The 72,089-nt window shown below is 39.4% G+C and overlaps 1 protein-coding gene across 1 annotated transcript; it reads right to left on the bottom strand.

The window, feature by feature from the left end:
• Positions 1 to 12,523: 12,523 nt before the first annotated feature.
• Positions 12,524 to 66,986, bottom strand: LOC139716385 (methionine synthase-like). The gene is made up of 3 exons (XM_071627934.1): positions 66,709 to 66,986; positions 16,943 to 17,146; positions 12,524 to 14,481 (listed from the first exon to the last, which is right to left on the bottom strand). The coding sequence occupies exons 2-3, from the start codon at positions 17,087 to 17,089 to the stop codon at positions 14,398 to 14,400; spliced, it is 231 nt and encodes a 76-aa protein (XP_071484035.1). The 5' UTR covers positions 17,090 to 17,146; positions 66,709 to 66,986; the 3' UTR covers positions 12,524 to 14,397.
• Positions 66,987 to 72,089: the final 5,103 nt, after the last annotated feature.

Genomic DNA, 72,089 nt, shown 5'->3' with positions numbered 1-72,089 from the left:
TCTGAAGTAAAAGTGCAAACCAAACTAAGTGAAACACAGAACATCATGCACATAAAACCAGACCATTTAGCCATAATGCATCTAGTTCCTATATGACAATTAGCACCAACAACATTCTTTAATTCTGTGTATACGTAGATGTGCTCATCATGTGCTATACACATCAAAATACATGTGCAGTAAAAGGCAGACCAGAAGGTGAGATGTGGATTGCAAAAGAAATAGCAGGGATATACAATAAATGCATTATGTTACCGACACCGCGACGAGGACGCATGGTCTATTCAAACCATCTGCATGTACCATCAGGGGGCAAGTGATTATTCTCCTGAATTGTTTTTGAAATTTGTTGTATGACAACATGAGCAAATGTTGAAAATGTGGAATTTGCTTAATGTTACAGAATGGGTAAATTAGCAAAAAAAAAAAGTGTTCATGAATTCTTTTAATCAAAGTTTTTATTTTGCTAGATATGGATACTTTAACAATAGGAAACATACGAAAACTGCCATTGAAGATGCAGATAACTTGAATGGTGTCATAACATGAATGGAAAAAGCAAACAAAAAACAACAAATACCATTACCATGGCAACACCTAAGAAAGAAGATGAGAAAGTAGCCTGCTACGCAAGATTTTTCCAAGATTTACTGCAATAATTTGATGTCACGATGGAAGTAGTTCAATCTGCAAGGGTTTTTCCAGATTTATTGCTATTAAAATGTTGTCACCATTGCAACACAGTTTCTGACACGTCGAAAAATATGCGTTGCACTTCTTCGCTCCAAGACCAATGTGTGTGCCACATTTCATGAGCTTCAGTCGAATACAGAGGAAGTAGTTCAATCCGCAAGATCTTTCCTTGATCTTCTGCCATTTAAATGCCGTTACCATGGCAACGCAGCTTCCGACACATCCGAAAAATATGTCTTGCACATCTTCCCACCAAGACTATTGTGTGTGCCACATTTCATAAGCTTTTGTCAAAAACTGAGGAAATAGTTCAATCCACAAGATCTTTCCTTGATCTTCCGCTATTAATATGCCGTTACCATGGCAATGCAGCTTCCAACACGTCCAAAAAATATGTCTTGCACATCTTCCCACCAAGACCAATGTGTGTGCCACATTTCATGAGCTTCAGTCGAATACAGAGGAAGTAGTTCAATCCGCAAGATCTTTCCTTGATCTTCTGCCATTTATATGCCGTTACCATGGCAACGCAGCTTCCGACACGTCCGAAAAATATGTCTTCCACATCTTCCCACCAAGATCAAGGTGTGTGCCACATTTCATAAGCTTTGGTCAAAAAACTGAGGAAGTAGTTAAATCCGCAAGATCTTTCCTTGATCTTCTGCCATTAATATGCCGTTACCATGGCAACGTACTTTCGGGTACTGTCGAAAAATGCGTCTTGCACATCTACAACCAAAGGCACACATCTGTACCAAGTTTCATGGAAATTGGGCAAAAACTGAGGAAGTAGTTTGCAACACAAATTTTCCATCATTTTGGCTCATAATATGTGAGCTGTTACCATGGCAACATACTTTTTGTCACTGTCAAGAAATGTGTCATGCTGACCTATATCCTAAGACAAACATTCAATATGAATTCCATGAGAATTGGAAGAACACTGATGAAGCAGTTTTGCCATGAAGCATTTTGCCCTATATTTTACCAATAACATGCCGTTACCATGGCAACGCACTTTTTGCCACTGCGGAAATATGTGTCTTGCACATTAACATATTCAGATGAACATCTGTACCTAATTTCATAAAAATTGATCAAAAACTGTGGGAGGAGTTCGCGACGCAAGATTTGTACCCATCTTTGCCCATAATATGCCGTTACCATGGCAACGTACTTTTGGGTACTGTCAAAAAATACGTCTTGCACATCTACAACCCAAGGCACACATCTGTGCCAAGTTTTATGGGAATCGGTTGAAAACTGAGGAAGTAGTTCGCGACGCAAGATTTGCAACGGACTGACCGCCCGACTGCCCGACCGACTGCCCGACCGACCGCCCGACCGTCCGCTGATTCCTATATACCCCCTTCAAACTTCGTTTGGCGGGGGTATAATTAGCCATGACTGTTTTCAGCGAGAAAGATCATGTGCGGGGGGGGGGGGGGGGAGGGGGGGGGGTGTACAGTGTTTTGCTTCAGTTTTGCTTCAGTGTGATGCGTATATCTGTTCTATAATACTACTTCTATAGGAAAGGAAATTAGCCATGACTCTTTTCAGCTGAATAGGAGCAGTATGGTGGGGGGGGGGGGGGGGGTGGCAAATCTGGACGACTGTGTAAAGCCCCGCACAGGATGAAGTAACTGGGTTTTGTGTTTCGGGTATCAGCAGCTATTGTGTACTAATTCCATTGCAAATTAGAAATTAGTCATGACTCTTTTCAGCTCTTTAAAAAAATCATATGAGGTGTCATTTCTGGGCTACTGCATCCTATCCATAGGGCCACGTACAGGATAGCATGACTTGCTTTGGTGTTTGTAACATCTCCGTTCAGTACTATTTCCATTGCAAAAGAAATTTGTCAAGACCCTTTTCAGCTGATTAACAGCATATGAGTGGGGGCACTGTGGGGCATTGTCTGGGGCCCCGTACAGGATAAAATAACTGGCTTCGGTGTTTTGGATATCTCTGATGGGTACTTCTTCCAATGCAAAAGAAATTAGCCATAACCCTTTTCAGCTCATAAATCAAATCATATGGGGGGGGGGCACTTTGGGGCTACTGTCTGGGGCCCCGTACAGGATAAAATAACTGGCTTTGGTGTTTTGAGGTGTCTCTGTTGTGTACATGTACTACTTCCATTGCAAAAGAGATTAGCTGTGACCCTTTTCAGCTGAATAACACCATATGGGTGGGGCCCTTTGGGGCTACTGTCTGGGGCCCCTTACAGGATATAATGACTGGCTATGCTGTTTTCATGATAGGTACACTCAAAGGAACAATATCCACCAACTTTTGTCTGTGACCCCTTCGGCTGAATAAATGCAATTTTTGGGAGATATGACTTGCCAGCAATTCATTTTATTGATCCTTGGCCACATCCTAATATGATGAGACCATCAAACCGTGTGACCCTTTTCAGCTGAATAAAACTTCTGTGCCCCTGGTCTATATACATATAATTCACGAATGAAAAATGTCATTCTTTCAGAACTTTGGTTCAATACATGAGGAAGTGATAGGTGTAAAAAGTATCACGAATATCACCCTGCTGGGTACTTCTCAAGAACACATGACAGTCTACAAAATATACAAAGAGATTTTTGGAAGAAAAATAAAGAACGCATTTCAACCCCTACTTTCTTTTTTGCATCAATTCACAAATATTTCCTTTTCATTCTCTTTCAGTACATGCATATGTGCATTGTAGTTGTTTTTTTCCTTCTTTCTTGTTATGCCAGTGGAAGGTGAATTTCTGTATTCATTTTAACAGACAATAAAGTTCCTTGCATCTTGCTAAGAAGCCCAGAAGAACTTAGGGCAGAGTGGGCACCGCTGCCAACATTGAGCGAGATGATGATGCTACACTGGCTACATCATCACCATCTTCTGCAAAAACACTGAAGACAAAGATGGCAAGAAAAGAGCCACATCTGCATTCAGGAGCACCTACAACTGATGACAGCTCTCCAACAAACACTCAGTCAGCCATAAGTACATTGGACACAATTCTCTCAATCACATTTCAAAACCTCAAAAGAAGAGAAACAAAGTCTAAAGAATACTCTTCGTCACATTGTGCGGCATAATCCAAAACATGTTTTATTTTTCAAGGAATAAGAGAATATTCCATTGAGACTGATGCATGACTACCGACATCAATTCACTCCATATATCCTCTAGCAAATACAGTCATAATTTGTCACTGATGATGACTGTTTATTGTGCATTAGTATTTTGGGATTGTATTTGCTGTACAAGTACTAGGTGTTACAAAAAACATTTCCCACTTTTGATGCTGAACAGCTCAAAAACTATATATCAGATAAATTTGTCATTGATGTGAGTAATAGCTAAATAGTGTACAATTTAGTTGGAGGTGATTTGAATATGAAAACCTTTATCAGTTTCATGAAATCCATAAATAATTTCAAAGTTAGGTTCCAGATCTTGGTCAAATTTTAACCCTCTGTACATAATCTGAACTTTACACAGGAATTGATGATGTGTACTATGTGAGTGTGTACTTACAATAACCCTGAACAATGGGCCTGGATACCACCTGTTCAGAGCTCTGCTCCAAGGCACATGAATGCTTTACTGTAAAACGAGGAATTTTCGCGTGCATATATATATTTTAATTTCGCGAATTTCGCGAGCGCCAAAATTCGCGAAATTAAAATGCACGCGAAAGCTTTTGTCTACACTACATGCATTGAATGCCAGTAGCAATTCGCGAAAATTTCATGCCACAAAAAAGGCTGTCGGCTCCAATTCGCGAAAATTTCATGCCGCGAATGTATCATGTTTTACAGTATTAACTAGAGAAGCACTCTGAGAGTTCATTGACCCTACCTGCCAAAATATCAAAAATCCTTCATAAATTCCCCCAAAATTCTCGGATCACTACCAAAATTTTATTATCTGTTATTTGTATCATTCAAAACCTTTCCTGCAAGTTTCATCAAAATCGGTTAACTACTTTTTGAGTTATGCTGCACAAGGACAAACAAACAAAAGCCAACGGTAACGAAAACATAACCTCCTCCCTTGGCGGAGGTAATTATTCATGATGGATTGCCCTGGGCACTGCTAGTCTGAATTCCTAGCAAAGGGTGAAATGCATGCACATGAAAAAAGTAAGCACATGTTTCCATGTGCTTGCATACACCACATTTCGGAATGAATAAAGACTAGCTATGATAGTGGAATTCCTCATGAATAAATAATGGAGCATTCAAATCCTGGTTATCGTCCAGGACCATTGTCTGGGTGTTAACTACACACTCCCATACACACCAATTGACTTTTGTGCAAAGTTAAAGTTTTTTACAGAGGGTTGAAAATAGAGCAAAATCTGAAACCTAACTGAAAAATTAATGTTTAATTGAATGAAACTGAATTATGCTGTCATTTTAAAATTACCTCCAACAAAATTGTACACTGTGTTCCTTTCTCTACCGTCTCCACTAGTGCAACTTCAACTTCTAGCCCATTACTGTCCCCCACTCTTCACTTTTTGCCCTCCTCACAACCCCCATATGTCGCTTCCCTTTTCATTTCTCCTCTTTCTAGGCTCTTCTGCCAAACAACGATCCGGTTAAGGACTACATACATATGGTGTCACCGCAAATCTTTCTCCCTCAGAATTGTACACTGTCTAGCTATTGCTTCATATCAATGTCAGTGTTATCTGATATATAGTTTTTGAACTATTAAGGATCAAAAGTAGGAAATATTTTTTGTAACTCTTAGTATTAGACAGTTTTTTGTATTTATATGTATGCATGTCTTTTATGTATAATTGTGAGCAATTCAGCTATTTCATTGCTGCAAGTCACAATTTCAATAAACTATGAGTAATGATAATAATAATAATAATAATAATAATAATAACAATAAAAATGATACTAATAACAATAATAATGATAATAATTGTTCAATCATTACAAATGATGTATCATTAAATGTAGAGGGAAGTATAGTATACATTTAAATAAGAAAGATGAATATCAAGTACAATGAATTACGAGTAGTGAATAGAAAGATATCAACACTCAAGCTGATTTGCAGAACTTATTTTGTAATGTTAAGTTATTTCTTGTATACAGTGATGAAATGAACTTTGTTTTCCTTTACTTTTCACTGTACTTTTAACCTTAGTTATGTTTGGCTGTAGTCTTCTTTGATTCATTTTAATGTGTTTGAAAGTTTGTGTTATTCAATCTTGTAATATTTATTTCTATTTCCATCATCATTTCTCATTATTATTATCATTATCATCATTATTGCTGTATAAGATAACGTTCAGGCATTCTATGGGCAAACAACATTTATGCTGAATTGAATGTCACAAATACCGTAGACTGCCAAAAAGTAGCACAAAAAAGTATAATTTCAAAGAATTCAAAGTTTCACGAAAAGTAAGGCATGGCTGTATAACTTGCATCGTAAGTGTGCGATGACTTACTTGTTCTTAAGTGAACCTGATTTCTGAAAACTTTGGCATTGTTTATATAAACCTTGTATTATTTGAACTTAGAATTTATGTATTTTTTTTTTGAAATATATTTCCCTTTGTCGTTATTTAAAAACTAAAGAGAATAATCTTTATTATCATCTTCACAACATCCTTACCAAGTTTTGAATTTGTGAAAGTCTGTATCACGCACTCTCCTTTCACTGACAAAGCTAACTTTGAGGCATGCGATGGGGGCGTAATAGGGCCTATCTGTTGAATATAATTTGGTGTGATGTTCATATTTGAAGGTTTGTGAATCCGAAAATGTTAAGGTGGTGTGTGCATCAAACCTTTGGAATTGAGGACCTTGATTATCTGGCCATCAATAACTGTATTCAGATTCTCTGTTATTGGGACGTTAACTGGCTGACTTTTTAATGTTTTTGTGTATGTTCAGTGCCAAACCTCACTCCAAACAATCACAACCATTATCGTGCAATTTATGTCAATGACTGGTGGCACGCTTGTCACTGGCACTGAGTGCCCAGCAGTGGTTACAGTAGAATGCAGAGTCACAATATCAATCTCATTGTCAGTCAATATGAATCAAACAAACAGTATATGAAGGGACATGAGAGGATATTTTACTTATATTTTGCTTTATTTCAATATCAAATGAAGTATGAAACATGATAATGACATTCAGATAATCATAATACAGTCATGTATCAATAAATTGGTAATAACATGTGTATAATACCCCTAGCATGATATGCTAGAAAGTGCTGTATTTGAGCATACATGATGTATCCAGCCTATCCGTCTAAATTGATTATCCGGAGGTCCGCCGGTCTTGACGTGGTTGGATAATTGAGGTCCTACTGTACATACCTTAGTTCATTTTAGGAATAACTGAAGTTTCATTTTTGGATTCAAAATGATGAATTGTAACCATAATGTAACATGTAGGCCTACTGAAGACTGCTGATAGACAGCACAGGAACCCAGAAGTGCTCAATGACTAATTTCACCTATACTTAATGTGAGGGTTGCTGTTGAAAGAAAAATGACCTTGTTTTATAAAGCTTAAGCCATAAAACAAAAAATTAAGACTTTCTATCATGTTATGTTGTCAGGAAAATATATCCCTAAAGGTGTAAAGCAACTAAAGGTAAAATTTCACTTTCATTAACTCTGAATTATTTAGGATGAACACAACCATCAGCGTACATGTAACTCGTTTCTAATGAATGGTGTATGTACAAATGATGCACACATCCCCACAAGCGTTCAATAAAACAAAACATAGTGAATATCTTGATGTATTAACACTCATTGATTAAAAAAAGAAAGAAATTTGGATATGATATATTATATTTTTTCCCGCCCAATTTCATCAGATTTGCATTCGATTTAATGATGTGCTCATTCAAGTTCGAGTGAATTTGAAAGATTACTGAGATCGACATCCAAAAAGGTATCTAGTTCATTCAATCTAATTTCATCAGCATGCGATTTCATGAGTTTCTCACACAAGGGTGTAAAAAGGGCCAAGTGCAATGCATTCAAATTCGCATCAGCACTGCCATGGAGAGCGTTAAGGTATTCAAATTCACAGTAAGGCAAACAATTACAAAGTATGGGAAGTCATTTTTGTTGTTGCTTTTATTCTTTGGTAGTTACTCAGCAGTTTGAAACTGTATATACCTTAAAATGTGATTTTTCACTCATAAATTGTACTATAGCTAATAACTTGTATAACCCCACTTTCAAACACATACATTTACACTTTATTCATACACAATTTTAGCCGCTGCTACATTACAGAGTATGCGTTAACATCTCGAATACAGACAGAATTAGTGCATGAAGCATCACCTCGACAACCAGCAAAACTGGCGATATAACCCTTTGGTGAAATAGGTCTATTTACAGCTGCTGATCTGGTTGCGGCAACTTACGGTATGGACATGGGGAACTACGGAATGGAATCAAAATGGATCAATATGGATTTCGATGGGTAGGACCCCTAAGATAATTATATAATATTGGATGGCCTTGAGATTAATACAAGGAAATATTGGACAAGCTATGCACAAATATTGGACGAGTCCAATATTTTGCTTAGCGAGTCCAATGTTTCCTTGTATTAATCAAAAATAAGACATCCAATATTATCATTATTATCCTACAGAGGATTTTAGCATTTTACTGTACACCTACCCTTTCTGTCTCCGAGTGCTGGCCCGACCAGACGCTGTTGGTACGCCGTGCGACTACAGCGACTGGGCTGTGGTTAGGTCTCCTACTGTACTTGATCCTTACATGAGGTATGGTACACTCTTCAGTGCAAGTTAATCTACTTCATTCCCTGATAAAACAGTGATCTATGTATCCATGGTAGCCGTCATGTTATTGTTAGGCCGAGATCTAGCTGATTTTGACCAGAATTAGATGTTCTTGTATCCGAGATCTGAGACACAATTTACGTCAAATCTACCGTAGATCGTGAAAGGTAGTGCTGTAGTCCTATGGCCTACTACTGTACTTATATAACGTACCGACCGCAGTACGGTACAAACATGCATGCAAATGTAAGCGGCGGCGGCCGGCTACATGTATGTACAGTATTTGTATATCGCGCGGCGCGCGGGCTATCTAGCAGTACAGTAGCACTGAGCTGATCAATCGTGGCCTACACAAAAAAAAATAAAAAATAAAAAAAATGCAACTTGTTTTCATCAAACCTAAATTTAATTTCCTGGGGTGGTATTCTGAGGTCGTAATTAAGTCTGTAATTAACTTCGTGATTAAGTTGTGAAGTTAATAGGCCCTTAATCATGGGCAAAATCGGTATTCTGAGGACGTAATTAAGGTATGATTAAGTCCCCAGTAATTATCTCAGGTCCCTCCCATCTAATTGTTATTCCATCCAATCAGACGCGTTGTTAGAAGCCAAAATGATGATTACACGCGCAAATATGCCCTCAATGCGCGCTCCTGCACGCCCCCTGTAATTACAACCCAAGAGCTCCGCGCGCACACTCCGGTATTTGATTACAACCCCTCACCTACGCATGCGAAGATCTCAACCTCTTTGCTCACATAAAATGACAAAATTCCTGGAAGATCGGCTATTTCTTTTTTTCTCTGAATTCTATGGATACCATGATAACAAGATTCAACCACTCCTCGGTTACCGAAGACGGTAAACATCGTTGTGCCAGAGAAAACACGATGTAATGCGTGATATCGGAGTAGTTAATGACTGCACTCTTTGGTATCATTAAGTTTTCCATTAACTTTCATACTTAATTACAACCTCAGAATACAGATTCGTAATTAACTCTGTGATTAAGTCCTCTCAGAGGTGCACGCGCATTGATACGCGCAAACGCGTAGGTCCTTCCCGCCAAAACGCTTGTTGCTATGGTAGTTAATATACCCCCTACTTAATCATGCTCTCAGAATACCAATTTGGTAATTAAGTGCTAATCAGACACTTAATAAGCTCTCAGAATACGGCCCCTGGTATGAAAGTGATATTTTGAAAAATTGTATGCAAAACAATTTCAACTAATTGATATATGAAATTTGTTTGTATAAATACAGAATTTTAGAAGAAACAATATTTTAGTTAATTTGTGATTGACCAATCACATACGTTTTTACTTCATATTTCAGGTCATCTCGTATATATCCCAGCCAATCACGGTGCAGTTTATAAAAAACTTTGGGGAATCCCCCTCTTGCCGTCCAATATTTTAAATATTGGTCGCCTCGGCAAAAAAAATATTGGTCGAGTTCAACAAACTTTCTAAGTGGGTCGGAGGTTATGAGGTGCGTCGACAAAATAACACTTGTATTTGGGCTCTAAAAATCCTCTGTATGGATAATAATCTGGGATATTGCTATTTCCTAAATGTTACATCCATACTGTTAGAGATGAATTGAAAGCGAAAGAAACATTGACAGGAAAGAAATACATACAATACAATTAAGATGATTAAATGAGACTTTGAAATGAAAATGAAATTGTATCATCTAATGTGACAGTGCAAACAAAAAAAAAAGGCCCGTAGAGGTTGTGTATGTTAATTGAATTGGAACGTTCAAAGTGAGAAGTTGTGATCCTATAAATGAAATTGAAACTGGTAATTGGCACGAATTCGAACATCTATCCAGCTGGCGCAAAATTGAATGCCAACTTTTGAGTCGTTAAATTGAATGAATTTCTCTCTAAATTGAATGAAATAAAATCTAACAGGAATGACATGAAATGAAATTGAATACTCAAAGTATTAAAATGAACAGTGAGAGTAGAGCAGAGACCAAAATCGCTTGAATTTGAATGGCTTTTCATTAATTCGAATGCAAATCTGATGAAATTGGGTAGGAAAACCTATAATACAATGTATTTCAGTAAAATTCTAGAGACATTTTCTGTACTCGGTCAATAACATTTATGACAATATTGATACTGTTATAAAAAAAAAAAGCATAACATTGAAAAGTAAAATACACATTCTGTTGAAATTATCAAGCGTGCGTGTATGTGTGTGTGTATGTGTGTGTGTGCGTGTGTGTGTGTGTGGGGGGGGGGGGGATGAAGTTGTGTATTGACAGGCTATCTCTTCATTTTCAGATGTGGGAGAAGTGTATCTCCTCCCCGAGCACCTACAGTTGTATATTTAAACTGGTGAATGCAACTCTTGACACTATCATGACTCGCGCAGCCACAACCAAAGCACTACTCATCTTCCACTCTCATACAAGTGAGTTGACCTGTTTGGGTCGAGATTGTGTAGAGATCGTGTAGATGTTGAGTTGGTCTAGATGGTCCAGTACAGATTGTATAAAGATCGTATATGGATTGGTGGGATCGAGTAGAAATCAAAGTCGGTGTCAAGGATACATCATGCAGAAGTCATGTATGGTCAGATGTGGGTTGTAAAAGGTTGAGTAGAGGTCAGAAAACACTCCTGTTTAATAACCATTAAGCATTTGGTTGAGATTCGTCAAGGAAAATGAAGCGATCGGGCTTGATCGGCTCGATCAAGTTGATCTGATGGGCAGTTTGAACCCACCTTTACCTAATTGACTGTCAGGTAAACCCAAAAATAAACTGCGACAATAATCCAATCTACTTGTGACAAATGCACGGATGATTTTGTTCAGCACTTTGATGTGTCAAATGCTTTTGAATCTGTGTTATACTGAATGATTGGTTAAATGAAATCTTGCATACATCAAAGACGTGTCTGACAAAAGTTAGGCGAAAGTCTATAAACCAAACCCCCACGTTTCTTGCACATTCAGCAAGAAAATATTAGCATCAACAACTTTTATGGTTCCATTACATAATTTCTAAAACTTGCTGTGGAGAGCTGCATATAAAAAATTTAGTTTTCTTATCACTGTGTATAAGACTGAGCACTGGATAATAACATTTGTGATGATGCATGATACATTGCTTTCTAATGAACACAGAGTGATTCTCACCTGCTGCATTGGGTGAAAAAGATACAACGTATGTACATTTGTGTATCATCTGCACAGTTATGACACGTCACTTCTGGGAAGTTATGTTAGATTTCCTGGAACTGTAATGATGTTTATGGTACATTTATAGTTTTGCACATGATTCATCAATCACCCAGCAAAAGAAAGCTTATTTCTTTGCTTTGTAAATACTAATTTTTTGACTTGTTAATATGATCATATTTTCTGCACAAATTCATAATTGATCTACTATCAATATGGAAATGATTGAAAATCATTCACCTTGTTCAAATTAAAGCAAATATTAAGCACATGAAATTTCAAAACCCTGGCACTCATAATGTTAATAAACATGTTTAAGCTAAAATACATTTCCAGATTTAGAATTTACTCCCAAATGCTTCTACAACAGCAAACTTCTGCTCATTATCATAACTCCATACTACCTTGTGCATTTCCCACAACAAAATACACACTATGTGTGGGTGGGGTATAATTAGGTACATGCTGACATACAGTTCAAAAGCAGAATGGCTGATTAATAAAGTACTCAATAGTGGAGTTCTCAACATACCACAGAGACCCAAACCAATCTCACTAGAAAACATCATGCAGACATCAAGGTAAAACATATCATTTACTACTACATCTGCTTTGTAAAATGCAACGTAGGCCAAAGTCCAGGGCCCCATTTCATAAAAGATGTTGGGATAGCAAATCTTGCTGGGATGGCAACTTCTATTAGTAACAGCCAATCAGAGAGCTGCATTCTTGTCATTACCATGACAATTGCCATCCCAGCAAGAGTTGCTATCATGTCAACTTTTTATGAAATGGGGCCCAGAAGGATACTGTATCTGCGTATATATATATATATATATATATATATATATACATATATAACTAGAAATGTCGCTATGGCGACTGATGCCTCCGCCATAATGCATGCTTCTCCCAATAGGTGTATAGTACAATGTCTTCACAATGTGTAATGACAGTTTCACATACCTGGCAAAATACTGAAATGACAGGTTTGTCAGAAATATCTTGATTGCTCACTTTCCTTGAACTAGGTTTGCTAAAATTGTCTAAGAGTGCAGGTACATGTATTTGGGAAATTGAAGATTTTTACTTGACTCTGACTGACCCTTTAATAAGTTTATGCATCAATGAGTAATTTTCAAGGTATGAAGAAAGAGTGCAATTACAGCACAAAAAATGTTTTTTTTTTTTGCATTTAAACCTGGTCTTTGACCCTTAACCTTTGACCTTCTGGCTGGAAATTTCCCAGAGAATCTCCATTAGGTAATACATGTATATATTAAGTTTTAAAACTAATAATGCAAGCATTGCATATATACTAGAATATGAGGGAAATAGTAAAATTTTGAGGAGTTGACCTTGACCTTTGACCCATGACTCTTGACCCATGACCCCTAAATTCCCTAGATAATCCTTGCCAGTCAGTACATGCATATGTACCAAGTTCCATGAAGATGTATTGCACCATTTGCGAGGAAAGTGAAATTGTACCATTTTCACCTAACCTTTGACCTTTTGACCTTTGACCTTACGACATGAAACTCTCTCTGGAGGATCTTTACGCAGTAGAACATATCTACACTAAGTTTCAAGAAAATACCTCTGGGCATTGCATGGATATGGGGGAAAAGTAAAATTTTTAGCATTTGACCTTGACCTTTTGCCAATGTCACTAAAATCTACTCAACTAATTGCCCCATCATACATCATCCTTGGACCAGATTTGGTGAAAGCTGTTACATCCAGTTTTGACTTATCACATAAACAGATAAATTTTAGGATTTGACCTTGATCTTTGACCTTTGACCTCTGTCCGATTTCACTAAAAAACTATTAAAGTAATTGTATCATCACACATTATACTCGGACAAAGTTTGGTGAAATTTGCTCGATCCAGTCTTGAGTTATCGTGTAAACGGATACAATTTCATGATTTGACCTTGACCTTTGACCTCTGGCCTTAGGCCAATTTCACCCAAAATCTAATCAACTAATTGCCCCATCATACTTTATACCTGGACCAAGTTTGGTAAAATTCCAGTCAATATTACTCAAGTTATTGCGTAAACGAACGCGGACGGACGGACGTACAGATGTACGGACGTACAGACGTACAGACGTACGGACGTACGGACGGACAACCTGAAAACATAATGCCTCCGGTACCACTTCGTGGCGGAGACATAAAAATACACATTTTCCATATTTCAAAAGAATGAATCATAGAGATATCAATTGCTATCAATGCCAATTTTCTCCGCTTACAATTGGTTGTTTCAGATTTGGCTTAATGAGAGTCACTGCTTACCTACCTTCATCCAATTGCAATGAGTTCTTCAAATCTGAACACATTAAATAGCAAACTCTCCTGTAAAGACTTCACACTGGAGTAATGCTTGTGCCATTATCATGTTGCATCACATGTCTTAGTTGCACATCACAGGGTTAGAAACATGGTACCTGCATTAAGCATCCCACGGATGCATGGTATGTGTGGAGGATGGAAAGTGTCCTGGCAAAAAAAAAAAAAGAGAGAGAGAGAGAAAAAAAAAACACAGAACAAACAACAACAACTAAATAAGATCTTAGCTATAGATGATCAATAGTATGAGTGTTTGTTTGTTTTTTACATTTCATGTCTTGAGATGTTGCAAATTGGCAACACTCTATCAAAGCTTGTAGTAAAGTCCCAGAATGTATCAGCAGTCGTAGGCAAGGTTTGGTCTCAGCCATTTCTCCACCTCACTCACATCCATCTGCTTGCGCTCTGCATAGTCCTCCACCTGTTTAATCACCAAGAGATATGTCTTGCAGTGAGAATTACACATGATTGTTATCACAACGGAACTTGGGATATCTGTCTACACACGCATAACTATACAATATCATATAAACATGGTTTCACTTTCTTGTTTGTTTGGGTTTTGAGGGGGGTGGGGAGATTGAGAGACTTTCAATTACAGCTTTAAAAAGTGCACAGCCAGTCAACCTGTTGACCACAGAATCATTTGAATCCTTACAGTAAACCCAAACCCAAAGAGAAATGTGGATTGAGCGAAAGCAACAACATTAGTGGAACACATCAGTGAAAGTTTGAGGAAAATCGGACAATCACTGCAAAAGTTATGAATTCTTAAAGTTTTGGTGTTGAAACCACTAGATGAGGAGACTACTAGAGGTTATGATGTCACGTGTGGACAACAATATAAAGAAAATATAAAGGGAATTCCACAATAAGAGACCTGGGGGTCTTGCGCTCACCTGAGTATCACAAGTTCACCTTTCACGCAGTTACTTATCTAAATTACACACAGCTCTACCAAAATATGACCAGGCATTCTCAAGTAGAAGATGGAAATGTACAATTAGGGCCCAAATTTTGACCCTCCCTCATACTATCAATTTTAGCTCCATCACTTGTGGTTCTAGCGAAGAAGATTTTTTTTAAAAAGATTCCTTAATGGGGGGGGGGGGGGGGGCCCCTTGGTGGGGCATGGTGCCCATTTGAACAAATTGAGATCCTAACCCCCTAGGGATGCTACCTGCCAAGTTTGGTGAAAATCCATCATGAGGTTTTCAAGAGGAAGATGAAAATGTACAATTTAGGCCCCAATTTTGACCTCCCCACCTCTCCCCCTGCCCCCAAGTGGGGGACGCCTGGATCTGCTATGAACAAACTTGAAACTACAGTCATTAATGTACTAACTCATAGTATTAATAGAAGCTGCATCACTTCTGATTCTAGAGAAGATTGTTAAAGATTCCTTATTGGGCGGTTTGGGCCCCTTGGAGCCCTCCAGGTGGGACAGGGTGCCATTTTGAACAAATTGAGACCATATGCCCCTAGAAATGCTACCTGCCAAGTTTGGTGAAAATGGGTCATGGGGTTATCAAGAAAAAGATGAAAATGTACAATTTAGGCCTTAGGACCCCTCCCCACCCCCTCCCCTCGGTCCCAAGGGGGGCACCCCTGATTTCGCCATGAGCAAACTTGAAACTACAGTCATCAATGTACTATCTCATTGTATTAACTTAGCTCTATCACTTCTGGTTCTAGAGAAGAAGATTTTTAAAGATTCCTTTTTTTTTTGGGGGGGGGGGGGGGGGTTGCCCCCCCCCCCCTTCCCAGTGGGGCATGGTGCCCATTTTAAGAATTGAGATCCTAACCCCCTAGGGATGCTACCTGCCAAGTTTGGTGAAAATCGGTCTTGGGGTTGTCAAGAAGAAGATGAAAATGTAAAAAGTTTACGCACGCCGGACAACGCACGCCGGAAGGAGAACGATCGCAATAGCTCACTTGAGCCTTCGGGTCAGGTGAGCTAAAAAAAAAAAAATCACTTTTCTGGCATAATGAAAGAGCACTTGACTAACCGCTTTCAGAAAGCAGGGGGAATGATTGCTACCCTCAACATATGTCAGTATCGAGTTGATGGAATGTGTAATTTTCATGAAAAAGGAATTTTTGTAGAATTCCCTTTATATTTTCTTTGTTGTCCAGACATACGTAATAACCTCTATTAGTCTCCTCATCCTGCGGTTCCAACACCAAAACTTTAAAAAATCATAACTGTTGCATCTATTGTCTGATTTTCCTCAAACTTTCACTGATGTGTTCTACAATGTTGCTGCTTTCACTCAATCCATATTTCTCTGTGGGTTTGGGTTTGGGTTTCCTTTAAGGCCTTACACTGGATGCTGAATTTTCAAAATGTATACATGCGGGCCTCCTGTGATTTTCTGCAATAGTAGTCCTGCACACGTACAGGGATAAATGCCCAGTGCCCCGTTTAATCAAAAGATAAAAGTCGATTTTAAATTTCCTTACTACACAGTCTGCCATAGACTTACAGTTGAAATCAACTTCATAATCAATTCTAACTCTTCATAAAACAGGGCCCAGGTATGATTTTCTTGGCTTAAACAGGGGAAAGTTAAACTCTGAAAATTATAATCAATGAAGATTAGGAGGAACTACAGAGATATGCTCCTTTTCTTGCATATAGTCACAATGTACACACACTACATGTGCATGGTATGGATACTCAGTTTGGACAAAAACTGCAATAAATGATACCTTAATCTTTCTGTAAAGTATGCATGCTTCAGTTCCTACCATCAAATCAAAAACAGTTTTGTTATCCTTGTATGTTTAGAAATATGTGCAAATTGAAAAATGATAAAACAGCAAAGAAGGGCCCATGTGAAACAACATTACAAATTAAATCTCTGTTTCAGATATTTCACCTGATCTTTTGTAATCTTGCTGACAGCGAAGTAAAAGGACTTGGGGTGGGCAAAGTAGAGGCCTGAGACCGAGGCAGCGGGGTCCATGGCCAGGGACTCAGTCAGCTTGATACCTGTCTGGCGCTCAATGTCCATTAGCTTCCACATAGTAAGTTTCTCTGTGTGGTCAGGTTGGCTGGGATAACCCGGGGCTGGCCGGATTCCCTGCAGAATGGAAGGAGTAGGAAAATTTAAAGGACAAGTCCACCTTCATAAACATAAGGATTGAGAGAATGTAGCAATATTAGTAGAACACATCATTGAAAGTTTGAGGAAAATCGGACAATCCGTTCAAAAGTTATGAATTTTTGAAGTTTTTGTGCAGTAACCGCTGGATGAGAAGACTACTGCAGTGTATGAATAACTTAGATGTCACATACGTACAACAATATAAGGAAAACAGAAAGAGATTTTCACAAAATTTCATCTTTTGAAAAAAGTACACATTCCCTTGACTCGTTACCGACATATGTTATGGGTAATATTATTCCCCCTGCCCTTAGAAAGAGGCAAGTCAAGTGTTCTTTTGTTATGTGAAAAAAGTGAAAATATGTTAAATTTTCTTTACATTTTCTTTATACTGTTGTACGCATATGACTCATAAGCTATAGTAGTCTCCTCATACAGCGGTTCCAACACAAAAATTTGAAAAATTCATAACTTTTGCATCGATTGTCCAATTTTCCTCAAACTTTCACTGATGTGTTCTACTAATATTGCTGCATTCTCTCAATCCTTATGTTTATGAAGGTGAACTTGTCCTTTAAAGGATGTACATTCCAAATGGCTTGCAATTAAAGAACCAGTTTATATTTCTCCCTGATCAAATTATCTATTTAGTACAGGAAATAGAATTCTATCAGAACAACATAATGAATATGCACAGTTGCACAAGAATCTTTTGAATGTTTCTTTCCTTCATTGATTATTTTCAGCATCTCAAGAATGTCATAAATTAACTGAATCACACAATATCTGCTATTGCATTATTTGGAAACCAATGGTAGTATACAACAAATCAATATCTGCACTATGAACAAAGTGAACATGATAGAGGTACAGATGACTGGACAAAGGGGAAACATTAATAAATGACCACTAGAGATAGTGTGCAGATAAGAAAGAAGATACATGCACACAATTTTAAGACAAGTGTGACTGAGAGGGATATAGAAATAATCATGATATAGGATCTTTTGAGGTGGGATAAGAGCAACAGTGAAGCAATGCATGTATTCATATACAGGTTAAAAGAGACTTGAATATATTCAAAATCTGACGTTACTGATCACTAGTGTGTGCGAAAACTGGAGGCAACACCAGAATAGACATCAGAATAATGAGAGAACTAGTGGGTCTAGCACTAACCTGAGTATCACAAGTGCAAAGGGGGGCAATGGTGTTCATTTGTTTGTTTGATAACCAGAGATGCCAAGTTCAAAAAATTTTTTATGAGTGAGATTTTCATGACTCGGCGTCTCGGCGCACACGAGAGCGAGGGAGCGAAGCAACCAAGCGGGGGGAGGGTGCAGGAGGAGGGTGTTCCCCCTCCAACGGTAGTGGTGCGATCTGGTGCATACTTAAGTGACTATCTTTTACTTATTTTGAAAGACAAAAGGGAAATATATCTTCAATTGCAACTATCACATAATCCTTTGAGCTATATGTCCCGATGCATGAGAAAAATGGGTGCCATGCATGAGATCGTGAGACGGCCCCTAAATGCGTGAGACTTGGTAGCTCTGGATTACAATGGCAATAATAATACCTGCCACATTGTGCAGAAAATTTGACCATACATTTTCAAAAGCAGTGTGGTGAAAATGCAATAGAGTGCCTTTAAATGTGTGAACCACACCTTTAACTTTCGGACACAGTCCAAAATTCCCATGGTTTCTACCCCAGTGCATTCCCTCTGGGGAAATTAAACACAAGATTTGGTTTGCCACACTTTTTATTTTTCTTGATACAGGCTGTACAGACACAGACAAATTATGTAACACCATGCACCCAGAGTAGGGAAAAAGTCCTGAAAATCTTTGATTTACAGAAGTAGGATTGTATAATATACCCATGAATTTTATGGGGTGATGGGTTAATATGACGACACTCATCATGTGACAGGTTCAAGAAGATATACATCGCGAACAGATAGTTCAATCTTTAGTTTACCCTGGTGAATGAGATTCTGTGTGGCTGACTGGTCCAGTGATATAATAAAAAATCAATAATAATGTCTTATTTATCCAGGGATATCCTCTTCAGTGTTGCCACCGCTCTACCAGAGGGCCCTGCCATTATTATTACCTTAGCGTTGCCAGGTACCCATTTATACACCTGGGTGGAGAGGGACATAATGGGTTAAAACATCTTGTCCACAGACGTAAGCACTGGGTGGGAATCAAACTCGGGTCCTCTGATTGGGAGTCAGGAGTCTTATCCACCATGCCACAGCACCCCCCCCCCCCCCATATGTATGGCTTTAATGGGCCTTGTGAGTCGTAAATATACAAACTTGAAGAGCAAGATGGGGACAGTGAGAGGGAGAGAGTACATTTTAGTAAGAACAAGGGATCCAGGGGTCTTGTGCTCACCTGAGCATTGCAAGTTCACCTTCCACTTATTCTTGCAGACTCTTACCTGAGAACATTGCAAACTTGGAGGGCGGGAGGGGAACAGCTTTATTTGAGAGCTGGGAGCATGGTGCTCATTTGCATATCCATCACACTGGTAAAAACACCTGAAAAATATACTGTCCTTTTGAGAGTTTGATTCTGAAGTAAAAAAAAAAAAGGATGTAAAGCTCTATCACTTCTGATTCTAGAGAATATTTTTGAATAGGCCTATTCCCCAGTTTGGTAGGTTGAGCCCCCTGGGGCTCCCACGGGACTGCTACTTGCCAAGTTTGGTGAAAATCTATCATGTTTTTCAGTAGGAGATGAAAATGTGCGATTTAGGCCCGCATTTGGATCCCTCCCCCTCCCCCTGGCTACAAGGGGGGGGGGGGCACCCCTGGACCTGCAATGAACAAAATTGAAACTACAGTCATCAATGTACTCCTCATAGTATTACTTCACTTTATCACTTCTGGTTCTAAAGGAGAAGGTTTGTAAATATTCCTGAATGGGGGATGGGGGGGGGGGGGGAGGGTAGACCCCGAGGGGCTCCCAACGGGAGCATGCTGCCCATTTGAACAAATTGAGATCCTAACCCCCAAGGCATACAACCTGCCAAGTTTGGTGAAAATCCATGAAGGGGTTATCAAGAAGATGAACACGCACAATTTGGACACCTCCCCCGCTATCACCCCCTCCCTACAAAAAAGGGGGGGGGGGCACCCGATTCTGCCATGAACAAATTTGAACTTGAACAAGTCATCAATGTACTAACTCATAGTATTGACTTAGCTCTATGACTTCTGGTTCAAGAGAAGATTTTCAAAGATTCCTCATTTTTTTTGGGGGGGGGGGGGTGGTTGGCCCCCCTGGGGGCCCCAGGTGGGGCATGGTATTCATTTGAATGAATTGAGATCCTATCCCCCTAGGGATGCTACCTGCTAAGTTTGGTGAAAATTCATCATGGGGTTGTCCAGAAGAAGATGAAAATATATAATTTAGGCCCCCATTTGGACCCCTCCCATCCCCCTCGGATCCCCTGGGTGCCAAGTGGGACACCCCTAATTCCGCCAAGAAGACACTTGAAACTACAGTCATGAATGTACCAACTCATAGTTTTATCTTAGCTCTATCACTTCTGGTGCTAGAGAAGAAGGTTTTTAATTTTGGGGAGTTTGGGGCTCCCTGGGGCCTCCAGGTGGGGGTACGGTGCCCATTTGAATAAATGAGATCCTATCCCCCTAGGCACGCTACCTGCAAAGTTTGGTGAAAATTGGTCATGTGTTTTCAGATGGTTTTCAGAAGATGAAAATGTAAAAAGTTCACGCACGACGGATGACAGACGTAGAGTGATCGCAATACAAACACTATCTCACTTGAGCCTTGGCTCAGGTGAGCTTAAAAGGTCCCAAGAATGCTCGGGCTTCACTATAGGAATATAAAAAATGTGTGGATTTGTAAAGAGCCTTTCATTTTGGGAAGTTGTCAACGTGTCTCCCCCTCCCCCACCTTGGGCATTTTACTCCAGGTGGCCCCCAGGTGGGGAATGGTGCCCATTTGTACAAATTTATATTATGTATAAGCGTTAATACCTGCCAACTTTGTGAAAATTTGACGTGTTCTCAAGAAGAAGATGAAAATGTACAATTTACATCCCAACTTGGACCCCCTCCCCAGACTCAAAGGGGGTAACTAGAGTCATTAGTGGGCCCATCAAGGGGCCTCCCAGGGGAACAGGGTGCCCATTCGAACAAATTGCGATCCATTCCCCTGGGGATGCTACCTTCCAAGGTTAATAAAAATCCATCAAGGGGTGTTAAGGAAGATGAAAATGTAAAGTTTAGGCCCCAATTTGGAACATGCCCCTCTTAGAAGGGGGGGGGGGGTGTGGGCCACCCTGCCGTGAACAAACTTGAAACTGCAGTCATCAATGTAGTAACTCATAGTATCAACTTGGCTGTTTCACTGTTGTTTCTAGAGAAAAAGATTTTTAAAGATTTCGTAATTCTCGGAGGTTTGGGCCCCCTGAGGTGTGGGGCATGGTGCCCATTTTAACAAATTGAGATCCTATCCCCCTAGAGATCATACGACATGCCAAGTTTGGTGAAAATCTGTCTCGGGGATTTCACGAAGATGTAAAAATGTAAAAAGTTGAAGGATGCGGATGACGACGCATGAACAGACCCTGGATGCTGGACGAAGAGTGATTGGAATAGCTCACTTGTGGTGCATGTGCCAAAGTTTTTGCCAAAGGTAGGTGTATGCTGTGTGTGTGAAGGGGTAGAATTTCATCATGTAACATACGTTACCAATGTCAATCTATTTCAAATGCTTTAAGATTGGTGACTACAGTCTATGAATGAGATAATTATGCGTCAAATGTGAAGTATACCATAGGCTGCCATGTTTGTAAATGCTGCCTGCAGATGGGAAGGATGGCCAATGACCTGTATGCTATACAGAACACAGCATGTCCTATTGTGTTAAACCTTATTTCATGTATTGTGATTGTCAAAATCTCTCTTTATTTAGGCGATACGCTATCAGCATATCACCTATTGTGATTGTCAAAATTTCTCTTTTTTTTTTATTAGGTGATACGCTATCAGCGTATCACCTATTGTGATTGTCAAAATTTCTCTTTTTTTTTTATTCTTCTTTCTTTCTGCCACATTTTGTGTCGTCAATATGTCAACAATGACATTACGGAATGACATGACATTTTCAGTCAACATGTCTCATAACAATATCTAGCCACAATAAGGTTTTCATGACAGTAACATATCTATGACGTCATCTAGGCGCCATTTTGTGATTTTCGGACCTTGTCACATGATCGATCATAACTTCATAACTAGATATCATTTCTGTATCATTTTCGGTGGACATAAAGTTCAGGTCACGCTCTATCTTACTTTTTAACGCTAGTTACCCAGGTCATCATTACGTGCGTCAAAATTTTAAAAGGCTCAAAACGACTTCCCAATGGGAAATCTCGAAGTTTCAGACAATTTTAAGCGTTTCAAACATTTTCTCGCGTGCGCGTCTGTCCGCGCAATTTCGCGCGCAGAGGGCGTAACCAACATGAAAATGCATTTTTTTTGACTGATTTGGATTTCTGATACTTTGAGTAACAATATCCATTGATTTCCGATCGATTTTGACCTATAACAAAGGAATGCACTGGCATCAAAGTTGAAATTCCGCGCGTGCGTCTTTCTGCAAATATAGTGAAAAAACATGTCTTTGTTTATTTCGCCATAGCTCTTTAAATCGTCCTTTGACCCTATATTTCTATTGCATATTACAAAAGCATATGAATTGGAAATAACATTTCAAGTACCAATATTGCCAGGAAAACTTGATGACGTCATCATATCATCATCTGAAATAAAAAAAGTGGAATTAATTTTATTGAGGTACTGTTTCTGACATTCATTTGCTCGTATCTCTATTGTTTAAGCTTAATATTACCCCAAATTCAGATATGTTTTGCTTTGAACATTTGCCTTTCAAGTTCATGTCATGGTTTTGAAATTTCATAACGTCATCATACTTTAAATTGTGATTAAAAGTAAAGACACAAAATCGGACAAGTTTACGTGTTATGTCTATGGGAGGTGATTTTTTTTAAAACCATGCATTGACTTGACAACGTTTAAGCACCTTTATCTCAGCTGATTTTGCTCCATTTCCTCTGAAACTTAAAGGACAAGTTCACCTTCATAAACATAAGGATTGAGAAAATGTAGCAATATTAGCAGAACACATCATTGAAAGTTTGAGGAAAATCAGACAACCCGTTTTTTGTTTTTTGTGCAGTAACCGCTGGATGAGAAGACTACTGCAGTGTACGATGTCACATGCGTACAACAATATAAGGAAAATATAAAGAGATTTTCACAAAATTTCATCTTTTGAAAAAAGTACACATTCCCTTGACTCGTTACCGACATATGTCATGGGTAATATTATTCCCCCTACCTTTAGAAAGAGGCAAGTAAAATGCTCTTTTGTTATGCGAAAAAAATGAAAATATGTTGAATTTTCTTTACATTTTCTTTATACTGTTGTACTCATATGACATCACAAGCTGTAGTAGTCTCCTCGTCCAGCAGTTCCAACACAAAAATTTTAAAAATTCATAACTTTTGCATCGATTGTCCAATTTTCCTCAAACTTTCACTGATGTGTTCTACTAATATTACTGCATTTTCTCAATCCTTATGTTTATGAAGGTGAACTTGTCCTTTAAGTATGTTGTAGCTCACACAATAACCTGCAGTCATCATGCATTTTATATTTTCAAATCTCCTCATTAGGTCAACAATTTTGTAGTTAAAAACTGAAAATGAGAATGCAATCTGTACGGAACGATTCCCGATTGTTCTTTGCAACTGATATCTGGCGTTCATAAGAGGAACCCAAATTTCATGGTTTATGGGGAACTAGACGCTTCTAAATTAAGTTAAGCCCTTGCAATGCCATGTTATTATTATTATTATTATTATTGTTGTTGTTAACTTAGACTTCTAATACTTTTCTTAGGATTCGCGCCGTCCCCAGCAATAAATATTTTGAAACACCCAAAGGTACTGATAATGAATTCTTATTGGTGAAGATAGTGAAATCATATTAAAAAATATTTAATATTTTGAAAGATATTTTTAAAATGAATAGTGCTTAAAACAAGTTAGTGCCGACGGTGCCGGTAACCTTTCTGTTCATGTGTTTGTGTTTTTATCTATGTGCATAATTATGCTACGCGTATGTACTTGCAATGTTACTGTTACCAAATTTTGTATTGTGGAATGAGTTTACATTTTGTCAAACTGCTATATCATTTGTCTATCTGTACATACATTGTTTTTATTTTTTGTATATCTTTTTTATTTTGAACTATATTGGCCGAATCCACGCGGCCACTTATGGGAAGTTGAATAGCGCCATCACAAGTCAACACAGTCACGACAGTATTATTATACATTTAAGTTTCGCATTCGATCTTCAGGACAGCCGTGTGGCGTAATCGCTTAGCGCGCTGGGTGTTCATAACGCCATACCGGAAGGAGAGAAGTTCGACTCCCGCAGGACTTTTCCCATTCTTTTTTTTTTTTTGGCAGTTCAGCTTTACTCCGATGTCATTTATCATATTATTTTATCAAGTGTACGTAACCCGTGAACATGGCTGCTCTAATTCCCTTGTTTTGTATTGGAGTTTGGAGATTGGGTTTGCTTCATTAATTTTGTCACACTTAATGTTGTAAATTGCCCCTTGTTACAGTGTCCCGCTTGCCACCTTTCGTTTGCTCTTTCCTTTTCTCTTCATTGGTTATTGTTATACTGTAACAGGATAGGTAGGAACATGTACGTTTAAATAACTTGCAGGAATGGGAGCTGAATTGATTAACTCTAGTCCAGGTGTATGGCATCTCGCTCATCTCTTTGAAATTCCAGGTTGTTATTGTTTGACCCAATAACGGAGTTGTAGACAGGTTTTATGTTGCTATAGAGGTATCTTGTGCCACATGAGTGGAAGGCATCACTGTTTAGTAGTAGTAATGAACTTTTCATGTTGTATATGGTATAAAGATATAAATTTCACATCCAATCTTCGGGACAGCCGAGTGGCTTTATAGTCGCTTGGCGCGCTGCATGGTCATTACGCACTACCTTAGGACGAGATGTTCGAGACCCGCAGGACGCTATCATTTTTTTTTTCTCTCTCTTTCTTTGTTTGTCTTTTGGCAGTTCAGCTTTATTCCGATCGGCGATGTCATTTATCGTATTATCTTATCAAGTATACTACCCCATGACACACAGTCACTCAAGTTCCTTTTTTTTTTGTCGGAGGCTGGAGGTTGGATTTGCTTCATTTATCATACGTATTGTTTAAATTGCCCTTGGTACAGTGCCACGCTTGTCACTTTTTCTTTTTTCTTTCCTTTTTCTCTACGTTCGTTCCTGTTACACTGTCACAAGACAGGTACAGGAAAATAATTTACATAACTCAACTGGAGCAGGAATGGCAACTGAATGATTTAACTCTAGGCCAGGTGTATGGCGTCTCGCTCATCTCTTTGAAATTCCAGGTTGTTATTGTTTGACCCAATAACGGAGTTGTAGACAGGTTTTATGTTTCTATAGAGGTATCTTGTGCCACATGAGTAAAAGGCATCACTGTTTAGTAGTAGTAATGAACTTTTTCATGTCCCTCCATGTCAATTATAGTGTGTTTAAAGGGATTGTGTGTCTATCTGCCAAAGAAAATGAAAAACTTTTATTTTCGTCATGGCTGTTTCTCTATACGTAGCCGTAGGTGATGAGTGTTGTTGGTATCTGAGCAGTGAAGAACAGAGCATCAGGCTAAAATCCCCCTTAGTTATACGCGCTAAGCGTTCAATTTGATATAATCTTTATTTATGTAGTCAATCACTGCTAATGGAGTTACAGAATTATGTTATGACATGTTTCACTGAAAGTTTGTAAAGCAAAGTTTATGGACAAGGCAAGCAATTGTACATGAATAATACCATTGATTTCAGAGGGAAATTGTGGTATGCCTAAATGTAAGGGTATCATTGCTTTGGAATTGCTGAGACAATATGCTTGGCACGAGGGCTTCCACTTCTAATAACTGATTCCTTTGAAGATGTGTCGGTCACGGGTGATCGTCATGATTCATCTTTCACGTAGAAGCTTACGTTCCACACTCTTAGTTCGAGAAGACTTACCATCATACTTCAAATTGTGATTAAAGGATTAAAGACTCAAAATCAGACAAGTTGACGTGTTATGTCTATGGGAGGTGATTTTTTTTTTTAAAAACCATGCATTGACTTGACGTTTAAGCACCTTTATCTCAGATGATTTTGCTCCATTTCCTCTGTAACTTATGTGGTAACTGAGACAATAAGCTGCAGTAATCATGCATTTTATTTTTTCAAATCTCCTCATCAGGTTGATAATTTTGCAGCTAAAAACTGAAAATGAGAATGGAGTGTGGACCAAATGATTCTTGAATCATCTTTCACATATAAGCTTACGTTCCTCATATTTTCTCGTCAAGACTTACATGGCCGAGAGTATAAAGGCGACGTCACCAGAGACGTGAGGTTGCACACGTACGGGTTTGAACCCCATAAGAGCACGAAACAACATACTTATATCTTTTACTTTTTTTCTATATATTTTCCCTCCGTTTGTTTTTGTTATACTGCGGATGGGAATGATAACATTAGCATATTAAATCCAACTTGAAGTAGGAATGAAAATTGAATTAATTAACTCTAGGCCAGGTGTATAGTGTCTCGCTCATCTCTTTGAAATTTTAGGTTGTCATTGTTCGACCAACGGAGTTGTAGACAGGCTTTATGTCGCTATATAGAGGTATCTTGCGCCATATGAGTGGAATGCATATGCTGCTTAGTATTAGTAATGAACTTTTTCTTGTCACTCCCTGCCAATTATAGTGTGTTTGAAGGGGTTGTGTGTCGTTCTGCCAAAGAAAAGGCAAAACTTTTATTTTCAGCATGGCTGTTTCTCTATACGTGGCCGTAGGTGATGAGTGCTGTTGGCATCTGGGCAGTGAAGAACAGAATATCAGGCTAAAATCTCCCTGGGTTATACGTGCTAAAGGGGGTATCTCTCTGAGCGGCGAACGTTTGCAAACGTAGCGAATTTGGGAATTCGCCAGGGTTCGTAAACGGTTGCAAAAGGTTCGTTAACATTCGCAAGAAAGTTTGCAAACGGTTTTTATTGTCACAAACAGTTTTTCTTGTCGCAAAGAAATTTTGAACATGTTCAAAATTTCTTTGCGAACCTTTGCGAATTTGTATTTTCGCTAACAGTTGCAAACATTCGCAAACACTCGTAAAAATTCGCAAACGGTCGTAATACGGTGTAGCTAACGTTTTTATATGATTCGCCACTGCTAGCGAACAAGTAACCACATGGTTCCTATATAAAAGCTTCTGAAACAGACAAGGTTCCTCTCTAAGAAAGTTCTTGAAGCTCTTGACATCTCCATCATGATTGTAATTGCTTCAAAAGCTTTTCATATTGACTAAAGTCTGTCCTCTGCAACAAGCACTCTCTGACTCTCTTTCTTTTCTTCTTCCTTTCTTGTTTTTCTTTATTTTATTTCTCTTATGCTGCACAATAGGTGTATAGCAGCAGCCTGACAAAGCAGCTCTTCAAGGATAGCAACACCGTGAGCCTCTTCTTGGCAGAAATTTATTTCCATATCCTGGAAATCCATCTTGAATGGTTGTCACAAGAGATCTGAATTCAGTGGAAGGTTTTATGTCGTTTTATGGGTCTTACTATACACAATCACCTGGTACTTTTCTAGGTCCAAGAACATTCGCAAAATTGTCGCAAAGGATTTGCAAACAGTTGCTAATATTTGCAAAACTGTCGCTAACATTTGCAAAATTGTCGCTAACATTTGCTAACATTCGCTAATAGTCGCCATCTGTGTTTCGCAAACACTTTCGCAAACGTTCGCTCAAGTGTTGCTAATTGTCGCTAAACATCGCTAAAAGTCGCTAACTGTCGCTAATGGCAGAAGCAAACCTTGATTTTTCGCAAACGTTCGTCAGAAAAGTTGGCGAATCTCAAATTCGCTACGTTCGCAAACGTTCGCCGCTCAGTGAGATACCAGCTTAAGCGTTCAATTTGATATATATTTCTTTATGTAGTCAATCACTGCAAACGGAGTTACAGAATTATTTTTTGAAACGTCTCACTGAAATTTTGTAAAGCAAAGTTTATTGAATATGAAGCAATGGTGCATGATTAATACCATTGATTTCAGAGGCGAAATTATGGTATGCCTAAGGGGCTGATCCAGGGAAGACCGCAACCGGCGCACGCCCCCCCCCCTTATTTTTTGTTGAAACAAAAGAAATAAAAAGGAAAAAATGGGGGAGGGGTGCGTGCGCCCCCTCCCCCTTTAATTTTTGTAAACGCGCCCCCTCTTTACGGAATTCCTGGATCCGCCCCTGTGCATAAATGTAAGGGTGACATTGCTTTGGAATTGCTGAGACAATATGCTTGGCACTCCTTCCACTTCTAATTATCCCCTTTGAAGATGTGTCGGTCACGGCTGATTGTCATGATTCATCTTTCACGTTGAAGCTTGCGTTCCACGATCTAGGTTCGAGGAGACTTACAGTTTAGTTACGTGGTTAGAAGCGATGTCTCTTTCTTTATTTTAATAGAGGCAATACCGCTTTCGCCCAGATACAATTCACATTGTCATGTAAACAAACACACACTCTACTTGTTTTTGTTTTGTATTGGACGCTTCATCGCTTTTACTGCTGGAAAATTTCACAGACTTGTCGCTGTAAGGGCTTTCATTATTTTTCTTTTTTCTTAGGCAGTTCAGCTTTACTCCGATGTCATTTATTTTACTATTTCATCAAGTATACACACCCCACGAACACAAACACGCAATTTCCCTTGTTTTGTATCAGAGGTGTGTTTCTATTGCTCATGGGAATTTTTGGTTATCGCCAAATAACAATTCATTTAGCTGAACATAGATACTCAAGCAGCAAAGCCCTTAAAATGTGTCAGTAAGTAGTTACAATATATATAGCACCATATTTCGTCCAGGTATAAACCTCATTGTCATGTAAAGACAGACACACTGTACTGTAATATGATGTAACAGGATAGGTAGGAACGTGGACGATTACATAACTAGTAGGAATCGGTACTGAATTACTGAACTCTATAGTCCAGGTGTATGGCGTCTCGCTCATCTCTTTGAAATTCCAAGTTGTTATTGTTTGACCTAATAACGGAGTTGTAGACAGGTAGGAAAGGAATGGGCTTTATATTGCTTCAGTACGAGGTATTTCGTGCTACAATATGCCAAGTTTGGTGCGTATGACGGGGTTCTATGTCCTTTATTTTCGTCTTGGCTTTTTCATTAGTATCCGTAGGTGATAATTATGTATTGTTGGCATCTGGGGCAGTAGAACAGATCAGTATCAAACTGGAATCACCCCGAGTAATTAGGTAAGCATTCAATTTGATGCATTATAATTTCTTCTTTAAAGTCAGTCACTATTGATCGAAATACACAATATTATGATATGGCACGTTCGACTGGTAGTTTAGGAAAACGGAAGTTAATGCACCATGAAATCACATGTGCATGAGTGCTGCCATTGATTTTAGAGACGTCATTGTTGCGTGGTTATGGTGGTGGTGGTAAAGGAATCATTGCTTTTAAATCAATGAGACAATCATCAATACCATGCGTGTTCTTGCGGACACGTTTGTTATCCTGATGCGAACATTTTTCTTTTTCTTTTCCTTTTATCAAAAAATGGTTATATCTAAAGTTGTTTCTCTCCCTTAACATGTGTGTGTTTGTGTGTGTGTGTCTGTGTCTGTGTGTGTTGTGCGTGTGTTTGTGTGGATGTTCCTAGGCCGAGTGGTAGACCAGTGATTTACGCTACGGTTTACTGCATTTTTAATTGTAAGTTAGTTTCTCCTCTCACATAAAGTTGATGGTTTTTAAATTAGACATTGACTATTTGTCAGTTTATGCTTAAGACTATGCTATGACATCTGAAACATTTCCTTCACTTGGATCATGCAAGGATATAAATTGCAGTTGCGCAGTTTTCCTCTCCCCACTTCTTTTTTCCCTTTCCTCTACATTTGTTTAAGTTATACTGCAGATGTGAATGTTTCTACTAACATAATCCAACTTGAGTATTTGGAATGAAAACTGAATTAATAAACTCTAGGCTAGGTGTATAGCGTCTCGCTCATCTCTTTGAAATTTCAGGTTGTTATTGCTCGTCTATTGGAGTTGTAGACTGGCTATCTGTTGCTATAGAGGCATCTCGTGCCACATCAGTGGAAGGTATACACTGTTTAGTATTAGTTAAGAGCTCTTTCATGACACACACAGCCAAGTACAGTGTATTTGAAGGGGCTGTGTGCCATTCTGCCAACAAAAAAGCAAATCTTTATTTTCACCATGGCTGCTTCCCTATTCGTAGCCATGGGTGATGGGTGTTGTTGGCATCTGGGCAGTGATGCTAGTATAATGCTATAATCCCCCCTGGTTAGGTTCTAGGCGTTCAGTTTGATATATCTTTCTTCTTTACTATGTTAATCACTGCTGATGGAATTACAGAATTATGTCACGACACGTTTTACTCAAAGCTTAAAAAGCTAAGTTTATGCACTATACAAGTAATGGTGCATGAGTCCTATACCATTGATTTTAGATGCGAAATTATGGTATGCCTGTATGTAGGGGTGTCATTGATTAGGAATTAATGAGACGATTAAGCACTCCTTCCACTTCTAATTGTCCCCTTTGAATGTGTGTCTATCACGTCGGATCGTCAAATAAATTATTATTGAGGTATTAGCTTACGTTCACTACTCTTGGTTGGAGGAGACCTACAGTTACATGGTTAAAGACGCCGTTTCTTTCGCAGGAGCCGTACGTTTTGGCACGTGAAATTTTAAAACAACCTTATAGGATGATAAGCAAGAATAGTTGAGGAGTCTGTTTGCAAAAACCGATAAGTCCATATTTGCCAAATGGAGATATTTGTGATTAAAGGTAAAGAAAAATAAGGAGGATAATAAAGTTTTTACTTATGACAGAGACCGTACTTCAAAGTCGTCAAAAATGGACTTATCGGTTTTGGGGAATAAACTCTGCAGTTTTTCTTTTGCCCTTTTTTCTTCAATTGAGGTAATGCCATTTGATATTCGTTCAGGTATAAATCACATTCTCATGTAAACAGACACACTTGCTCTCTTATGCCTTTGTTTTGTATGGGAGGCTTCATTGCTTGTACTGCTGGTAAATCTCACAGGCTTGTATATAGCTGTAAGAGCTCTCTGAACTGACCAATTATGGTAACAAGATTAGAGGGAATCATATTGGTTATGTGAATAAGTGTCAAAGGTGATGTTTTAAAAGGCCAATGTTAATACCAAGATGGTTATTAAAACACTTAATTGTCGTGTTTAATTTGTTCGTGTCGAGGATCACTGGGTGAATACACTGTATGTACTCTAAAGCCTGTAAATCGACTTAGTCGCACACGCACAGAATTTCCACTTAGTTTGTGTGACAGAAAAAAAAAATGTGATCTGAATAATGTAGGTCCAAAAAAATTTCAACTAAATATCTAAATATAACTTCAAGGTGCTATATCACATTCTTTTCTTTGTCAATCACAGATGACCGACATCTGATGACCCCAGCGTATCACCTAACTCGTCCTCACGGTGACGAGTTTCTTATCTCGTTCTTCTTTCTTTCTGCCACATTTTGTGTTGTCAATATCTCAAGAATGACATTACGGAATAACATGAAATTTTCAGTCAACATGTCTCATGACAATGAGCGTGTTTCTACTGAGAGCACCTCACATCCCTGGCATCGCCACGAATTTTGTCCAACGCAGCACCTCGTATTTTACGACCACTCGAGCTGTTTCTACTGAGCGATAAAATACGAGGTGATGCAAAGGTGACGTGCAAATGCGGCGATTCCGGAAGTCAGGTATTTTTAAGTCACAGATTTGGGTCACGCGCGCACTGCCTGTTAATACGATCCGAACCCTGCCTGCTTTGCTACAACTGCGTCGGCTATTTTTTGATTAGCTATTTCTCTTCGTCTTCCCATCCAATATACCCCGAACTAACATACTGGTATCCTGCCACTGACTGATGAGAAATCTTTGGAGATCGAGGGTCCAGTTGAGATTTTCTCAAGGCTGCGACACACTAATATGGTACTCTCGTGATTAGAGACAATATAAAATGAAATAACGCGGTGCAAAATCAAGTAAGTGATGAGGGCTTAGTAATGCAATAAGTTAGGCGGTTAATCACGCGAACAATAGGCGATGAATGCCACAATTCACATGTAACGTAACGTATAGGGCCTGTAACACATACACAAGCGAGTTGGTACCAACAAAGCATGATGCGAACACTGTCGCTGTGTGTACACACGTATTTTGTACACATGTGTGCGATGAACCGATTGAAAAGCGCGGGGAGAAATTCTAGACGTCCGATACACCTCGAATTTCGCTACCCGGTGTGTTTCTACTGAGAATCGTCCTTCGCGTCACCACGCATCGACCACCTCAATAGATGGATGACGGAGCACCTCGCATCAGCCGGCATCGGCCACTACCAGATCTGTTTCTACTGAGGAAAAATTCGAGGTGTCACCACGTATCGGCCGGTATCGGCCGGCATCGGCCGGTATCACCACACATCGGATGGCATCACCTCGAATTTTCGTCGCTCAGTAGAAACACGCTCAATATCTGGCCACAATAAGGTTTTCATGACAGTAACATATCTATGACGTCATCTAGGCACCATTTTGTGATTTTCGGACCATGATACAGAAATGACCTTTAGTCATGAAGTTATGATCGATCATGATCGATCATAACTTCATGACTAAAAGTCATTTCTGTATCATTTTCGGTGGACATAAAGTTCAGGTCACGCTCTATCTTACTTTTCAATGCTAATTACCTAGGACATCATTGCGCGTACGCGCGCATCAAACTTTTAAAAGGCTCAAAACAACTTTCCAATGGGAAATCTCGAAGTTTCAGACAATTTTACGCGTTCCGCACGTAGGCGTCCGTCCGCGTATTTTCGCGCGCAGTGCGTAAGCAACATGAAAATGCAAATTTTCTGATACATCAAGTAACAATATCCATTGATTTCCGATCAATTTTAACCTATAACAAAGGAATGCACTGGCGTCAAAGTTGAAATTTCATGTGCGCATCTATGTGCAAATATAGCGAAAAACATGTCTTTGTTTATTTCGCCAAAGCTCTATAAAACGTCCGGTGACCCTATGTTTTTATAGCATAGTACAAAAGCATATGAATTGGAAATAACGTCTCGAGTATCAATATTTCCAGGAAAACTCAATGACGTCATCATATCCATCATCTGAAATAAAAAAAGTGGAATTAATTTTTTTGAGGTACTGTTTCTGACATTCATTTGCTCGTATCTCTATTGTTTAAGCTCAATATTATCCCAAATTCAGATATGTTGTACTTTGAACATTTGCCTTTCAAGTCCATGTCGTGGTTTTGAAATTTGATGACGTCATCATACTTTAAATTGGGATTAAAAGTAAAAACACAAAATCGGACAAGTTTACGCGTTATGTCTATGGGAGGTGATTTTTTTTAAAACCATGCATTGACTTGGCAACGTTTCAGCACCTTTATCTCAGCTGATTTTGCTTCATCTCCTCTGAAACTTAAGTATGTTGTAGCTCAGACAATAAGCTGCAGTCATCATGCATTTATGTTTTCAAATCTCCTCATCAGGGTGACAATTTTGCAGTTTAAAACTGAAAATGAGAATGGAATGTGGATGAAACGATTCCTGATTCATCTTTCACATACATACGTTTACATTCCTCATATTTTCTCGTCGAGACGTATGGCCGAGTGGTTAAAGGCGACGTCACCAGAGATGTGAGGTTGCACACTTGCGGGTTCGAACCCCACAAGAGCACAAAACAAAATACTTATATTTTTAAAACTTTTTTTCTTCAATGGAGTACTACACCTTCGCCCATGTAGAAATCACGTTCGCACGTAAACGCATCTATACACACACACACACACACACAATATCCCTTTGTTTTGTGTTGGAGACCAAAGTGCTTCGACTGGAAACTTCGACTTGAAAATACAAATGTTAATGTGAAGGTGACTCTTAAAAGACCTTATCGCCACGTTTGATTTCTGGTTTTTTTTTTTTGAACAATATAAAGACCTATTGGTAAATATTCATTTACATATCCTGTCTAATCGACTTACTTGCCTACGCCGACACACGCATGAAATTTTTACATGGGTGCATGACAGAAACAATTTCATCTGAATTATGTGGGACTGTATAAAGAATAGGACTTCACAAATGTGTCTGAATATTACTTCAAATCGCTACTTAACATTATTTTCGTTGTCAATCACTGAAAATGAGAATGGAATCTTGACGAAACGATTCCCGATTTATATTTGCAACTGTATATTGATCGAATCTACGCGGCCACTTGTGGAAAGTGGAATAGCGCCATCAGTCGCCAAAAATTGAATATCAAAGTAGATTTGTGTTGTGTATAGTATATAAATTTAAATTTCGCACACGATCTTTATCGTATCATTTCATCAAGTAAACGCAACCCCCTGAACGCAGAGCTAACTCTATTTCCCTTGTTTTGTATTGCAGTTTGGAGGTTGGGTTTGCTTCATAATTTTTGTCACACATAATGTTGTAAATTGCCCGTAGAGACATTGCCCCGCTTGCCACCATTCGTTTTCTCTTTCCCTTTCTCTACGTTTGTTCCTGTTACGTTGTCACAGGACAGGTCGGAAAATAATTGACATAACTCAACTCGACCAGGAATGGCAACTGAATGAATTTACTCTAGGCAAGGTGTAAGACGCCTCGCTCATCTCTTTGACATTCCAGGTTATTGTTCGACCAACGGAGTTGTAGACAGGCTTTATGTTGCTATAGAGGTATCTCGCGCCACATGAGTGGAATGCATAATATATGCTGTTTAGTATTAGTAATGATATTTTTCATGCCCCTCCCTGCCAACTATAGTGTCTTTGAAGGGGCTGTGTGTCGTTCTGCCAAAGAAAAGGCAAAACTTTTATTTTCCTCATGGCTGTTTCTCTATATGTAGCAGTAGGTGATGAGTGTTGTTGTCATCTGGGCGGTGAAGAACAGAATATCAGACTATAACCCCCTGGGTTATACGTGCTAAGCGTTCAATTTGATTGATATATATTTCTTTATGTAGTCAATCACTGCTAATGGAGTTACAGAATTATTTTATGACACGTTCCACTGATAGTTTGTAAAGCAAAGTTTATGGACTGTGCAAGCAATGGTGCATGATTAATACCATTGATTTCAGAGGTGAAATTATGGTATGCCTAAATGTAAGGGTGTCATTGCTTTGGAATTGCTGAGACACTATGCTTGGCACTCCTTCCACTTCTAATTTTCCCCTTTGAAGATGTGTCGTTCACGGCTGATCGTCATGATTCATCTTTCACGTAGAAGCTTACGTTCAACAATCTTGGTTCCAGGAGAATTAGCGTTTAGTTATGTGGTTAGAAGCAGTGTCTCTTTCTTTATTCTAATTGAGGTAATGTCGCTTTCGTCCAGGTACAAATCACATTGTCATGTAAACAAACACACACTCTACTTGCCTTTGTTTTGTATTGGACGCTTCATCGCTTTTACTGCTGGAAAATTTCACAGGCTTGTGGCTGTAAGGGCTTTTATCTTTGCAACTGTATATTGATCGAATCCACGCAGCCACTTGTGGGAAGTGGAATAGCGCTATCAGTCGCCAAAAATTGAATATCAAAGTAAATTTGTGTTTTGTATGGTATATAGATTTAAATTTCGTTCACGATCTTCGGGAGAGCCGTGTGGCATAATCGCTTATCGCGCTGCATCTTCATAATACCGTACTGGAAGGCGAGAAGTTAATCGAGTCCCGCAGGACTTTTTCATTTTATTTTTTTTTCTGCAGTTCAGCTTCACTCCGATGTCATTTATCGTATTATTTCATCAAGTAAACGCAACGCTTGAACACAGAGCTAACTCTATTTCCCTTGTTTTGTATTGCAGTTTGGAGGTTGGGTTTGCTTCATAATTTTTGTCAAACATAATGTTGTAGATTGCCCCTTGAAACATTGCCCCGCTTGCCACTTTTCGTTTTCTCTTTACTTTTCTCATTAGTTCTTGTATCCTGTAACAGGATAGGTATTAACGTGTACATTAAGGCTGCGTTCACATAGAAGTATACGGCATCAATCACTATTCCCTATTCGCTATGCGCCGTCAGGTCGACCCAGTACACAATCACCCGCACCATCAGCTCCCTACTTCTTACTCCTACACAATCATCCCAGCAATAACCATTTTTAAACTATGTCAGAATGTCAATCTACGTGCTTATTTTTGCTAAAGGGCAAATCCAGACCAAAATTGTCATCATTTCATAAAGGAAAGATGGTATACGCTGCTCCAAAATCGAACAAGCACGATTCCCAGAGTGACTATGCTATACTATTCTATGCTATTCGGCATTTTCAAATAGTGCTCTCTTATGTGAACTGGTGTTAGGCTGCGTTCACATAGAAGTATTCGGTATTCGGTATTCGCTATTCGCTATTTTTTTTTTATTCAAGTTCCATATTCCACATTCCATATTCAGGTTTCATATTCCATTTGATTTCGGAGTAAAATATGTATAACACAACATTCAATTTTAGACATAATTTCACAAATGTATAAGGACATGTAATAAAATTATGTGTAAATATGAGGAACCTACTAAAAAGCATTCGGGCACCGAGTACACCATCACCTGGACCGTCAACTCACCATCCTATGCAGTGAGGATTTCTTCCTCCTACATCCCAGCAAATCTTATTAACAATTTCTAAACTGCATCAGAATGTCAGTCTACATGCTTATTTTTGCTAAAGGGCAAGACCAAAATTGTCATTATTTCATAACCGAGAGACGGTATACGCTGCAAGAAAATCGAACAAGCTCGATTCCCACTTTGCTATACTTTTCACAGGTATTCGGTACTTTCTAATAGTGCCCTCTTATGAGAACCGGTGTGAGGAAATCCTATCGTTCGATTCAAGCTATTCGCGTGCCCTCAAAAACGAGCCCCGAATACCCGAATAGTATACTTCTATGTGAACGCAGCCTTAGGATATCCTATCGTTCGATTCAAGGTATTCGCGTGCCCTCGAAAACGAGCACCGAATGCCGGAATAGTACAGTATGTCCCAAAAATAATTACAACGGGGGCCTCCGAAATGATATCTTTAAAAATAGTGAATCAATCTAAATACAAATTCAGGTTTTGAAACTATAACTCATTGCCCACATCTTACAGAAAACCCCATCCGATTTGCTTCAGTGGTCAAAGAGAAATACGGAATTTTGTAGAGGATGTCAGGAATCTCTTCTGTCCAAGTTCTGTCTATTATTCACACACAAGATCATCAAAATGCTAAACTCGGAAGAATCCGATTCATGACATGCTTTAGAACAATCCACATTTCTCTGTGACCGCTTAATCAAATCGAATGGGGATTTCTGCAAAATAGAGCTAAAATGTTGTATTTTAAGACCCTAAGTAGCATTTAGAAATTTAATCATATTCTGGCGTTATCAATGCGAAAATCTGATTGTAATTTTTTTTGGGGGACATACTGCAGTAAGTCGCCCCAAAAATTACAATCAGATTTTCGAATTGATAGCACCCAATATGATCAACCTGTCTAAGTGCTACTTCAGGGTCTTAAAATATAACATCTTAGCTCTATTTTGCAGAAAACCCCATTCAATTTGGTTAAGCGGTCACAGAGAAATGTGGATTGTTCTAAAGCATGTCATGAGTCTCATTCCTCCAATTTTAGCAATTCAATGATCTTGTGTGTGAATAATAGACAGAATTTGGACAGAAGAGATTCTCGACATCCTCTACAAAATTCCTCATTTCTCTTTGACCACTGAAGCAAATTGAATGGGATTTTCTGTAAGATGTGGGCAATGAGTTATAGTTTCCTACCCTGAATTTGTATTTAGATTGATTCACTATTTTTAAAGATATCATTGCGGAGGGCCCCGTTGTAATTATTTTTGGGACATACTGTATACAGGTATATTTCTATGTGAGCGCAGCCTTACATAACTAAAAGGAATGGGAACTGAATAAATTAACTCTTGTCCAGGTGTATGGCGTCTCGCTCATCTCTTTGAAATTGCAGATTGTTATTATTGTTTGACCCGATAACGGACTTAAAGACAGGCAGGGAAGGAATTGGCTTGATATTGCTTTACATTATATGAGGAATTTCGGGACACACCCTGCCAAGTATATAGTGATTATGACGGGGTTCTCTGTCGTTTATTTTCGTTAGGCTGCGTTCACATAGAAGTATTCGGTATTCGGTATTCGGGCACCGAGTACACCATCACCCGCACCGTCAACTCGCCATCCCATGCAGTGAGGATTTCTTCCTCGTACATCCCAGCAAATCTTATTAACAATTTTTAAACTGCATCAGAATGTCAGTCAACATGCTTATTTTTGCTAAAGGGCAAATCCAGACCAAAAGTGTCATTATTTCATAAACGAGAGACGGTATACGCTGCAAGAAAATCGAACAAGCTCGATTCCCACTTTGCTATACTATTCGCAGCTATTCGGTACTTTCGAATAGTGCCCTCCTATGTAAACCGGTGTGAGGAAATCCTATCATTCGATTCAAGCTATTCGCGTGCCCTCGAAAAACGAGCCTGAATACCCAAATAGTATACTAGTTCTATGTGAACGCAGCCTCATGGCTGTTTCACGAGTTTAGCCATAGGTAATAATTTATGTGTTGTTGGCATCTGGGAGAATAGAACAGATCAGTATCAAACTGGAATAACCCTAAGCAACATGGTAAGCATTCAATTTGTTGCTTTCTCTTTCTTCTTTAAAGTCAATCACTACTGATCGAATTGCACAATATAATGGCACATTCCACTGGTAGTTTCGGGAAAGGGAAGTTAATGCACGATGTGGGTGAGTGCTGCCATTGATATCAGAGACGTCATTGTGGTGTGGTACTGGTGGTGGTAAAGGAATAATTGCTTTTAAATTAATGAGACAATAATTTGCATCAAGTATCTTCTCTGACATTAAGTTGATGGTTTTTAAATTTGACATTGTCTGTCCTCTATTTGTCTGTTTATGCTAAAAAACCCACTGCTATAACATCTAATACATTTGCTTCACTTGGCACACAAAAGGTTATAAATTGCAGTTGTGCAGTTTATTTTTGCCAGCTCTCGTCTTCTCTTCCCTTTTCGCTACGTTTGGTTTTGTTATACTGAAGGTGGGAATTTATGCATTTATATAAACACTTCAACTTGAGTGCGAAAAAGAACTGAATTAATTTACTCTAAGCCAGGTGTATACCGTCTCGCTCATCTCTGTGATATTTCAGACTGTATTGTTTGATCCAATAACGGAGTTGTAGACAGGCTTTATGTTGCTTTAGAGGTATCTTGCGCCACATGAGTGGAATGCATATGCTGTTTAGTATTAGTGAAGAGTTCTTTCATGTCCCTCCGTGCCAATTACAGTGTGTTCAAAGGGGTTGTGTGTCGATCTGCCAAATAAAAGGCAAAACTGTTATTTTAGTCATGGCTGTTTCTCTATACGTAGCCGTAGGTGATGAGTGTTGTTGTCATCTGAGCAGTGAAGAGCAGAGTATCAGGTTATAATCCCCCTGAGTTATATCTGTGCTAAGCGTTCATTTTGATATATCTATGTTTATGTAGTAGTCACTGCTAATGGTGTTACAGAATTATGTTATGACACGTTTCACTGAAAGTTTGTCAAGCAAAGTTTATGGACTATACAAGCAATGGTAGGCCTACATTATTGATATCATTGATTTCAGAGCGAAATTATGGAATGCCTAAATGTCATTGTGTCATTGCTTTGCTGAGACAATATGCTTGGCACTCCTGCCCCTTCTAATTGTTCCCTTTGAAAATGCGTCGGTCACGGGTGATCGTCATTATTCATCTTTTACGTAGAAGCTTACGTTTCACACTCTTGGTTCGAGATGACTTACCATTTAATTACGTGGTTAGTAGCGATGTCTCTTTATTTATTTGGAAGGAGGTAATGCCGCTTTTGTCCAGGTACAAATCACATTGTCATCTAAACAACCACACACTCTATTTGCCTTTGTTTTGTACTGGACGCTTTATTGATTTTACTGCTTGAAAGTTCCATAGGAGCTTTCTTTCTTTTCCTTTTTTCTTTGGCAGTTCAGCTTTACCCTGGTGTCATTTTCTTTTATCGTACAATTTCATCAAGTACTCAGTATATGCAACCCCCTGAAAACAGCTACTCTACGTCCCTTGTTTTGCATGGGATTTGGAGGTTGGGCTTGCTTCATTAATTTTTTCACACGTAATGTTATGAATTGCCCCTTGAAAACAGTGCGCCGCTTGCCACATTTTGTATTCTCGTTCCTTTTCTCTTGATTTGTTCTTGTTATAATGTAACAGGATAGTTAGGAACGTGTACGTAACTAGCAGGGATTGGAACTGAATTAATTCACTTAGTCCAAGTGTATAGCGTCTTGCTCATCTCTTAGAAATTCCAGGTTGTTATTGTTTGACCCAACAACAGAGTAAAAGACAGGAAGGGAAGGAATGGGCTTCATATTGCTTTATATTATATGAGTTATTTCATGCCACTGATAGTTTAGGAAAAGGGAAGTTAATGCACGATGCAATCACATGTGCATGAGTGCTACCATAGATTGATTTCAGAGACGTCATAGTGGTATGGTATTGCAGGTGGTAAAGGAGTCATTACTTTGAAATCAATGAGACAATCATTTGTATCAAAATCGTATTCCCATCTTAAGTATAATACATGTTCATGCGGGCGCTTTTGTTATCCTGACGTGAACATTACAATTTGTGTTTTCCTTATCTTTTTTGATTCAAGAATGTTATACTTAACCCGTTGAGGACGAGTCCCGAGTATACTCGGGCAAGCGTCTATGGGAAATGCGTGTTGTAGCAAAATCAAACCGTCCTCAACGGGTTAAAGTTGTCTCTTTCCCCTAAGGTTTTTTTTTTCCCTCTGTGTGTGTGGATATTCCGTGGCCGAGAAGTAGAGCAGCGATTTAAGTTACGGTTTTAATGCATCTTGTTAAGTATGTTCTATGACATTAAGTTTATGGTTTTTTTTAATTTGACATTGTCTGTCCTCTATTATTTTGTCTGTTTATGCTTAAAAAAACACTGCTATAACATCTAATACATTTGCTTCACTTGTCACCCAAAAGGCTATAAATTGCAGTTGTGCAGTTTAATTTTTGCCAGCTCTCGTCTTCTTTTCCTTTTTGCTACGTTTGTTTTTGTTATACTGAAGGTGAGGATTTGTGCATTTTGCATAACACCAACTTGAGTTAAGAACTGAATTAATTTACTCTAAGCCAGGTGTATGCGGACTCGCTCGTCTCTTTGACATTTCAGACTGTATTGTTTGACCCAATAACGGAGTTGTAGACAGGCTTTATGTTGCTTTAGAGGTACGAGTGTATCTTGCGCCACATGAGTGGAATGCAAATGCTGTTTAGTATTAGTGAAGAGCTCTTTCATTTCCCTCCGTGCCAATTACAGTGTGTTAAAAGAGGTTGTGTGTTGATCTGCCAAATAAAAGGCGAAGGTGTTATTTTAGTCATGGCTGTTTCTCTATACGTAGCCGTAGGTGACGAGTGTTGTTGCCATCTGGGCAGTGAAGAGCAGAGTATCAGGTTATAATCCCCCTGAACTACATGTGCTATGCGTTCATTTTGATATATCTTTGTTTATGTAGTAGTCATTGGTAATGGAGTTACATATTTATGTTATGACACGTTTCACTGAAAGTTTGTAAAGCAAAGTTTATGGACTATGCGAGCAATGGTAGGCCTACATGATTAATACCATTGATTTCAGAGCGAAATTATGGAATGCCTTAATGTTATTGTGTCATTGCTTTGTTGAGACAATATGCTTGACACTCCTTCCACTTCTAACTGTTCCCTTTGAAGATGTGTCGGTCACGGGTGATCGTCGTGATTCATCTTACGTTCCACACTCTTGGTTCAAAAAGACTTACCATTTAGTTACGTGGTTAGAAGCTATGTCTCTTTCTTTATTTTAGTTGAGGTAATGCCGCTTTCGTCTAGGTACAAATCATATTGTCATGTAAACAAACACACACTCTCTCTATCTGCCTCTGTTTTGTATTTGGACGTTTCACTGCTTTTACTGCTGGAAAGTTTCACAGGCTTGTAGCTGTAAGGGCTTTCTTTATTTTTCCTTTTTTTTCTTAGGCAGTTCAGCCTCACTCCTATGTCATTTATTTTACTATTTCCTCAAGTATACGCATCCCCACGAACACAAACACGCAATTTCTCTTCTTTTGTATCGGATGTTAGAGTGTTTCTATTGCTCGTGGGAATTTTTGGTTATCGCCAAATTACAATTCATTTAGCTGAACACGGATACTCAAGCAGCAGAGCCCTTAAAATAAGTCAGTAAGTAGTTACAATATACATGTAGCACCATATTTCGTCCGGGTATAAATCCCATTGTCATGTAAAGACACACACTCGCTGTACATTCCTTTGTTTTGTATTGGACGATTCATTGCTTAACTGCTGGAAAATTTTACAGGCTTGTAGCTGTAAGCGCTCTCCAAACTGATCATATTAATGACAAGATTCGATATAGCAGTTTTGGTTATGGAAATAAGGGCTAAAGTTCATATTTTTAAAAGACCATTATTAAAGTCAAGACGATCTTTGAAACACTGTATTGACGTGTTTCAATTTGTTCGTGTTTGTATTTGTTCGTCATCGTACAGATACACTGTACTAAGAAAACCTGTTTATCTACTTGGGCCTACTTGCAAACGCAGACACACGTACAGGACTTTCCATGTGGTTTGCATTGTTATAAACAATTTGATCTGAATAATAAAGGTCCAAAAAAATCGACTTTGCTCAAATATTATTGCAGAAATATAACTTATAGTCGCTATATTTTATTGTTTCGTTGTCTATCAGTGGTGACCGATATCTGATGACCCCAAGCGTATCACCTAACTCATCTTTAAAGTGATGAGTTTCATGTCTCGTTTTTTTATTCTTCTTTCTTTCCGGACAATTTTGTGTCGTGAATATCTCAACAATGACATGATGGAATAACATGAAATTTTCAGTCAACGTATCTCATGAAAATATCTAGCCACAATAAGCTTTTCACGACAACAACATATCTCTGACATCATCTCGGAGCCATTTTGTGATTTTCGGGCCATGTCACATTATCGAACGTAACTTCATAACTAAATGTCATTTCTGTATCATTTTCGATGGACATAAAGTTCAGGTCACACTCTATCTTACTTTTTAATGGTAATTACCCAGGTCATCATTATGCGCCCGTCAAAATTTTAAAAGCCTCAAAACGACTTCCCCATGGGAAATCTCAAAGTTTCAGACAATTTTAAGCGTTTTAAACAATTTCTCGCGTGCGCGTCCATCCGTACATTTTCGCGCGCACAGCACGTAAGCAACATGAAAATGCAATTTTTTTGACTGATTTGGATTCCTGATACTTTGAGTAACAATATCCATTGATTTCCGATCAATTTTGACCTATAACAAAGGAATGCACTGGCGCCAAAGTTGAAATTCCATGCGCACGTCTTTCTGCAAATATAGTGAAAAAACATGTCTTTGTTTATTTTGCCATAGCTCTTTAATTTGTCCGTTGACCCTATATTTCTATTGCATATTACAAAAGCATATGAATTGTAAATAACATTTCAAGTATCAATATTGCCAGGAAAACTTGATGACATCATCATATCGTCATTTTAAATCAAAAAAGTGGAATTGATTTTTTTGAGGTACTGTTTCTGACATTCATTTGCTTGTATCTGTGTTGTTTAAGCTCAATATTATCCCAAATTCAGATATGTTGTACTTTGAACATTTGCCTTTCAAGTCCATGTGATGGTTTTGAAATCTGATGATGTCATCATACTGGAAATTGTGATTAAAAGTAAAGACTCAAAATCAGACAAGCTTACGTGTTATGTCTATGGGAGGTGATTTTTTTTTTAAACCATGCACTGACTTGACATCGTTTAAGCACCTTTACCTCTGCTGATTTTGCTCCATTTCCTCTGAAACTTAAGTATGTTTAGCTGAGACAATAAGTTGCAGTAATCATGCATTTCATATTTCCAAATCTCCTCATCAGGTTGACAATTTTGTAGTTTAAAACTGAAAATGAGAAGGCAATCTGTACGGAACGATTCCCGATTTGTCTTTGCAACTGTATTTTGATCGAATCCACGCGGCCACTTGTGGGAAGTTGAATAGCGCCATCACAGTCAACGCAGTCACGATAGTATATGAATTTAAGTTTCGCACACGATCTTCAGGACACCCGTGTGGCATATTCGCTTAGCGCGCTGGGTGTTCAACGCCATACCGGAAGGCGAGAAGTTCGACTCCCGCAGGACTTTATCCGTTCTTTCTTTTTCGGCAGTTCAGCTTCATTCTGACGTCATTTATCGTATTATTTCATCAAGTATAAGTAACCCGTGAACACGGCTGCTCTATTTCCCTTGTTTTGGATTGGAGTTTGGAGATTGGGTTTGCTCCATTAATTTTGTCACACTTAATGTTGTAAATTGCCCCTTGTTACAGTGTCCCGCTTGGCACCTTTCGTTTGCTCTTTCCTTTTTTTCTTCATTGGTTATTGTTATATTGTAACAGGATAGGTAGGAACGCGTACGTTTAGATAACTGGCAGGAATGGGAGCTGAACTGATTAACTCTAGTCCAGGTGTATGGCGTCTCGCTCATCTCTTTGAAATTCCAGGTTGTTAATGTTTGACCCAATAACGGAGTTGTAGACAGGTTTTATGTTGCTATAGAGGTATCTTGTGCCACATGAGTGGAAGGCATCACTGTTTGGGACTAGTAATGAGCTTTTTCATGTCCCTCCAAGTCAATTCTATTACATAACACTTCATGCAAGCTTTCAGAGGGCTGGCATATTCCTGCGTGCTTTGGCAGAGAGATCACACCAAGGAAATTCAAAGTCTTTTGTTATGATAATGAGTTTGGCACCCCAGACCCTATAAATAGCGGGTATTCCCACTATTCTCCATCTTTTCTTCGTGCGTTTGGCAGAGAGTTAGCTTGCACAGCGCAGGGAGGTGAGCACCTCCCTGCACGGTGCAACTGTGCGTTATGAGCTTCGCTTACTAATCTTTTTCGACATGTGACCAACCTGACTGATACAGAAGGCAACGGTTCACAGCTGCCGGTAACGGGGCTGTATATCAGGTAGAGCTGCGGTCTAATCTTTTGGCGCAGAAGAGTGAAATTCAACGTTTGTCGGCCCAATTATCTCGCTTTTTGGATGGATAGATGTCTGTCTCCAAATTCTCTGAGCCAGCCCGTCATGCGCTGCATGCGGGAGCACTTCAGACTGGCTCCTTCGCGGTGTGACCGTGAAGCTGATTTACTGAGCACTTTGTGGAGTCAATCAGCCAGAATTCTGCAACCACTCACCTGCTCAGCTACGACCTGATGGCATAGTTCGAGAGTTTATTGCAGGCAGCACAGCCCGTGGAAGGCAGTGCAAACGCCGCGCCAGCGACCAGCTCATAGAGCTGGAAGCAGACAATTTATATGAAGGCCCTGAGGAATGCGGCCTCGCAGTTTCTGATGGATTGACCGCTCAGCTAACACGGCGGTCACATTGCCCCCGTGAAAGGAGAGCGTGGAAAAAAGAATCCATGCACTACAGTACATGACGCCCTCGACGCCCACTTTCGGTGTGTGCACCGAGAGTCGAGGATCAAAGGTGCACCTCGATCCCCGGGAAAACCGTCCAGCTGACAGTAGTGCAAAAGACGGTGATACAGTGAATGTTCCCTTTAGTAAATGCTAAAATCACCCGGGAGCTGCAGACAGCAGCTAGGGAGCAACGATCAGTCAATTCAGCGCCCGCCGCTTGACTGGCGGTCGACGGAGTTACTCTGTGCGGTAACATCTAATATGAGATGAACATGAGACCCTAGAGGAGCTCAAAATTGCTTTCACTCAGAAGTACAGGGGCATAATAATTTATGCAGTTGATCGATCTCCGTAGGGAAAACGCTATTTGAGAAAGACTTGCAAACAACCTTGAAAAATGTTGGCAAGTCGTCCCTCGTGGGCCAAAAAGTCACCTTCTCCGACCGACCGCGTCGTCGGTCATTCGGTAACAGGCAGATGGAACATTTACATGCTGTCATATTTTCCAGCAACGCACCATCTAATGTAGAAAAACTAGTAAGTCCCCGTTTACATGCGGGACGACTCAGATTTGTCAAACAGACGTGGTCTCTCACTATTTCTGATCCCTGGATTTTAGACACTATTTGTTGTTACAAGATCTTATTTGACGGTTATCCCAACAAAAATTATTCCTCCTCAATTACTATTGTCAGAGGAGGAAAATGCGGCAATTGATTTGGAATTTCTTTCGTTGTTAACCAGAAAGGGGCAACATCAGAAATTTCCCCAGGGGAAGTTTCATTTCTGTCCGCTATATTCACAGTTCCAAAGAAAACCCGGAGGATCTCAGACCCTTCATTAATCTGTAAAATCTGAACTTGTTCGTTCAGTATGCATTTCAAGATGGAAAGTTTTCGAAATGTTAAAGAAATCATAAAATTATACAATGCAATCCGACTACTTAACGTCACTGGATCTCAAGGATGCATATTTTTCCATTCCTATTCATGAAGATTATCAAAAGTATTTGTTTTGGTATACATGGAATGGTCGTTTTTATTGTTTTACTTGCTTGCCCTCTGGGTTAAGTTCAGCACCAAGGGTATTTACTAAAGTAATGAAACCCGTTATTGCTTCTCTGAGAAGTAGAGGCATGATCGAGAATAATGATTTATTTGGACGATATTTTGATTTTTTGCCCGCTCTAAAGAGGAGAGTATTGCTAACACGAACTGTGTCATTGATTTGCTGGCATCATTGGGATTGTCATTAATTTTGGGAAGTCACAACACCCCTGACCTATTCAGGCTTTAATTTGGTGGCGAGCCATCTAGACGAAAAAAAAAAAAATTGACAAGATAAGGAATCTTGGGCATCCTATTTTGTCATCTCCCTCGACAAAATTCGAGATTTAGCAAAGTTTATTGGTTTCTTCCTTCTTCATTTGACGCCGTACCGACGGGTCGTTGGCATTATCGTGTTCTAGAGTCGTGCAAAACCAAAGCACTGCAAGAGTCAGGTGGTAATTTTGATTCATCCCTTTAATTCAATAGACAATAATGCCATTGAAGAAATTCGTTGGTGGCTTTCCTTGCCATGCAAGGAATTTGGGTCCTGCATCGACATTCCTGTCATCCACTGACAATATTTGTACAGATGCCAGCACCTCAGGATGGGGTGCACTCTGTGTGAATGATAATTCCTTTGCTCAAGGTGTCTGGTCTCGAGAGGAAGCTAATCTGCATATCAATGCGCTAGGTTTACTGGCTATTCATCGAGCCCTTGCCTCCCTGTGTGACACCTCCCATAACCGCCACATTCATATTAAGTCAGATAACAGCTATAGTGCAGCTGTCAGTTACGTCAGGAAAATGGGTGGTAGTATTCCATTACTTAATAAGTTTTCATATGACATTTGGGCGTGGTTGCTGGGTCGCTACTGTTGGCTATCTGCTTCCCACTTGGCTGGTGTTGCTCATATAGAAGCAGACAATTAATCTATCTCGGAGAGATATGAAGAAGGAAATTAGTCTTCGTCCTGATATATATTTTCGTTGCTCTTATCTATACCTTCCTTCAGACCCGAGATTGATCTTTTCGCATCCAGTGCCAATAGGAAATTGGTTAAGTGCTTGTCTTGGGAACAAGATCCCTAAGGCTATTGATGCCTTTTCAATATCATGGGAATTTTTACATCCCTACTATGTTTTTCCTCCACTTTGTCTACTTTTCAGGGTCCTTCCTAAGTCCGCAGGGACAATATGAATTGCCAGAGAGCAGTCTCGATCACCCCTTTTGTGGAGGACACAATAGTGGCTCCCGCTCACCCGCGATCCTGGTAGCCCCACCCCTCCTACCAGGGGACAGCCTGGTTCCCCTTCCCATTCCAATGCCCGAGCTGAGGTTACTCGCCTGACCCAGGGAGATATCTCTTCCCACCTCCCTGCCTGACCTATCTAAGCGAACGTTGGCGGGCATCAAGAATTCAGAGCACACTTCCGGGCTCATCACAAATTCTTGGCGCAACAACACCAATAAACAGTATAACTCAGCTTGAAAGCAGTGGACTAGTTGATGCCGCAAACAATCGCTTGATCCATTTAGTTCATCTATCACCAATATCGTAATGTTTTTTTCTGACCAGCATGTGTCGGGGAAAAATACAGTAAAGTACAGAGTAGATTTGTATCGATCAGCCTCGTCATCTGTGCTGCCCTCTTTTGACGAGTTTCCCATTGGAAAGTACCAGTTTGTAGTACCTGTATTGAAAGGTAGAACCTCCCAAACCACGGTACAACACCACATTTCTTAAGTTTCTCAATTATGTTCATTGGGTGATAATGCAAGACTGTTACTTCTAAACGAGAATCTGATTGCCCTATCGACTCCTGTTTCAACACAGAGAGTGCAGACTCTTTGTACATTACATAATGTCAATTTCTAATGACAGTTCAGCCTTTCAAGTGGTAGAGATATTGAAAACAACTACAGAAGAAAGGTATTGCTAATCAATCCGTTAAATTGTCTTCTTTTCCCACAAACGAGAAGTTGTGTGTTTTATCAGTGCTCAAGGAGTACTTACATCGAAAAGAACCCTTGCGTCAGGTTCACGGTGTGACTAAACTTTTCATTTCTACTATAGAAAACCTCACAAAGAAGTAATCACTTCTACCCTGTCTAGGTGGCGAAAGGGCACATTGAATAAGGCAGGCATAGATAAGTCGGTTTTCTGCTCACATTTACCGCAGTGTCTCAAGTACTGGCGCAGCTTTTAATCAAGGCGTTACCATTGAGGAGTTGCCAATGCCAAAACCTTTCGAGATTTCTATCTTAAGCCAGTTCAAGAAGCAAAATTCGCTTCAACCATTCTCAGCTCATCTTCATAAGTTAATAAGGAAGATGGGGGACACGATACGTATGTAACTCACAAAAGTTGTCAAAACTATTTGTTCTTTCCTCCTTGTGATCATGTGTTCATGTGTTCATACGGAACATACACCTTGTCATGGTACTACTCAGACTGCTCATGAATAAAATTTGACCTATAATGAATGCCCATGTGCAACAGTTGTTTCATTGCCTGAAACATATCTCACTTGACAGTTTCTGTGTATTACTTTGAAGCTGCTAGCCCTCTGAAAGCTTGTACGAAGTGTTATAGAATTCCTAAATTATGCGAATAATATTATGAAGTATAATTAGAATTCTATTAATAACAATGAAGTACAAGATGAAGAGGGTCCCGCCCAATGCGTTGCGGGTTCATAACATACTGTTGGATAACCCTCCCTCTCTCTTCTCGTCACAGAAACTGTCAACTCATTTGCCATACTACCTGCGGTCGCAACTTCCATGACCTAATTCATTAACCGTGTGGCTTCATGCCTTAAGATATGACTGATCCAAATGAACGATTGTTGAGAGGTTTTCTGCTCAGTGCAATGTTAGTGGAAACGGACGTTGAGTGATCGTGTGAATGTTTGGATACTGCCTCGGATACTTCAAAAAGATGTGGAATAGTGGGAATACCCGCTATTTATAGGGTCTGGGGTGCCAAACTCATTATCATAACAAAAGACTTTGAATTTCCTTGGTGTGATCTCTCTGCCAAAGCACGCAGGAATATGCCAGCCCTCTTCATCTTGTACTTCATTGTTATTAATAGAATTCTAATTATACTTCATAATATTATTCGCATAATTTAGGAATTATAGTGTGTTTGAAGGGGTTGTGTGTCGATCTGCCGAAGAAAAGGAAAAAGTTTTATTTTCGTCATGGCTGTTTCTCTATACGTAGCCGTAGGTGACGAGAGTTGTTGGCATCTGAGCAGTGAAGAACAGAGCATCAGGCTAAAATCCCCCTTAGTTATACGCGCTAAGTGTTCAATTTGATATATCTTTATTCATATAGTCAATCACTGCTAATGGAGTTACAGAATTATGTAATGACACGTTCACTGAAAGTTTGTAAAGCAAAGTTTATGGACAAGGCAAACAGTTGTACATGATTAATACCATTGATTTCACAGAGGGAAATTATGGTATGCCTAAATGTAAGGATGTCATTGCTTTGGAATTGCTGAGACAATTATACTTGGCACGAGGACTTCCACTATTAACTGTTCCCTTTGAAGATGTGTCGGTCACGGGTGATCGTCATGATTCTTTTTTCACGTAGAAGCTTACGTTCCACACTCTTGGTTCAAGAAGACTTACCATCATACTTTAAATTGTGATTAAAGGTAAAGACTCAAAATCAGACAAGTTGATGTGCTACGTCTATGGGAGGTGATTTTTTTAAAACCATGCATTGACTTGACAACATTTAAGCACCTTTATCTCAGCTAATTTTGCTCCATTTCCTCTGAAACTTAAGTATGTGGTAGCTGAGACATTAAGCTGCAGTAATCATGCATTTAAAAAAAAATCTCATCAGGTTGATAATTTTGCAGCTAAAAACTGAAAATGAGAATGGAATGCGGACCAAACGATTCCCGAATCATCTTTCACATATAAGCTTACGTTCCTCATATTTGCTCGTCAAGACGTACATGGCTGAGAGGGTAAAGGCGACGTCATCAGAGACGTGAGGTTGCACACGTATGGGTTCGAACCCCATAAGAGCACGAAACAAAATACTTATATTTTTTACTTTTTTTTCTTCTATGGAGTATAATTACACCTTCGTCCATGTAGAAATCACGTTCTCATGTAAACGTACACATACACACACAACATCCCTTCGTTTTGTGTTGGAGACCACATTGCTTTGACTGGCAACTTGGACTTGATATTACAAATGTTAAAGTGAAGATGACTCTTAAAAGACCACATGGCCATGTTTGATTTTTTTTTTTTTTAACAATTTAAAGACCTATTCGTAAATATTCATTTACATATCCTGTCCAATAAACTTACTTGCACACGCCGGCACATGCATGAAATTTTCACTTGGTTCCATGACAGAAACAATTTCATCTGAATTATGTGGGACTGTATAAAGAATTGGACTTCACGAATGTTTCTCAATAATACTTCAAGTCGCTACTTAACATTATTTTCGTTTTCGATCACTGAAAATGAGAATGGAATCTGGTCAAAACGATTCCCGATTTATATTTGCAACTGTATATTGATCGAATCCACGCGGCCATTTGTGGAAAGTTGAATAGCGCTACCAGTCACTTGACTTATATCGCCAAGAAATTGAATATCAAAGTAAATTTGTGTTGTGTATAATAGATAGATTTAAGTTTCGCACAAGTTAATCGAGTCCCGCAGGACTTTTTTCCTTTTATTCTTTTCTTTTCTTTCTACAGTTCAGCTTCACTCCGATGTCATGAACACAGCTACTCTATTTCCCTTGTTTTGTATTGCAGTTTGAAGGATGGGTTTGCTTTATTAATTTTGTCACACGTAATGTTGTACATTGCCCCTTGAAACAGTGCCCCGCTTGCTAACATTCGTTTTCTCTTTCCTTTTCTCTTCATTTGTTCTTGCTATAGTGTAGCAGGATAGGTAGGAACGTACATATGTTTACATAACCAACAGGAATGGGAACTGAATTAATTAACTCTAGTCCAGGTGTATGGCGTCTCGCCTATGTCTTTGGAATTCCAGGTTATTATTGTTTGACCAAATAACGCAGGGAAGGAAGTGACTTGATATTGCTTCATATTGTTACAAGTCATTTCTCCCCTGATTTTCCTTTTGCTATTGTTACGCCCTACTCAAGAATCTGGGCTACTACAGACAGACAAAAGGGAGTTATGAACACCTGGACAGAACATTCCTGTGTATAGAAATCTGGCCTAGCAACAATACATTGCTGAAATCATACAGTGTCTGGCTGCCAGTGTGGAGCAGCACTGTGCTGGGGAAGCTACAGGTGTTTGCACAGAACAATGCTTGTTGATTTAATACATAGGGGCAATACAACCACATGTCATACTGGCTTCATAGAAGCAACCTCAGTAGCTATGCAGCAGTTGCAGGGGCAGCAGTTAGACTGCAGGGTCTGCTGGAAAAGGCTTGAACAGACGATATGAGGTCGGATACCGGCAGTTTTTAGTCACCAAACTATGGCGTTAACTTGGGTCATTCGGGTGTACGTACCGGTAGACAACCCGTGCACGCCGTGCAAAGATAACCCCAGCTCGTGACAATGTGTTCGGGCCACTTCGGACAAGGAAGGAACCCGCCGTGTACTACACGTCCAGTTGGAAACCGTCCCTTCGACGAGGTCTTGCACTCCGTCTTCGCAGCGAACTGTTTCGCGTTCGACTTTGACGATCACGGAGACAACTTCAGCATGACAATACCGGGTTTTGTTTATCCCGAAAGAAACACTTTGGACTGTTAATATTCAAACCCCTAATTGTAAACTGTGCGCACAGGTAGTATAAACTGATGAGTTATCGCAAGTGTTGAGTTTAATCAAAGAAGCTTATGCAAAACCATATCAGTAACCGGAGTAAAGTTTAGGCAATATTCATGGCCATATTGCGAAGCATTTGTTCAGTTTTCTCTATGCTATGAATAGTTAGGAGATTGATGTGAAGCCGGCGTTCAAGCATTACGTCGTTAGAGTGAGACTTGAGGTGTCATGATAAGCATTGACTGAACTGTGTGCATGGGCGTATGTGACGTGTCTGTGTGCTGTTTTGTTTCTTGTACCACCACCTTATTTGTATCAAGATTGAAAGACCGGAAATAAAGCTTATTATTTCCGGAATTATGGTGTTTTGTGCTTACTTTGTCTGAGTACTGTATTCAAGGAGTCAAACTGGACCAACAAGCAATCACACGCTTTCACTGGCTGTGACATTTGGGGGCTTGTCCGGGAATTGCACTGCTTGAATGCATGGTTTCAGGCATTGTATTCTCAATAGTTAAATCTGTATGTAGTACGGTACAATTTGAAGAAGTGTTTGTTCTGTGACAATACAGAGAAGACAAGTGATTTCATTTGTTATGCCAAATATTTGGTTGTGGTAGGCAGAATATTGTGTGGTTTACATTGTGACACATTTGCAGTTTACATTATTTTGTCAATCCCCTGGTTTTGCCTGTTGAGTTATCATGGATTTCACTAAACAACCGATGGATTTAGGTAAGGAAGTAGGCCTAACAGGCCAGGCTTTGTTAGATTTTGTGAATGAAAGGGAGAAAATAGCCAGGGAAGACAGAGCAAAGGCAAGGGAGGATAGACAGAAGGAACTTGAAATTCTTGAGAAACAGCTAGCTCTAGAACAAGCTAAGAAGGAAAATGCAAACCCAATAGGAGAGAATGAACAACACCATAGTTTGACAAGATCACCCAAATTACCTCATTTCATAGAAGGTAAGGACAATATTGACACATACTTAGAACGTTTTGAGAGATACGCGTCAAATCAGAATTGGCCAAGGTCGGCTTGGGCAATTAACTTAGAAGCCCTGTTGCAGGGAAGGGCACTAGAAGTGTACAGTAGACTAGGTGTAGATGATGCCCATGATTATGGTGTCTTGAAAGAAGCTCTTTCGAAGAGATTTCAGATGTCGGCTAGCGATTTTCAGCGCAAATTTCCCACGGCTGAACCTCAGCCAGGTGAATCACCTAGGCAGTTCGCAGTTAGACTAGAGCACAATTTTGATAGATGGCTAGATCTAACGAGTACGAGTAGGTCTTATGATAGTCTGAAGGACTTAGTGATAAGACAGCAATTCTTGGACCAATGTGGTCCTGGTATGTCGGTGTTCCTCAAGGAACGGACCCCAAAGTCTGTCAAGGAAATAACGGAAATGGCCGAAGTGTATGTGACTGCACATGGAGGCCAATTTAAAGTCCCTCGTCAGAGTAACAAACAAAGTGCATCTGGCAGTAGGCCAGCGGATTCTCGCACAGAAAACCCCGAGTAGCCCTTCTAATGTTATTGGTAGAAGGCCCATAGGACCTTGCTACATATGTGGTAAGAAGGGGCATATTGCTAAGGACTGTTGGAGTAGGACAAAGTCCCATGCAAGTGTAGGCCTTGTAGGTGAAGATTCAAAGCAAGCAAACCAGGAGGGTAGAAATAACGACAAACATAGTGAGAAAGAAATAAACAAGGAGGCTGATTGTCCCACATGTTCTAGTCGTCGTTCCACCCCATCAAATCAGCCCGAGGGTGGCATGTTTCTAGTAACAGCATCAATGGAGTCAATGCAATCCCAGCCTCGCGTAGTGAATGTGGAGACTGAGAAGCGGCTGCAAATGTGCGCAGCATGCAAGGAAAATTTGCGCTCGCGTCTTCCGGTACAGGAAGGTAGCATTGGGTCCCACAAGGCAAGCGTGCTTCGCGATACCGGTTGCTCAGGTGTTGTTGTTAGGAAGTCTCTGGTGAAAGCTCGCCAAATGACGGGTAAGTATAGGCAGTGTATTTTGATAAATGGTACTATTCGCTGGTATCCCACTGCCTTAGTTCACGTACACACCCCATTCTTTAATGGAGATGCAGAAGCCCTTTGCATGGAAGCCCCAATGTTTGACATTATACTGGGCAATGTTCAAAACGCACTACCGCCAGGGAGTAGCTGTAATGTGGGGAGTTCTAAGCCAAAGGTAGACGTAGCTACTGAAACAGATGCTCCAAAGAGCAGAGATGATTCAGGAGGTCCTAAATCACAGGTAGATGTGACCACAGAAACTGATGTACCTTTCCCAGATGTTGCACCAGAAATTGGGATGGCAATGCAAACTCGTGCGCAGAGCAGAGCAAGTGAAAGACCCCCTAGGCCCCTAAAGGTACCTCTGCTAATACCAGAAGTTTCCCCAGATGACATTAGGAAGGCCCAAAAGGAGGACAAAACACTTGACAAAGTGAGAATGTACGCTAGATGTAGTCCTGATAGTGATCATAGAAGTGACTCGCACTTCTTCAATGAGAACGATCTACTCTTTCGGAAGTTTGAACCAAAAAATGTCGGGAGTGGTAACACAGTTACACAACTGGTTGTCCCACATCCATACCGTAGACTTGTCATGAAACTAGCTCACGAAGGACTGATGGGAGGACATCAGGGTAGTAAGAAAACTTGTGACAAAGTGTTGTCAAATTTCTATTGGCCTGGTGTAAGTGCTGACGTCACTAGATTTTGCCAATCGTGTGATATTTGTCAGAGGAACCTCCCCAGGGGTAGGGTACCCCGAGTCCTACTAGGTAAGATGCCTGTCATTGATGTACCGTTCAAGAGAGTAGCAGTAGATCTAGTAGGGCCTATACATCCTATCACAGCACGCAAGAACAGATATATCTTGACTGTCGTAGATTGCGCAACACGGTATCCCGAGGCAACAGCGTTGCCTAATATCGAGATGACCACCATAGCAGAGGCACTTGTCGATATATTTGCGCGAGTGGGTGTGTCAAGTGAGATTTTATCCGACCAAGGCGCGCAATTCACTTCAAATCTCATGCGCGAAGTCAGTAGATTGCTTTCTCTCACACAGCTCACTATTACCCCTTACCATCTGGCCTGCAATGGCCTGGTAGAACGCTTTAATGGAACGCTAAAGCAAATCCTGCGTCGAGTATGTGCCGATCGCCCCTCCGATTGGGATCGCCATCTCGCGTCCATCTTGTTCGCATACCGTGAAGCTCCACAATCGTCAATGGAATTTTCCCCGTTTCAGCTGATATATTGACGTTGTGTGAGAGGTCCCCTCTCCATCTTGAAAGAACTTTGGTCAGGTCAGTCGCCAAATGATGAGGTACAGACAGAGTATCAGTACACAGTAGATCTTAGGGAACGCCTAGAGACAACTCTAGATGTAGCTCAGCAGGAACTCAGAAAGTCCATGGCTAGGAGCAAGAAGTACTACAATAGGAAGAGTATAGACAGACAATTTAGGCCACGTGAGAAGGTACTCCTTCTCTTGCCTACAGACCATAACAAGATGCTTCTTCAGTGGAAAGGACCGTTCACCGTAGTCTACAAGCTAAGCGATCAGGACTATAGGCTAGATGCTTTCATGCAAATATGCTGAAGAGGTACATCAAAAGAGAAAGAGAGGTAGAAGTAGATGCAGGTCAGAAAAGGCCTCAGGAAAACACTGAGTCAAAGGTAGAGGTTGGTGCACAAGCCACCATTGTAGATGAGAATGAATGTGTATGAGAAACTGCACTAGAGATGTCTCACACTGCAGGATGTGATGGAATGTCCCGCAAAATGAGCATAGAGCTACCAGTCTTTGAGGGAAAAGAGACATGCGAAGATGTCTCGATAAGTTCTGACTTGAGTAAGGCACAAGAAGAACAAGTAAAGTCTCTCTTGACTAACTTTCAGGATGTTTTGACTGATGTCCCAGGTAGGACCACATTAGGAGAGCACTTGATCAAACTCACATCTTCTGACCCAATACGGCGGAGACCGTACCCCGTGCCCCATACGATGAAGAGTGTAATCGAAGAAGAGACTCAAAAGATGGTCCAAATGGGGGTAATAGAACCGTCAGATTCCCCCTATTCATCCCCCATAGTCATAGTGAGAAAGTCTGACAGAAGCAATCGGTTTTGTATTGATTTTCGTCAACTAAACCGCATTACTGTGTTTGACGCTGAACCATTACCCAACCCAGATGAGATTTTCGCTAATCTGTCAGGCTCTATGTTCTTCTCTAAACTGGATCTATCTAAAGGGTATTGGTAAATACCACTGTCCCAATGCGCTAAAGAGAAGACTGCATTCCGGAGTCCTAGCGGGCTCTATCAATTTCGTGTCATGCCCTTTGGGTTCGTTAATGCGCCCGCTACGTTCAGTAGGATTATGAGGACAATGTTGCGAGGACTGCCTCATGTTCACAACTATCTAGATGATGTACTCATCCATACCCCTACATGGGAAGAGCACATGCGAGTTCTACATGAACTCTTCGTACGACTTAGGTCAGCAGGACTAACGGCTAGGCCAAGCAAATGCCAAGTAGGATGCACACAGGTAGAATTTCTAGGCCATGTAGTACAGGAGGCCAAGTTGAAGCCCCAACAGGACAAGGTAGAGAAAATTCTCACCGCCCCTAGGCCTGAGACCAAGAAGGAGATGCGCTCCTTCATTGGGCTTGCGAGTTACTATCGCAAGTTTATTCCCGCCTCTGCGTCCATTGCAGCCCCGTTGACCGATTTGACTAAGAACCGCAAACCAAGGCAGCTTACATGGGGTGAGTGAGAGGAAGAAGCCTTCAAGAAGCTTAAGGCATGCCTTAGTACCGCCCCTATCCTTAGTCTCCCAGACCTAGCCTAACCATTCATTCTGCGTACTGACGCATCTTCGACGGGAATAAGCACAGTTTTACTGCAAGAACACAATGATGAGAAGTTCCCCATAGCCTATTCCAGTAGGAAGCTACTGCCCCGTGAACAAGCTTATTCTACCATAGAGAGGGAATGCCTAGCTCTAGTATGGGGAATTAGCAAATTCCAAGTGTACCTAGAAGGTAACGAGTTCAAAATTGAGACTGACCACCGCCCACTTGCCTACATCAATCAGGCCAAGTGTACGAACAGCCGAGTGATGAGGTGGGCGTTGGCCCTTCAACCATTTCGGTTCAGAATTGAAGCAATTCCTGGCTCAGAGAATGTCGGAGCTGATTTTCTCAGTAGAGTAGCCAAGTAGGCTATAAGGATGAAGTGGATTTTTTTTTTTCATTTACCCATGTACCCAGACGGGATGCAATTTAATTCTGTCCAAAGAAGACACGATCGGTGAAAAGTTGAGACAGGATGGAAACGTAACCTTTTACATGTGTTGAGGTTGATTGATGTTGATGTTTACATATTGCCATCAGTCTGAGTTTATAGAGGCTGTTGCTAGGATAAATGCTTGTAATTTTGTGAGAAAATATGAAATATTTTCTAGAAATGGGGGGGTCATGTTACAAGTCATTTCTCCCCTGATTTTCCTATTGCTATTGTTACGCCCTACTCAAGAATCTGGGGTTCTACCGACAGACAAAAGGGAGTTATGAACACCTGGACAGAACATTTCTGTGTAAAGAAATCTGGCCTAGCAACAATACATTGCTGAAATCATATAGTGTCTGGCTGCCAGTGTGGAGCAGCACTGTGCTGGGGGAAGCTACAGGTGTTTGCACAGGACAATGCTTGTTGATTTAATACATAGGGGCAATACAACATGTCATCCTGGCTTCATAGAAGCAACTTCAGTAGCTATGCAGCAGTTGCAGGGGCAGCAGTTAGACTGCAGGGTCTGCTGGAAAAGGCTTGAACAGACGATATGAGGTCGCATAACGGCAGTTTTTAGTCACCAAACTATGGCGTTAACTTGGGTCATTCGGGTGTACGTAGACAACCCGTGCACGCCGTGTAAAGATAACCCCAGCTCGTGACAATGTGTTCGGGCCACTTCGGACAAGGAAGGAACCCGCCGTGTACTACACGTCCAGTTGGAAACCGTCCCTTCGACGAGGTCTTGCACTCCGTCTTCGCAGCGAACTGTTTCGCGTTCGACTTTGACGATCACGGAGACAACTTCAGCATGACAATACCGGGTCTTGTTTATCCCGAAAGAAACACATTGGACTGTTAATATTCAAACCCCTAATTGTAAACTGTGCGCACAGGTAGTATAAACTGACGAGTTATCGCAAGTGTTGAGTTTAATCAAAGAAGCTTATGCAAAACCATATCAGTAACCGGAGTAAAGTTTCGGCAATATTCATGGCCATATTGCGAAGCATTTGTTCAGTTTTCTCTATGCTATGAATAGTTAGGAGATTGATGTGAAGCCGGCGTTCAAGCATTACGTCGTTAGAGTGAGACTTGAGGTGTCATAAGCATTGACTGAACTGTGTGCATGGGCGTATGTGACGTGTCTGTGTGCTGTTTTGTTTCTTGTACCACCACCTTATTTGTATCAAGATTGAAAGACCAGAAATAAAGCTTATAATTTCCGGAATTATGGTGTTTTGTGCTTACTTTGTCTGAGTACTGTATTCAAGGAGTCAAACTGGACCAACAAGCAATCACACGCTTTCACCGGCTGTGACACATATCATATGAGGAATTTCGGGCAACACCTTTCCATTTAGTGTAGTGATTATGACGGGGTTCTCTGTCGTTTATTTTCATCATGGCTGTTTCACTAGTTTAGCCATATAATAGGTGATAATATGTGTTGTTGGCATCTGGGAGAATAGAACAGAACAGTACCAAATTGGAATAGCCCCTGTGGTAAGCATTCAATTTGTTGCATTATCTTTCTTCTTTAAAGTCAATCACTACTGATCGAATTACACAATATAATATGGCACGTTCCACTGGTAGTTTAGGAAAGGGAGTTAATTCAATGCACGATGCAATGATATGTGCTACCATTGATTTTAGAGAAGTCATTGTGTTGTGGTACTGGTGGTGGTAAGGGAATCATTGCTTCTAAATTAATGAGACAATCCTTTGCATCAAGACTGTATTCCCATCTAGAATATAATGCATGTTCGTGCGGCGTGGTTTTTTTTTTTTTCCTGACGTGGATATTTTCTTTTTCTTGTTTTTAATTCAAGAATGTTATATTTTAATTTGTTTCTTTCCCCTAACATTTTTTGTTGTTGTTGGATATGAAGTTGGACGTTCTGAGGCTGAGTATCAAGAGCAGCGATTTAGTTACGGTTTCAATGCATCTTGTTTACCTTCTTCTCTGACATTAAATTGATGGTTTTTAAATTTGACATTGTCTATTTGTCTGTAAAAAATACTGCTATAACATTGAATACATTTGCTATCCACTTGTAACAGGTATAGGGTTATAGATTGCAGTTGTACAGTTTTCCTCTTGTCACCTCTCGTTTTCTCTTCCCTTTTTCACCCCGTTTGTTTTTTGTTATACTGCAGATGGGAATGATTACATTAACATAACCCAACTTGGAGTAGGAATGAAAAATTGAATTAATTAACTCTAGGCCAGGTGTATAGCATCTCGCTCATCTCTTTGAAATATCAGGTTGTCATTGTGCGACCCACGGAGTTGAAAAACAGGCTTTATGTTGCTATAGAGGTATTTCGCGCCACATGAATGGAATGCATATGCTGTTTAGTATTAGTAATGAACTTTTTCATGTCCCTTCCTGCCAATTATAGTGTATTTGAAGGGGTTCTGTGTCATTTTGCCTATGAAAAAGCGAAGTTTTTATTTTTGCCATGGCTGTTTCTCTATATGCGTAGCCGTGGTGATGGGCGCTGTTGGCATCTGGGCAGTGAAGAAACCAAGTATCATGCTATAACCCCCCCCCCCCCCCCCCCCCCCGGTTAGGTTGTGATATATCTTTATTATGTCCATCACTGCTGATGGAATTACAGAATTATGCTATGACACGTTTCACTCAAAGCTTAAAAAAGCAAAGTTTATACACTATACAAGTAATGGTGCATGAGTCCTATACCATTGACTTTAGATGCGAAATTATGGTATGCCTATATTTATGTAGGGGTGTCATTGATTTGGAATTAATGAGACGATTAAGCACATCTTCCACTTCTAACTGCCCCCTTTCAATGTGTGTCCATCACATGTGATTGTCATAAATTATCATTCATGTATAAGCCTACATTCAAAGTGTACTCTTGGTTGGAGGAGACTATAGTTACATTGTTAAAGGCGCTGTCTCTTTCGATGGAGCCGTACATTTGGCCCGTGAAATTTCAAATAATTAACCCCATACAATGAGAAGGAAGAATAGTTTTTCCTTTGCCCTTTTGTCTTTAATTAAGATAATGCCACTTTCGTCCAGGTATAAATCACATTCTCATGTAAACAGACACACTTGCTCTATATCCCTTTGTTTTGTATCGGAGGCTTCATTGGTTTTACTGCTGCTAAATCTCACAGGCTTGTTAACTGTAAGAGCTCTATGTTTTTATGCATATTACAAAAGTTGACGGTTTTTTACATTTGACATTGTCTGTTTGTGCTCATAAAACACTGCTATAACATCTAATACATTTGCTTCACTTGTCACACGCAATGTTATTGATTGCAGTTGTCCAGTTTTCCTTTTGCCACCACTCGTTTTTCTCTCCCCTTTTCGCTCAGTTTGGTTTTGTTATACTGTAGATGGGAATGATTACAATAACATGACCCACCCTGAAGTAGGAATGAGAACTGAATAAATTCAATTCTAGGCAAGGTGTGTAGCGTCTCGCTCATCTCTTTGATATTTCAGGTTGTCATTGTTCGACCAACAGAGTTGAAGACAGGCTTTATGTTGCTATAGAGGTATCTCGCGCCACATGAGTGGAATGCATATGCTGTTTAGTATTAGTAATGAACTTTTTCATGTCCCGCCCTGCCAATTATAGTGTGCTTGAACGGAGCGGTTCTGTGTCATTCTGCCTATGGAAAAGCCAAGTTTTATTTTCGCCAATGCTGTTTCTCTATGCGTAGCCATGGGTGACGGGTATTGTTGGCATCTGGGCAGTAAAGAACCGAGTATCATGCTATAATACCCCCTCCCTTTAAGGTTCTAAGCGTTCAATACGGTGATATATCTTTCTTTTTTATTATGTCAATCACTGCTGATGAAATTACAGAATTATGTTATGACACGTTTCACTCAAAGCTTAAAAAACAAAGTTTATGCACTATACAAGTAACGGTGCATGAGTCCTACCATTGATTTTAGATGAGAAATTATGGTATGCCTATTATGTAGGGGTGTCATTGATTAGGAATTAATGAGACGATTAAGCACATCTTCCACTTCTAACTGTCCCCTTTGAATGCGTGTCGATCATGTGTGATCGTCATAAATTATCATTCACGTATAAGCTTACCTTCAAAGTGTACTCTTGGTTGGAGTAGACCTATAGTTACATGGTTATTAAAGGCGCTGTCTCTTTCGCTGGAGCCGTACGTTTGGCCCGTGAAATTTCAAATAATTAACCTCATAGGATGAGAAGGAAGAATAGTTTTTCTTTTGCCCTTTTCTCTTTGAGGTAATGCCACTTTCGTCCAGGTATAAATCACATTCTCATGTAAACAGACACATTTGCTCAATATCCCTTTGTTTTGTATCGGAGGCTTCATTGGTTTTACTGCTGGTAGATCTCACAGGCTTGTATATAGCTGTAAGAGCTCTCTGAACAGATCATATCAATTATAACAAGATTAGAGGGAGTCATATTGGTTATGTAAATAAGGATCAAAGGTCATGTTTTAAAAGGCCACTGTTGAAGCCAGGATGGTTATTGAAACACTAAATTGTCATGTTTAATTTGCTCGTGTCGAGGATCACTTGGTTAATGCACTGTACGTACTCAAAAAGCCTGTAAATCGACTTAGTCGCACACGCACAAAATTTCCAATTAGTTTGTGTGACAGAAAAACAAATGTGATCTGAATAATGTAGGTTCAAAAATGTTCAACTTAGTATCTCATCATAACGTCAAGGTGCTATATCACATTCTTTTCTTTGTCGATCACAGATGATCGACATCTGATGACCCCAAGCGTATCACCTAATTCGTCTTCAGCGTGACGAGTTTCATATCTCATGTTCATTTGTTTTCTCGATAATTTGACGTCAGACTTTCTTCACAAAATATTTTCAACATTTGTCAGTCCAAAATTGCCAGCCAATTCTTGAGTATCATCGATGAAACATGTGAAACTATGTGCGCAAAAACATATTCGTTAGATTCCACATAACGTATGTTTCACGTTAATGTAACGTAAGTTACAAAGATAATACTACTACATGTGCAACTCCTTTTGGTACATTTTCTTTTTGGTTTTGGCATATATTCTTACATTAATTCCTCATCAACTCTAAGTGAACGTATATCATAATACGATGTCGCAATATTATGGCGATATAATTCTCAAAAATTACAATTAAAACAGTTGTAAAACTGCAAGACTTTATAACATGTCCGCGTACAAACTCTGCAGTAGAACAGTAATCCGTAACTGTTGATATTTTGAAGGCAATTGGCTTCATACTAATGATTTTATTGCATTGAAATGATAAGAGTTGGGAACATGCTGTTTCGTGCGTTCACAGACGAAAATATTGTCATGATGTACGTGTAATATAAAACGAGTGGTGGGTAACGTACGTTTCACTTTTATTTTATCATAATGAAAGTTTTCGTATGCTTGACGTCTTGTAGCTTGTTATCTTCATATATTGATGTCTTGTAACTTGTTATCTTCATGCTGTTGAAAGATATGTTTCGAATCCATAACTTTGCAGACTCATCAGCTGTCCCAACAGTTACTCTATGCAGGAACAGTTTGAAAATAGCAGTTGCAATAAAATAGTATTCACACAATTTTTAACACTTGTATGAAACAAGAAACGGTGGAAACGAGATGATTACTCTGTTAAAGTGCTTCATAATGAACAATAATGCCGTATTGCTTGTATTTAAAATGTCTGAACTCGGTAAACAAGAGATAGGGAAAGAAGGAACCAAGAAATGTTCTTTGTTAATTGAATAAATGACCACTTTTCTAAGTTGGCTATGGCAAATGAGGTCCATGAAATAATGTCAAATTACACAGTTGCATTAGCGCAATAATGGGTAGGATGAATGAAATTGTCAATAGTAAAATGATGTATAACAACTCGATTTTCCTTGTTATGTTAAATGCATAAAACATCATAATCCACAAGGATAAGAAGAATAACAAGTCTTGCATTAATAATTCTTGCCGAATATCTTGAAATTGTCTCCTGGAAAAATGTTTTGAATCTTTAAAAAGAAAAGTGAAAGGACAAGTTGCTATACATGCACAACAAAGGTACTGATAATGATTACAGGCAGGCCCGTAAGTAGGATTTTTATGGGGTGGGGGATGGGGTCAGAGTTAGAAAAAGTCCACCACTTCCAGGTTTAATCACCTGACAGGCAGAAAAATAAAAGCTCCTGTGCCATTTTTTTGTTTCATTTCTTTTGCCGGGTTTCATCGGCTGACAAGTAAGGAAAAAAGAAAGAAAGGAAAGAAAATTGAAGAAATATAAAAAAAGGCTTTAGCTCAATTCTATGCTGCCAGTACAAGCCCAATTTCACGTTCTTTTTTTTATTTCAAACGAAGGAGGGGGATTCCACGATTCATTTTTTTTCGTTTTATTTCTTTTTGTTTATATTTTGACTGTTGGCAAAGGGGCGGGGGACCCCGAACCCCCTCCCCTATAGTTACCCTGACGTGGTAGAGTAAAAAAAAAAAGAAGTGTGACTTTGCTTCTTTTCTTTGTCAACTATGCGACGGGTACATTAAAAAAAAAAAAATCTTTGCCTAGAGATATGCTTTTTCGCCAATCTGATTGCAGCTTATACGTTCCCTATATATGCGGTTTGAATCTCAGCACTGCTCTTCCCCATTGCAACTGTATTAACTTCAACGAGAAGGAAGAAAAAAAAATTATTCATGTTTTAAACATATAACTTACTGAAACATACATTACTATAATTATTATTATTATCATTATTATCATTATTATCATTATTATTATCATGCAGGCCTGATCTATGATGTTATACACAGTAATAGTTAAAATTACATTTCTTTAATGCACTGTATTTTTGCTGCCTTTTCTTCATTCAAAATGTGTTTTTCTTCACTTTGAGATCATCAACGATATTACGACACAAATTTGAGTTAATTTTCTCTGTTAAAAATAGTCAGGAAGTAATCCCCATATTGGTTAATGATTATTAAAGATGAATATAATTGAAAAGACCTATTTCCCTACAGAATTCCTTCAAGAATAGTTCTAGAACAATTAAATATTATTTTTATCCAGGCACATTCTCTAAAATACCCTTTTTCAATGACATGAATTGATGAAACTTACGTTACCAAAACTAGAAACTTACGTTACTACATTAATGCAGGGATCTGATCCACTAGTTTTGAAGTAGAAATCTGCGTAATCTCTAATTTTGTTAGCTATTCATTGAATTTTTTAAAACAAAGTTAAATTCATTGTTTATACTTGAAATTTGACATCATTAAAGCCAAGTTGAACATCAATGCCCACCAAACGATTTTTTTTTTAAAGATACTATGATTACGTCCCCTTTTACTGCATCCTCCAAACAAACAAGAACATACAGCTGTAAATGAATTTGATGTTTTGACGGAGAAACTCATCAACATCATAACTGCAACAATTAAATTGTCTCAAATTAAATGGGCTTTTCCGTGGATTGTCTGTAATTAACATGACAACATCTTGAAACTTACGTTACCAAAATTTGAAACATACGTTACTTAATAAATTGAGTGATTTATTTCAAAAGAATAAACCTGTACAGCAAAGTAATAACTGGATTTTTACGGTGGAAACTACTGACTTAATAAACACACAATAAACAGAAGTGAAGCATGATTCTATGAAAAATAACAACACATTTCCAACAATCAAATACTTACTCAGTTTTTCAACACATCGTGTAAAGGTATTTTTCGCGCTGCCAATGCTCAAGATGCCAGTGAAAGAGGTTGCTGAGCTATCCCATGACCTCAAATCGATGGCACAGATTCGAGTTAGATGGTAATTAATGGTGTAATTAAGCTTTCTGTCATTTGGTGGTAACGTAAGTTACATCACGTATGTTACACTTGTGGATTAAATCGTATAAGTTAACAACATAATAATGAATCTTTTGCCACCCATGGGTATGAGGACAATCTACTCCATTGGTCTCAAGTGTAGAACAATCATTCAGAGCCATGCACCTTCATACTTTTTACAAAGATGGTAACGTGTGTCCGAGTCCGAAGAAGTCCGATCCACTGTAGTCAGTGGTCCGATCACAGTTCGGCTCATGATTCGGCTGAGGGGGATGACAGTTTTACTGAATAGCAAACTTCTTTTGTGATGTCATAATAACAAGCACATATGCACGCACCCTGGTATTACTACAGACTGCGCGATGTGCAGAGAAGACAATGAAGGCAACGTTACTTAGCAACATCGACACACTTTACTCTTGATGACAGCTCAACTTTGGTAATCTTCGTATCAATGCTAACGGTGATCGGCAGTATCATCAACAGCGGCCTCTACACTACCGGGACTATGCCCCTTTAAAGTATTCAAAGTACTACCTGGAAGTCATAATTCAGTCTTGGTTTATATCATCTTGCCTGCTTTACCTCATAGTTGATCTTGTGCAGATCTTTTATGTTCAGATCCTCAGCTTTACTGTAGCCCCACAACTCTTTGCGCACTATCTCGTGGAGACCCTCAGCAAAGGCCTGTGAAAACAAATTAATCAAAACTTCTTGTTGGTAGACTATTTAATCTTTCTCCCAGTCAAATATGATTTGAGAGGGCAGGAGTAGTGCAATAAGGCAGCCTGTTGGAACAAGTTTCTCTGGACGGCCCAATTTTCCCTCAATATGACTGGTTCATCATAAGTATTCACATTGAATACGAGGACAAACCAAAATACAAGGTTTGTGCTAAATCATTCAATTCATTGAGATTAACTAATGAAATAGAAATATAAAGACTTATGGAGAATATATAATCTTTTGCCACATAAAATGTATTGCATACTACATGATGCATTGTCGAGACTACATGAAAAAGTGAGTAAATGGCAAGGTTCAATTCCTGACAAAATTTGTGTTCTTATATTTTCCTCATGTACTAAGAATCGAGGAACATGAATCTTCAGTTTAACCCGTTGAGGACAGTTTGATTTTGCTACAACATGCATTTCCCATAGACAGCTGCCCGAGTATACTCGGGACTCGTCCTCAATGGGTTAAGATGGAATTTTTGTGTGTGTGTGTAACATTGTTCTAAATGTGTTAATTTCTCTGAAAAAACAAACAAACATGAATAACAGTGTATTAACCACACTGATAGGGCTACCCTGGGTAAAGAACACTTAATAGATAAATGGGCGAATGATGCCGACCCCTCGTGGTTCGCCCCAGGTGACTAGCAATAGTCAGCAAACGGTATCAACCAGGCACACTGTGCCATACGCTTGAATGAATGAATAGATAAATCACATGTACAGTAAAGAATGTTATCACATTTGTTCTATATTGTTGGTCCTCATGATCACAGGTACCCTAGGGTTTCAAGATTTAATTTCACGAGGAATGTGGCATGAATTGTTTCCTGAAATAAATATGAGCCACGACGCGAGAAAAAGCCCTTAGGCCATAAAAGGCAAGTGCCATAATGTGTCTCATCCATTCACGTACAAGAAATTGCATGCGAATGGGATATAACAGATAAAAGAAAGAGATATAACAGATAAAGAGATATAAAAGAGTAAAAATTTATGGCAAATTTACTTACAAATGGACCTATGGATCAAAAGTTATGACCCATAATAGAAACGTGCCATAAAAACTTAACATTGGGCTCTAAAAGTTCGGTGACCCCTGCCTGTGACCTTTGACCTTGTGGTGACCATCCACTTCCCAAGGGACATCTACCATCCAAGTTTGGTCACAAATGGAGTTATGGATCAAAAGTTATGACTCATAATAAAAATGCGCCATAAAAACTTAACATTGGGCCCTAAAGTTCATTGACCCCTGCCTGTGAACTTTGACCTTTGCCTGTGAACTTTGACCTTGAGGTGACCTTCATATATAAAAAATGTGAAACTTTGTATGACCCCTCTTCCCTCGAAGTTTGATTGCAATTGAAGCTTAGAGTAAAGAGTTATTAAAGGGGCATTCCGGACGATTTTCATAATTTCACATCATGAAGTACATAAATCAACAGCTCCATGTATAGATTCCTGGAATTTATTGTGGTCCTTGAGCAGAGAAACCAATAAATTGAAAATCTTAAACAAATTACACTGAACAGTGTTGATGACATCAGAGCCTCATATATTTCATGAATGTAGCAGTGTAATTCCATTACAATACCACTTGCTCAACAAGTTCACCTGTGAAAAATCTATGCATGCCTTCTTCTTTTGTTCTGCTTCCTTGAGCCCCAACTCATGCATTCTTATCATGCTTATGGTGAGGCTGGCATGTCATCATCCTTGTTCATTGCAATTTGTTATAAATTTTGAAAACATTCTCATTCCTTATCCCAATCACTATAAATTCTGAAACTCTGTACTCAGTTTAACTGATTTATAGCTGTTCAAATGTAAAAGTCTGAAAATCATCCGGAGGTCCCCTTTAAAGTTTTTGTAGCGTTATGGACAGACGACGGACGGACGGATGACAGACGGACGGAATGATGACGGACGGACGAAGGACGGATGGATGGACGACGGACGGACAGACGCCGGAGGCAATCCCTTAGTCTCCCCTCACCTCCGGTGGGCTTGACAAAAATACCAAAATTGAGTTTTCACCGCCACATCATAGAATGAATTCTGATGTATTTAGATATGCAAACTGTTTCCTGAAATTCCACTCATAAGTGCCCCAAATATGAAATTTAAAAAGCATACTTTGCCCAAATATTGCTACTCTTTGATATGTTTATGCATGCGAGTGAGTTGTGGATGGGGGAACACTGTGCCCCTTGAACAGCTCATAGTCCCAAAGTTTTGGTCCGTTAATCACCAAAGTTGGTGTATTTTCCCTAAGTCTTATCACGGATGATATAATGTAATAATTAAGTATTCTATGAGATCACTGTTGCCATGAACACCGTAAAATAAAAGTTGTATTTCAAATTCTGAATGAATTGGGCTTACAGTATAAACCATGCATTTCATAAATATGTTGTGGAATATGGCAACTGAATGTATTCGATTTAGAGGTGTGTGTGTGTGTGTGCACTTGTATGTATTTGCATGTTTATTTGTCTGTCTGTTTGTTTGATTGTAATAGGCCTATGTGTGTGGTGAGGCAGGAAGAGGATAAAGGGCTATGTTGTTTGTTTTGCATGTAAATATTGTAACGAGCCAACCTCGTTACGGTCCTCTATTAGTAGCTTTCTCGTATAAAAATGTCTTTTCTTGCATTTCTTTCATCAGTTACGAAGCAGTGCCTTATTCTATCTTTTCACCTATTCTCTCACTCTATGTCCTTCCGCCTGTTGTTATGTCTACTTTCTTTTCTTCACTCTCCACCTCTTCTCTTCTCTCACTGCTTCAAAATGTAAGATGAATTGTAAAGTCGCTAGAAGTTAATGCTTTGGCTGTGAATTGTCATGGTAGTCATTAGAGTTGCTTTAGTCACGGCAAGCATATAACTCATAGCATAACTGATCCGAGAATAGAAATCTGAAATTTAGTCATTGGTCGGTATTACATTATCGAAGTTTACGGCATTCGTGACCTATAGTTGACCTATCCTTAGCTGAATTTGTTTTGCTTGGATACGTGTTATAAGTATAGAAACGGTTAATGCACATTGCATTCAGCAACTTCATACGTTCATCAAGGTATTGAAGAATGTAGGGAATACCCGTTTGTTATGAACTTACGGTCAGGAATATATTGGTAATTGAAGGATTTAGTATGTGTAGCGAATATTTGAGTGGTAACTTACCCCATGTTGACAGAAATGTCAAGGAAAATGGAGTTTGAAGACGATGTTAAGTTCTTACGAAGGATCCAAAACATTGCCGATAGATGCGCGTACCCCGTAGTGTTCATTCAGGGTTGTAGACCTTCCCTCGTTCGTTATCATCGATACTTTGGCCATTCATTTTAATTCATATCCAAAATTCCCTAAATTCACCATATCTGAGAAAAATAAGTTGCAATTACTGATACATGAGCTACCTTTTGGTGATAGAAGTGAATTTTATTATTCTTCGGAAGCTAACTCGCAAATTGATGCAAGTTTGAATGCGAGCTTTGGCTTCGCATCGCTGTGATGACGTAGCCACGTCAGCGTGAGATTTGGATCCTCCGTGTGTAAAAATTACTGTTATTTTGTTGATTCTGGTCAATATTAGAGAAATTTGGTTTATCTTATGTATCTGGTCAATTGGTAAGTAACTCACAGTTTACTGTAACACGGATCCCATATTATGGATAGTGATATTTGTTGAGATAATAAGATATTTGCGACGTCAGACTAGCACAAAATCTACTGTGTGTACAAGTTCAGCGCTTAGCGCATACCGTAGCTACCTCCGCGTAGTGTTTCCCGCGACGTCCGCATTAAGAGTATATAAGCAGGAGAAATTTTCAGATCGAGAGGAGACTCCCGGAGTCCTGCTCCAGGTAACGAGCTACTCTCTGCTCACTCCTCTACATCTCAACTACATCCCCCCCCCCCTTACGTTCCCATGTAAAATTTCAATTTATATTTTGGGATCTTTCGGCAAATTCAAAAAGAGTTAGAGACATGCTTTGTATTAGTTTCATGAGATGTCATGTTAGGGATTCTGGCGAGTCAGAAACTAAGGGGAAATAGAAGAACTTATTCACATGTACAATCAAACGAAGTGTATGCATGATTCGGCATTAGAATTTACGAATTGGCTTAGGCATGCATTAATAAATGAGTATGTAACAGTGGCGATTTTGAAATGTTGTAAATGAAAGATTAAACTTTGATTTTTGTTTTTGTTGAACTTGAAATCTGAGTACCACAACCTTGTGTCTTTCTTTGTTTCTGTGTACGACTCACTTGACTTAGTTTCTATTTTCACACACCACACAACCCATACACATCTACTACTACTACACATCTACTACATACAAACACTACACACACACGCACACACACTACATATATATTCCTCTCCTTGAACATTCCATCTTCCCTTCACGGTCATATACTTTGACCAAAGGACTCATCCCCACCGAGACTATTAGTTTCCGAAGGGTCGATTTACTCTGTATATGTTTTTACCGCTCGGACATTTGGGCCTAACATCTCGCCCATGGAGTTGATCAATCTTTCTGGAAAACACACAACATCTACACTAATAACTCTCGGTCATTATATTCTGTGGTAGTGGCGATAGTGCGCCCTCGACGACGATCAAACAACAACAATTTAGAGGGGCGATACACAACAACAACGACCTTAAAAAAAAAGCCATCAAAGCCCGCCACAATATAGACAACAGTCATGTAAATAATGTTTGTATGCATTATATTGTACTATGTTAAAGTGTACATTCAAAGATGTTAAACATGAATAATAGTTCATGAGATGCAAATATAGTTTAGGCCAGCCCCAGTTATTACAATTCCTGACCTCAAGGAAAAAAATACCTTTCTATTTCAAAAACCTACTGAATTCGTCGAACATGCCTAACATTTTGAACGCCCCTGAACGGAATCAGCAAGGAAAAGCAGACTACTTCCTACAGACAATGCACAGGTTAAAAGGTGTAACTGCTTTTCAAAGAGAGCTTTTACTGATATTTAGCTGGGATGAATGCCATACCAATGCAAAGTGAATCTATGCTTTTCCATGTCGTTTGAATGATTTGCTTTAAAAACATTGACAGTAATGACAATCTTTCAAATAGAAGTTAAGATTCCATGTCTCTCAAGGACTTGCCCACCCCGAACACTTCGGCAAAAGTCACTGTCAGTTCCTGCTTGGTCTTGCGACTGTTTGAGTTA

This window comes from Diadema antillarum, unplaced genomic scaffold (genome assembly GCF_040938485.1).
Source record: "Diadema antillarum isolate AM-2024a unplaced genomic scaffold, OU_Dant_1.0 scf00000065, whole genome shotgun sequence".
In the NCBI taxonomy this organism is placed as follows: domain Eukaryota; kingdom Metazoa; phylum Echinodermata; class Echinoidea; order Diadematoida; family Diadematidae; genus Diadema; species Diadema antillarum.
The sequence above is the reverse complement of the archived record's forward strand: the minus strand, read 5'-3'. Positions and strand labels throughout refer to the sequence as shown.

Bases quoted from the DNA above. Each gene is read 5' to 3' on its own strand.
- LOC139716385 (XM_071627934.1), bottom strand. From the start codon at position 17,089: ATGTGGAAGCTAATGGACATTGAGCGCCAGACAGGTATCAAGCTGACT. The intron at 14,482-16,942 runs GTGAAATATCTG...GTGATTAAACAG, and splicing joins GCAAGATTACAAAAGATCAG to GTGGAGGACTATGCAGAGCG.